Below are 72,089 nucleotides of genomic sequence, written 5' to 3' on the forward strand. Positions count from 1 at the left end.
TGATTCCTCTGGCACATCTTGTTGCCAGATGAATGCACAAGACTCTGAACTGCTTCAATCTTTTCCATTGAATTACAAAAAAATTGCACAGGCCATGGAAGTGGATCCTGATCTGAAGATTTTGTTGCATTACATTCACACGTCTTGGCCTCGTTCACTGAACAGTATTCAGAACTCTGTCATGTAACGATACTTTGCTCATCGGCATAACCTTTCAGTACAACAAGGTGTGATCTTAGTACAATCTGACAGTGGACATTCATGTGTGCTCATTCCCACACTGTTACAGAAGCATGCATACAACTGCGTTCTGTTTGTGGAGTTACCAAAAACAATAGAACCTTGCTAAAAAAAAAAAAAAAAACCTACACCAAATGCCAGTTCAGCAAGGAAAATATAAACTTATTCTATCATAGATTAAATATGGACGAGTGGTCTATAGATCATAGTATTTCATGCTCTGAAAATTTTGCTACTTTTTTGGAAAAATTCATTCTTGTTTTTAATGAAACTTTCTCCCTTACTGTACATCATAAAAAAGTAGGAAATAAAGTAAAGTGGGTTACTGAAGGAATAAAAATCTCGAGTGCAAGAAAAAGACAGCTACACAGGGAACTAAAACATAATAAGAGTCCTGACTTTGTTACCTATGTAAACGATTACAGAAATATTTTTTAAAAAAGTTGTAAAGGCAGCCAAAGAACTGGCAAATAATAGATTTATATTGGATAGTGAAAACAAATCAAAGGCTTTATGGTCAGTGATCAAAGCTGAAACAGGTGCCACAGGTAGAGGCCACAATATTTCTGAAATCAAGATAGAGGATAAAACTACTGGAAATCCTGCTCAAATTTCTAAATTGTTTAATAAATTCTTTATAAATGTAAACAGATCTAATGTCAATGTCGCAGAGTATCCAGACACAGTAAATTTCTTCAACAGTGTGCAACTTGATGGTGAATTTTTCAGTACCTTTACTAAAGCTACGGTAAAAGATATGGAAAATGTGATACTGTCACTAAAAAATAAAACATCTGCAGGATGGGATGGGATACCAACAAAATTGTTAAAAACAGTCTCTAAAATGAAACTTCCTGGCAGATTAAAACTGTGTGCCGGACCGAGACTCGAACTCGGGACCTTTGCCTTTCGCGGGCAAGTGCTCTACCAACTGAACTACCCAAGCACGACTCACGATCCGTCCTCACAGCTTTACTTCTGCCAGTATCTTGTCTCCTACCTTCCAAACTTTACAGAAGCTCTCCTGCGAACCCTGCAGAACTAGCACTCCTGAAAGAACGGATATTGCGGAGACATGGCTTAGCCACAGCCTGGGGGATGTTTCCAGAATGAGATTTTCACTCTGCAGTGGAGTGTGCACTGATATGAAACTTCCTGGCAGATTAAAACTGTGTGCCGAACCGAGACTCGAACTCGGGACCTTTGCCTTTAGCGGGCAAGTGCTCTACCAACTGAGCTATCCAAGCACAACTCACGCCCGGTCTCACAGCTTCACTTCTGCCAGTATCTCGTCTCCTACCTTCCAGACTTTACAGAAGCTCTCCTGCGAACCCTGCAGAGCTAGCACTCCTGAAAGAAAGGATATTGCAGAGACATGGCTTAGCCACAGCCTATGGAATGTTTCTGCTGCAGAGTGGAAATTGTCATTCTGGAAACATTCCCTATGCTGTGGCTAAGCCATGTTACTATTCAGTAGAAGAATTCATAAATGACCACCTGAAAATTTGAGCAGGAGTGAGCAAGTACTTAGGACTGTTAACCTTAAAAGTTTGTTACTTTCAAAGAAAAATTATTAACTGCTTAATTAAATAAAGCTGTTTCACAGAGGAAAACTGCACTGTAGTTCCTTCTCTAGATTGTTGCACAAATGACAAAATAGTAGATATTGAAAGAGATGACAGAGGGATAGAGAAACAATTAAAATCGCTCAAAAGAGGAAAGGCCGCTGGACCTGATGGGATACCAGTTCAATTTTACACAGAGTATGCGAAGGAACTTGCCCCCCGTCTTGCAGTGGTGTACCGTAGGTCTCTAGAAGAGTGTAGCGTTCCAAAGGATTGGAAAAGGGCACAGGTCATCCCTGTTTTCGAGAAGGGGCATCGAACAGATGTGCAGAACTATAGACCTATATCTCTAACGTCTATCAATTGTAGAATTTTGGAACACGTATTATGTTCAAGTATAATGACTTTTCTGGAGACTAGAAATCTACTCTGTAGGAATAAGCATGGGCTTCGAAAAAGACGATCGTGTGAAATCCAGCTCACGCTATTCATCCACGACACTCAGAGGGCCATAGACACGGGTTCCCAGGTAGATGCTGTGTTTCTCGACTTCCGCAAGGCATTCGATACAGTTCCCCACAGTTGTTTAATGAACAAAGTAAGAGCATATGGACTATCAGACTAATTATGTGATTGGATTGAAGAATTCCTAGATAACAGAACGCAGCATGTCATTCTCAATGGAGAGAAGTCTTCCGAAGTAAGAGTGATTTCAGGTGTGCCACAGGGGAGTGTCGTAGGACTGTTGCTATTCACAATATACATAAATGACATCAGAAATTCACTGAGGCTTTTTGCGGATGATGCTGTAGTATATCGAGAGGTTGTAACAATCGAAAATTGTACTGAAATGCAGGAGGATCTGTAGCGAATTGACGCATGGTGCAGGGAATGGCAATTGAATCTTAATGTAGACAAGTGTAATGTGCTGCGAATACATAGAAAGAAAGATCCATTATCATTTAGCTACAATATAGCAGGTTAGCAACTGGAAGCAGTTAATTGCATAAATTATCTGGGAGTACGCATTAGGAGTGATTTAAAATGGAATGATCGTATAAAGTTGATCGTCGGTAAAGCAGATGCCAGACTGAGATTCATTGGAACAATCCTAAGGAAATGCAATCCGAAAACAAAGGAAGTAGGTTACAGTATGCTTGTTTGCCCACTGCTTGAATACTGCTCAGATAGGGTTGAAAAAATAGATAGAGTAGATACAACGGAGAGCAGCACGATTCGATACAGGATCATTTAGTAATCGCGAAAGTGTTACGGAGATCATAGATAAACTCCAGTGGAAGACTCTGCAGGAGAGACGCTCAGTAGCTCGGTACGGGCTTTTGGTGAAGTTTCGAGAATATACCTTCACCAAGCAGTCAAGCAGTATATTGCTCCCACCTACGTATATCTCGTGAAGAGACATGAGGATAAAATCAGAGAGATTAGAGCCCACACAGAGGCATTCCGACAATCTTTCTTTCCACAAACAATACGGGACTGGAATGGAAGGGAGAACCGATAGAGGTACTCAAGGTACCCTCCGCCATGCACCATCAGGTGACTTGCAGAGTATGGGTGTAGATGTAGATGTAGATCTATTGAAAAAAACTACACATTGCTCTTGACAAAAGCCGAGAAGCAATTCTTCTTGTTGTTGTAGCTCTCTGGGACACTCCAGGATTCTCTCTGTGTGAGGCATCTCTGGGCTCTGAACAGTTGCTACTAGTGACCTGAGGCATTTGAGGGTAAGGCAGGGGAAGGCGGGTGGGGCCAGTGGCAGGTGCAATAGGGAATAATGTCTCTGTCATTGAAACTCTGAAGTTGTCCTACTTTGGACACTTTGTCTCCTGGATACCATACTACAGCTACAGTAACCCACCCATTACCATGTGTATTAGCGTCATTATTAGCCAAAGTAAAATTCAAAACACATCCAAAAAACACTGAAGGACCATGCAAAAACACTTGTCCAATTACACCATCTTGAGTGCTAATCTCGATATTATCTAAAACTTTATACACTGTAAGGCGCGAACGCCTCATCCTCCTATAATAAAGCAGCATCACTATAAGTCGTCCAATGCTGCTGCACGTGTGGCTGGTCGATGACTGATGCTGTCTTTCCAGATAAATTACTTACATAGTACCGTGTGACCTAACCGCAACTTCTGCTCGCTGAGGCGCCAAGTTCCTCTTACAGAGATGCCGCTCTCCGACCCAGTGGACCTGGACCCACCATTGCAGTCACCATTGCCCCAGGATACGCCCTCAGAACTGGACATGTATCCTGGGCAGTATTTTTGGGAGGACGTTTCTCTACTCTCCACATGAAGCAAATAAACCGAAGGTTCCCCAACAAAGTAAATCATACCAACAGTGACGATGTACTACCAATAATGACAGACTGGACTGAATGAAAGTGGAGTACAGCCAGGAGTGTGCTGTCCTCCAAAGTGTAAAGGCACATCCTCATCTAGCATTACTTTTTCTCAACAGTGGTAGTCGATAAATTTTGGACAGGTCAATGACATCTCAGCTGTTTTTCTGAAATATGTCATATAATTTATTCACAATATGTTATTTTTCAAGCAAAAGTTTGTGAAAAGGAATTACTTTGTTTTCATTGTTACAATCAATATGTACTAGCTCTGAATGAACAGTTTTTTTTTTTTTTTTCAAATTACAAAATATTTGGCACACTTAAAATTGTAGTTTTGGCTTTGTCAACATGAAAATTAAAAATACAGTGTCACATAGTAAAATGTGATGCAATAAATCATCATAAAAACAAAAAAAGTTCTGCAAAGATATTCTTCACAATTATTTAGATCAATTGAACCACGAGAACCTAACATGTAAGAATTTCGGCTTCAAGTATCAGACCCCTGACATGACAAAGAGGAGCCAACTGTGTGAGAAGAGATAAATAAAAAGTTTATTGTAAATCTTACTCCTCTTGAATCTTCCAAAAAGACTTCACCATCATGGACAGAAGAACAACGAGGAAGGAGGGACAGGTTACAAGTGTGGGTGTCATCCAGGGTTAATTGACTAATAAGAAAGTTTTGTATGTTGCAGAAAAGAAAAGAAAGTGATTTATCTTTCTTACAATTTATGTATCAATAATTTTCTGACCACATGAAACAAATAAACTGAAGGTTCCCCAACAAAGTAAATCATACCAACAGTGACGATGTACTACCAATAATGACAGACTGGACTGAATGAAAGAGGACTTTATAATTACAACCGTGGACATCAGAAAGGAAAGATAAGTACAAACCGTTTGTGAAGTTAAATTGTTTGTGGACTCATGTGGATGTTAACAAAATGAATAGGGATGAAGGTAGGAGTGAGGTAGAAATGAAAGCTTTAGGATTTAGTCAGAACATGTCTGAGCCAAGTGAATTTGTAGTTAGTAACCCAACAGTAAAAACTGATATCTTGCAGTTAATTATGGCAAGGATAGAAGAAATGAAGACAGATAACAATAGCAAATTAGACAAAGTACAAGATCAGATGGACCAACTTAGTAATCAAATTTCAGAGCTACAAAATGGGTTGTCAGAGGGGTTAAAAAATGTGAATAAAAAAGATGATGTTTTAGAAAATAAATTTATTGCTTTGGAAAATGAGTTTGAGCTGAATCAGCGAAACAATCAAAGAGTGTTGATGACATAAGATTTGAACAGAAGGAAAAAAAAAAAAGTCGCGAATATAAACGAAAAAATTTTAAATGTCCAAAACAATATGCAAACTAATATAACTGTTTTAGATCAAAAAATTTCAGCAGTTCACATGGTCCAGCTCTCCAGTCAAAAGTTTTCCATCAGATAATTTTACATCCAGTGGATTTTCTGCACCACTGTAGAGATAATTTTGTGTCAGGCATGAATGACAATCAAAACATGAAATTTGTTAAAAGATGTCTTGAAGGTGAAGCTCCGTCATGGGTAAAATTAAATTAAAGTCAATGGGAAACATATCAGAGTTTTGAGAAATGTTTTTTAACTAAATTTTGGTTGGAAGCTGAGCAGGGCAGAATCAAAAGTAAATTTTTAATTATCCTAATTGTAGGAATAGGGACAGCACTTTGAAAGAGTTTTGTAAGAACCAACATAAAAAAATTAGCACACCTTTGGAAATCATTTGATGAAATGACCTCAATTGATGCACTTAAAAGATTGTGGTAGGATTTAGTACACGCACCTAATGATCGTCTTTAACAGTTTTTATAATATATTGCAGGCTGGATAGAGCAGTAGAAAGAAGTATGTACAATAATAATTGGAATGATAGAAATCACAATGGAAATAATTACAGAAAAAGAGATAAAGGTAACTTCTATCAGGATCAAAGTGTCAATAGAGAAAGAAATTTTGAACATCAGCAGGATAGGACTAATGAGAACAACCATAGGCATTTTAATAGAAGAAATAATCATAGAAGTAACTACTCAGGAAACAGAAGTTTGCCTTAATGAAGGTCCCCAGTTTTGAGGCAATGAAACATAACAAGCACAGAACCCACAAGTTGCACTTTTTTTTTGAACAATAATAACAGTGTTAATGATATGGCACATATATCTGAAATTGGACAGAAGGAATATCAGATTTCTCATTTATGTTTTGATCAAAAGTTTTAGGATACCGTACTATGTCTAATTATGGTGATGTAGGTGCTAATCACAAACCATAATGTGAGAGAAGTGAGAATATTGATATAATATGTTCTAATGATTTCTTCCCTCAGTCAGAAAACAGTGTTAATAATGTATGTAAATTAGGTGATCACTGTACTAGATCAGAATTAGGTGATATTTCTGATGTATATGTGAATGAGAGCTGTGATGCAGAGCCTTTTCATCTGTCTGACTCTTGTCTGTCCATCTGGATACTCCTCAGAGCTGGAATGTTTAAAATAAGTGTTTTAAAATGTTTTTAATCAGGAGTTAAAAATACTATTTAATACACTTTCTAAATGTATGTACTACATTTTTTCTGCAAAATTAGCTGTCAAATGACAGCTACATTTACAATGGAAAACAACAATTTTAATTGATTTAACTTTCTTGAAAGCTGCCAAATGGAGGAGAATATTCAGAGAATATCTGTTATAATACATGACATTAAGTTTGATAAAAATAATTCTGAGCATTGAATTAGGTATTTTTAGTGGTAAAAGCAAAAACATGAACATATCAAATAAATTTAATTATTTAAAAATTATAGGGTAAACTTCAAGTGAGGGGAATGGAGGGTGTTTAACCACATCTCATCTAGGGAGGAAGGTGGGTTCAAATTTTCTTAAAAAACCCTCACACAATTTGTTATATCCTAGCCAGTAATGCCAGCCGAGCCCGCTGCCAAAAGGTTGGCAGCATCAAAGTCCGGACGCCGTCCGCATAAGCAGCGCCAGCGATACAGGAAATCGCCGCAAGTCTGGGCACGCCACTGCTGGCTTCTGGCTTCTTAAGCACTGGAGTCGCGAGCGCTAGCAGTTCTGTATTCGCCGCACAGTTGTATACTCGCCACCGATTTGTGTACTTGCTAGTCAGTTGTGTGTTCATCGCAGCAGAGTTGTTGTTTGTCGTCAGCCGACACTGACCTAGCCGCTCCGGCTCGAACTAGACAGATTTCTGTAGACACGGAGTTCACTACTGTGTTTCTGTATCTTCGTTAATAAAGATAAGTACCGACTTTTATTTAATCAGAGTGTTTGGGTTTTCATCTTTCTGTTCACTGTTCCAGCGGACCGGTCGGCCCGCTATTAAAAGTGTGGCGGTGACTTCGTAAGCCGTTTCTACAGCGAAGTGTTTGTCGCTACGAACACCGCCACAAAACAATTAATGGACGTACCCTTTCCTATATCATCCACAGACAGGCCTGTTTATCGAGATGCCACCTTCTACATCCACATTCCTGTTCCTTGTTTCCTTATTTTACATACTTCTTAAGATAATACTGCATCATCTCCACTGATAGTCATGTGTGACAACATTTATTTCAATCAAAGGACATAAATAAAGAATGAAGTTGGAGATACCACACCTTGTCAAGTTTATAGCTAATATTTCTGGTATGGTTGCTGTACCTTTTGGCATTTGTCTCCTGTGTATTGATATTTACAGTTCATTACAAACAAAGTGACAAATAGATTAAGAAGTGGTGTTAGTCATCAAAACAAGTAAAACAAGTCCAATTAACATGTGCCAAGAGAGGCATACTTTCTGAAATCTGCATGAGGAGCTGAAAGACTATTGGTTGCTGATGTGAGCACAGTCACCACTTGGTGCTTCATAAAGTGTGTCAACAATACGCATCACTCTGGTGTGGTCAGTAATCAGTTATGGGGCTAGAGTTGTGTTGTAGCATAGCTTGTTTTGTTAGTCTATGTAACTGTACAGTATATTACTCACAACCATTGGTGTTTATTGTGGCATCTTAGCTACTTATACAGATTACTTTCATACTGTTTTTAAGTACAAATGGTCAAGTGCATTTTCTTTCCTCTCCAACAATGGAAACCTACTACTCCACAAACGATATGGCAAATACAATTTTATGTTGCAGTTTAGCAAATGTAAATAACTTTCAAGTAGGTGAACTTCATGCTGAAAAATATCTGCACCTCAGAGTAGCACCTAATAAACTGTTTGCCAAACATTTCCACAGTCCTAGTTACACAGGTTCTTTGGCAACCCAAAGTGTAAACAGTCGATACCCTTGTCCACTCCATACACCTGATATGGATGGAACATGCCATCCATAACAGACAGAAATTCTATAAAATGTGTGACGATTAGTGGGCTGTGTGGTTCCTACCCTTTTATAGACAGTACTTCATACACAATTTCTGTATCCATACCAGCACAACCAGACATCAAGGCAACAAGATCACAACTGGCAACTTGCAGTTCTATCAATGGCGCAAGTAAGTGTGTAGTGCAGATCCTTTGTTTGTATCTAATATTTCACTTACAGATAAGGTGTGCAGCTTACATCAATTTGTGTCATAAACTTCCAATATGAGCATGTGTGGGCTGATGAAAACCTCATCCACGTGCACTAAGACAGGATAAGCACTGTTTCTCAAACAACAAAAAGGCAGGTGTTTTTGGGCAAAGATTAATAGGGCCACAGAGATTAAATGGTGCTCATTATGAGTATTTTCTCATTAATACTGATCAAGGACGAGTCATGTCAGTGAAGACCACAGATAAGTTTGATGCACAACGGCACACCAGCACATTCTCGCAGCAGTGTGGTAGATTTCCTTAAAGACTCTCCCAATAAGAACTTATTTGAGTTAGTAACACTATCATTCAACTTAATTCCCACAGTAAAGTTCCCCACTAGGATAGCCACTTGCTCACAAACAGCCATTGATAATATCTTTATAGAAAAGTCAAATGAACAAAATTATATTACAAAACCAATAGTCAATGGCCTCTCAGACCATGACATGCAGTTCCTTCTGTTAAATGTTAATACTGAACAGGATATAAAATCTGTTAAATCTGAGCTCAAGAGGGTAATCAGTAAGCCAAAAATTAATTATTTTAGGACACTCCTCAGAGACATTCACTGGACTGATGTTTACAGTGCTCATGGCATAAATGAAAAATGTAACATTTTTGCTAATAAAGTGCTTACCTTATTCGAACACTGCTTTCCCCCAAAACTTACAAAGGTTAGAACAAAGTCTACAAAGAAGCCATGGATTACTCGAGGAATAGGGGTATCTTGTAAAACAAACAGAAAACTGTATCTGTCAATCCAAAACATTTCCAATGTTGATGCTATAGCACATTATAAGAAATACTGCAAAATATTAAAGACTGTAATACGGATGTCAAAGCAAATATATTACAAGGAAAAGATAGTCATATCAATAACAAAATAAAGACAATATGGGATATAGTGAAGGAGAAGACCGGTAGAACCAGACATGAAGAGGAACAAATAGCATTAAGAGTAAATGATACATTGGTGACAGATGTGTATAGTGTTGCAGAACTTTTTAACAAACATTTTATAACTGTTACTGAAAAGATGGGATTGTCAGGTTCGGTAGATGCTGCTATGGATTACCTTAGACCAGACATTTCAAGTAACTTCCATAATATGAATTTGACACTCACTACCCCAACAGAAATAATGTACATCATAAAATCTTTAAAATCAAAAACATCTAGTGGGTATGATGAAATATCAACAAAGTTAATTAAAGAATGTGATTCTGAGCTAAGTAACATATTAAGCTATCTGTGTAACCAGTCGTTTATCAGTGGAATATTTCCTGAATGGCTGAAATATGCTGAAGTTAAGCCACTGTTTAAGAAGGGAGATAAAGAAATAGCATCAAATTTCCGTCCAATTTCACTGTTGCCAGCATTCTCAAAAATTTTCGAAAAAGTAATGTACAGTCGTCTTTATAACCATCTTATCTCAAATAACATACTGTCAAAGTCACAGTTTGGATTTCTAAAAGGTTCTGATATTGAGAAGGCTATCTACACTTACAGTGAAAATGTGCTTAATTTATTAGACAAAAAATTGCAGGCAACTGGTATATTTTGTGATCTGTCAAAGGCATTTGACTGTGTAAATCACAATATCCTTTTAAGTAAACTAGAATATTATAGTGTAACAGGAAATGCTGCAAAATGGTTCAAATCTTATATCTTTGGCAGGAAACAAAGGGTGTTATTAGGAAAGAGACATGTATCAAGCTATCAGGCATCATCCAACTGGGAACTAATTACAGGTGGGGTCCCACAAGGTTCCATTTTGGGGCCCTTACTTTTTCTTGTGTATATCAATGACCTTTCATCAGTAACATTACCAGATGCCAAGTTTGTTTTGTTTGCTGATGATACAAACATTGCAATAAATAGCAAATCAAGTGTAGTCTTAGAAAGATCAGCCAATAAAATATTTGTGGACATTAATCACTGTTTCCTAGCCAATTCTTTGTCACTAAACTTTGAAAAAACACACTACATGCAGTTCAGAACATGTAAGGGGTGTCCTAAGAGTATATGTGTAACATACGATGACAAGAAGATAGAAGAAGTGGACAGTGTTAAATTCTTGGGATTACAGCTTGATAATAAAATCAACTGGGAGGAGCACACCACAGAACTGCTGAAGCGTCTTAACAAATCTCTGTTTGCAATGCGAATTTTGTCAGACATAGGGGATATAAAAATGAAAAAGCTGGCAACTATGCTTACTTTCATTCCATAATGTCATATGGGATTATTTTTTGGGGTAATTCATCAAGCCAAGCTAAAGTTTTCCGGGCACAAAAACGTGCAGTAAGAATTATATGTGGTGTGAACTCAAGAACATCCTGCAGAAGCCTGTTTAGGGAACTAGGGATACTAACTACTGCTTCCCAATATATTTATTCCTTAATGAAATTTGTCATTAAAAATATATCACTTTCTCAAACCAACAGCTCAATTCATGGAACCAATACTAGAAATAAGAATAATCTTCACAAGGATTTAAAGTCACTTAGTCTTGTACAAAAAGGTGTGCATTATTCAGGAACACACATTTTCAATAACTTGCCAGCAGCCATAAAAAGCTTAACAACCAATGAAATTCAGTTTAAGAGAAACCTAAAGGATTTATTGGTGGCCAACTCCTTCTACTCCATTGATGAATTTCTTAGAAAAACCAACTGATTTGTATATAAGTACAACATAACTTCTGCACAATTTCAGTGCAGTAATGTGTTCACTGAAAATTTGTGTGTGTGTGTGTGTGTGTGTGTGTGTGTGTGTGTGTGTGTGTGTAAGTATAATCTAACTTCTGCACCATTTCAGTGCAGTAATGTGTTCATTGTAAATAAGTATTACAGTAGTTGTATTACATGTTTATTACCTTATAAATAAATGAAAAACTTTTTTATTTTAAATTCAGTGCATTAGTATTTGTAAAATGACTCTTAGTGTTCATTAAAAAATGACGATCATTCCACTTGGGACCTGTGGAATGGTACATTAGCTTATTTGTTTTAGTTGTAAATATTTGTCATGTATTGTTGTTTTTCTGACATGTTCCACATCCTGGAGGACCTCCTCACTACGGATCAATTGGAATGAAAGTAAATCTAACAAAAAAAAAAAAAAAAAAAAAAAAAAATCATCTAGCACTGACATTTCAGGACCACCACTGGTTTGGTTGGGAAGGCCCCACTCTCTTGGTACCCCACACCTCAGTCATAAATACTTTCACTAATGGCAGCAACTGAAGAAATAATGGATTTAGTTTCAAAGGAGTGTGATTCCTAATCCTGGAGAACAAAGGGACACACTGTTGTGGTTAGTAATAACACTGAGCCCCTCCTGTAAACAAGAATTGAGATCTAAGAAAGTATGTGATTCCACAAGCTCTTTTATAGGATCTGTTTTCTTGTTTTGATGATCACTACCACTTCTTAAACTATTATACACCTTAAAAAAACCTGTTTACACTTCTTAAATTATTATACATCTTAAAAAAACCTGTTTATTTTGTGTACTGTCTTGTTCCAGATGTAACCAGAACATCTGAGCAACATCAACAGCTTTGACACTTCTACATGTCAAAGATTTCTGGGGATGTGAAATAATAATAATAAAAAAAGAAATGTGTTGACTGGGAGAACCAGTCTGCTGATTTGTTGTTGCAATCATACAAAATAAGGTTGCAGGGATGCTGCAAAAAATAAAGTAAATACATTCTCTAAATAAGAAAGCAACATAAGGCAAAAAATATTACAAGCTGACAGCCCATAAATGTAAAACATGCCAAATAGTTGAATCTGAGTCATAAGTAATGTGATATCACTTCAAAGATTGATGCACTTATTACGGTTTTAGACATAAAAATAACAATACAGAAAACCTGCCAAACTTGTACTAAATTTCCAGAAAAGCAAGACCCACTGAAGGTGGCTCTCAGCTGTGAAAACAATTAGGTAACAAAAGATCTGAACTTGGTCAATGATTGCAGAAACCAGTAATTTCCCTTTGAAATTTTGTGTGATTGTGCTGGACAATAACCCATTTTAAAAAGGCTTATTTGTTTCCCTATCTTTGGTTTTATTTTTGAGATACTGCTAAAATCTTAAAAAACAAAAACATAATTGCTCATATTAACATTACTTACTGACTCTTGTTTGATGGTAGTCACACCACAAACGAAGCTTTGATGTTGTTCTGCTTCCATCTTCTGGGAGAAAAAAATTAACACAAAACAAACAACAAATAACTAACAGCAGGTAAACCATGCACTACAAAAAAAGTGGGTGACTAGTTCCAAATCTTTTATTTTGTTTGACTGGAGCTTCAAAACATGCACAGCTATTGCATGGGAGTTGACAATTAAACCAATTGTTGAAACCTTGTTTCACATACACACACAGATTCAATCTGTACTTGACGAAGTTTAAGTTTATTCAAATCATTTTTCTGGTTACATATTTTTTATAATATGTAGATTTTTTATAAGTTTCCCTTATGTAGAGCTAGATAATCAGAGGTCAAAGTGGTGTTACGATTGGCAACTTGTTTTCAGTGTTCGGAACTGTAAAATTGTGCATTTCACTAAACAAACCACAAAAGGGATATTCTATGACCACAACATCAGTGAGTCAGAGCTGGAAGCAGTGGTCTTATGCAAACACCAGGGTGTAACAATTTCTAAGGGTATGAAATTGAATGATCACATGGATTCTGTCATAGGTAAAGCATTTGGCAGACATCTGTTCACTGGTAGAATATTGGTGAAAGATGCAATATGTGTATAAATGAGATTTCTCACAAAACTCTCACATGACCCATCCTGGAATATTGCTCAAGTACAAAATAAGGGTAAAAGGGGATCCTGAATGTATACAGATAAGAGCAGCATAAATTGTCACAGGTTTTTGACTCAAAGTAGCATGCCACAAAAACGTTAAAAAATCTGATTTGTCAGACTCTTGAAGATAGATGCCATATTTACTGAGAAACTGAGCTGTGATGTTTCCGGAAACAGTATTATGTGAAGAATCTATAGAGACAATGTTCAGCTCTCTGTGTATCACTCACACAGAAACCGTGAAGAGAAGATTAAACTAAGTACAGAAGGCTCAGAGATATTTAAATAGTAATTTTTCTCATGCCCCAGGTGTAACTGGAATTTTAAAAAACCCTAACAAGTGTAACGGCATAAGGTTTCCTCTTCCATGCACTTCACAGCGGTTTGCATGTATGCAAAATGTAAATCTTTCAAAAATTTATATCAAAATCAAACAAATATTTGTTCATCACTAATTCTGTAAATTATCTGAACATTTGGAACACGGATCCACAAAATGTTTTTAGTGCTGCAGAAAAGCAAATTCGTTGTGTATAGCCTTATATGACACAGGTTCAAGTATTTTCATTCCTTCATCAGTTGTTAGCATACTCATGAAACCTCCAGGCATCTAGTTGTTCTCGAACAGCAACTGAATAGCTCATTAAGAAAATATTTCACATTAAAGATTACTTGAACAACTAAGGATAATGCTAAAAACTTTAAAAGGTTATTTTTAATATTGAAGACTAATAATCTCGCAAGCCCTCCCCCCCCCCCCCCCCACCCCCCTTGAACCATGGACCTGACAATTGGTGAGGAGGCTTGTGTGCCTCAGCAAGACAGATAGCCGTACCGTAGGTGCAACCACAATGGAGGGGTACCTGTTGAGAGGCCAGACAAATGTGTGGTTCCTGAAGAGGGGAGGCAGCTTTTCAGTAGTTGCAGGAGCAACAGTCTGGATGGTTGACTAATCTGGCCTTGTAACATTTATCAAAACGGCCTTGCTATGCTGGTACTGCGAATGGCTGGAAGCAAGGGGAAACTACAGCCGTAATTATTCCCAAGGGCATGCAGCTTTACTGTGTGATTAAATCATGATTGTGTCCTCTTGGGTAAAATATTCCAGAAGTAAAATAGTCCCCCACTCGGCTCTCTGGACGGGGGACTATCCAGGAGGATGTCGTTATCAGGAGAAACAAAACTGGCATTCTACGGATCAGAGCATGGCATGTCAGATCCCTTAATAGGGCAGGAAGGTTAGAACATTTTAAAAGGGAAATGGATAGGTTAAAGTTAGATATAGTGGGAATTAGTGAAGTTCAGTGGCAGGTGGAACAAGACTTCTGGTCACGTGAATACAGGGTTATAAATACAAAGTTGTAGGGGTAATGCAGGAGTAGGTTTAATAATGAGTAAAAAGATAGGAGCATGGTTAAGATACCACGAACAGCATAGTGAATGCATTATTGTAGCCAAAATAGACACAAAGCCCATGCCTGCCACATTAGTACAAGTTTATATGCCAACTAGCTCCACAAGATGACGAAGAGATTGATGAAATGTGTGATGAGATAAGAGAAGTAGGTGAATATGGAATGAGGGTAAGAAATGAAAGAGGAAGCCGCCTGGTAGAATTTTGCACAGAGCATAACTTAATCATATCTAACACTTGGCTCAAGAATCATGAAAGAAGGCTGTATACATGGAAGAATCCTGGAGATACTACAAAGTATCAGATAGATTATATAATGGTAAGACAGAGATTTAGGAACCAGGCTTCAAATTGTAAGATATTTCCAGGGGCAGATGTGGACTCTGACCACAATCTATTGGTTATGAACTGTAGATTAAAACTGAAGAAACTGCAAAATGGTGGGAATTTAAGGAGATGGGACCTGGATGAACTGACAGAACCAGACGTTGTAGAGAGTTTCAGGGAGAGCATTAGGGAACAACTGACAAGAATGGGAGAAAGAAATACAGTGGAAGAAGAATGGGTAGCTTTGTGAGATGAAATAGTGAAGGCAGCAGAGGATCAAGTAGGTAAAAAAGACGAGGGCTAATAGAAATCCTTGAGTAACAGAAGAGATACTGAATTTCATTGATGAAAGGAGAAAATACAAAAATGCAGTTAAGGAAGCAGCTAAAAGGAATACAAACATCTCAAAAATGAGATCGACAGGAAGTGCAAAATGACTAAGCAGGGATGGCTAGAGGACAAATGTAACGATTTAGAGGCATATATCACTAGTGGTAAAATAGATACTGCCTACAGGAAAATTAGAGAGACCTTTGGAGAGAAGAGAACCACTTCCATGAATATCAAGAGCTCAGATGAAAACCCAGTTCTAACCAAAGAAGGGAAAGCAGAAAGGTGGAAGGAGTATGTACAGGGTCTATACAAGGGCGATGTTCTTGAGGATAATATTATGGAAGTGGAAGAGGATGTAGATGAAGATGGAGTGGGGAGATATGATACTGTGTGAAGAGTTTGACAGAGCACTGAAAGATCTAAGTCGAAACAAGGTCCCGGGAGTAGACAACATTCCATTAGAACTACTGATAGCCTTGGGAGAGCCAGTCCTTAAACAGCTCTACCATCTGGTGAGCAAGATGTATGAGACAGGCGAAATACCCTCAGACATCAAGAATAATACAATAATTCCAATCCCAAAGAAAGCAGGTGTTGACAGATATGAAAATTACCGAACTATCAGTTTAATAACCCACGGCTGCAAAATATTAACACGAATTCCTTACAGACGAATGGAAAAACTGGTAGAAGTGGACCTCGGGGAAGATCAGTTTGGATTCTGTAGAAATGTTGGAACACGTGAGGCAATACTGACCCTACGACTTATCTTAGAAAATAGATTAAAGAAAGGCAAACCTATGTTTCTAGCATTTGTAGGCATAGAAAAAGATTTTGACAATGTTGACTGTAATACTCTCTTTCAAATTCTGAAAGTGGCAGGGGTAAAATACAGAGAGAGAAGGGCTATTTACAAGTTGTACAGAAACCAGATGGCAGTTATGAGAGTGGAGGGGCATGAAAGGGAAGCAGTGGTTGGGAAGGGAGTGAGACAAGTAAAATAAGAACCCTGTTCCTTTAAATGGCTGTCGGTTCATTAAATAAAATAATTTTTTTTAATATAAGTGAGTTTATTGGCGACAGTATTTCCGTTTACCATGACTTTCGTCTATGTCATTTCCCAGCGTAAACCGGCTCTGCCCAATTGGTCATGAAGGAACGTGATGTTTAATGCGGATTCTGAATATTAACGTCTTTTTCTTGAGGTTACCAGAGGTAAAGTAAATCTGTTTGTGCCTTTTAAAAGGAAATGCCTGGGCCCACACATTCCACCTGTGATAGTGCGTTCCACCAGACAATTGTGGTCACATTTCCCAGCCCCAGGAGTGTGCTGTAACGGATCATGTGCTTAGCTTACAACATTAAGTCACGGTGGAAAATATGCGAGTATATTAAATGGTTAAGTAGAAGCAAGCTTCTGACAAGGAGGTTATGCTATTCTCATGTCAGCAGGATGTAAAGACTCTTCTAGGCATCATAGCCTCGATGTGAAGCATTTTGAAATTTTCACTAATTTAGCAAATTTTTTAGTTAGAGAAAATCCACTTTGAAGTGTGAAGTTACCGGATAATTCGATTATTACCATCATTATTATTATCATTTTCTTCATACCGCTGCTGGAACACATGTGCTTGAACATCATTTAATGCCTTTTGGTCATTACAGAAGTAGTTGCCCAAGAACAGTTTCTTTCCCTGTCTAAGGAATTCTTTTCATGTTAATATCTAACATCAGCAATAACACGTAGATTACATTAAAACTGAAGTAATTGAGTTTCTTTCCCTGTCTACGGACTTCTTTTCAAGTTAATATCAAACATCAGCAATAACACGTAGATTACATTAAAACTGAAGTAACTGATGAAGACATCACTTGATAACAAAACCGCGCTGTCTTTCTTCATTTACTTGCGCCTAGAAATGGCTGTCGAATACTGCCAAACCAAAAGTCAGTGGGTCTTACTGCCTTCCGATATATATCGCTGTCATTTCTTCCATATGATTTGGTCGACGTGGCCTGTTTCAAGTTGTGTATGACAGAGAGTGTTTTAAAGAATAAATTGTTTTCCTTTGCAATAAACAGAAAGATTTTCATTCTAAGCTATCCAAGTTCAAAATTTTCGCAACATCAGTTCAAATTTAATATTCGCTTCTGTAATGTGGGAATGTATTTCACAGTTGCAAAACCCGCATCCGACCCATTGACCTTACACTTAATCGCTGACCATAAATTCTGGAGGATGCCAAGTTCACCGGACTTGGATACGATGTGACGTATACACGCTACATCGAAAACGATAGAAACCGTATATCGACTATTCGACTTTTGTGAACTTTCGAGAGGTTGTGAGAGGGTAGCGCTGTGCTCTGCGCCATTCGTTTAAATGTGTTTTGCGTTCCTTGCGTTTAAATCGTGTATTGCACTGTGTTTGTGTCCTGTACATTGTTTTTCATTTGATCGTCTCTAATTATTGTGGCTATCCGCTCATGTTGTGATGCAATTCGTATTTTGCATAATCTTGTCTTAGCAGATAATACTGCTGACATAAACCACATTGACATGGCCAGGTACATGCTAAAACTATTGTGGTTGTATACATGACATAATATACAGTACATCTGGTTTATCATACCACCATGGAATGTTTTGACACTGCATTCAATCATTTCATACGTCAATCAGTACTAGACACTAACCTTTGGTTAAGATTACATTGAGAAATCCACTTCCCCTCGTATTTCATCTCCGGTCGACGATTTTTCTTCAACAATGCCTCATACTTTTCTTTTTAAGTTCGAAATTCAATCATTCTACACACCAGTCATTACTGGACACTAAGGTACCTGTCTCTGCAGTCCGAGTGTAAAATTACTTGGAATTAAGGTTGATAAAAGACTATCTTGGGATGGACATGTAAATTACTTAGCTAACAAACTTGCACGAGGTCTCTTTCAGCTATATAAATTAAGAAAAAGAAGTCAGCAAGAGTATGCTGCTACAATCTAATATGTACTGACAAGACCAATTGTATGAAACCATACTAAAATGTTGATAATAAATAAATATTATTTTCGGCGTAAGCATTCAATACAACAATCACACAATGTAATTTGGTCGGGAAATAAGAAGACTTCACTTTTTTACGAAACGTGTTGTCCGTGGTGTTTTCAAGGCCACGGTCAGGAATATTTCTATTAATATCCAGCTCTTTTATTTTGGCGAAATACATATACGCTGCCACACAGCTGTTTTCAGAATCGCACGTGTCAAAACTAACCACTAGCTGACGACAGTTTAGAATCTTGAACGTTCATAAAAGTCGATAGGTGTGTTAATCGACTAAAGCGTATATACGTCATAATGACGGCACATCATATCCAGGTTGGGTGAACTTAGCATCCTCCATAAATTCTAGCTCAGAGTGAGGTTAGGTTAGGTTAGTATTGTTTAACGTCCCGGTGACAACGAGGTCATTAGAGACGGAGGGCTAGCTCGGGTTAGGGAAGGGTGGGGAAGGAAATCAGCCGTGCCCTTTGAAAGGAACCATCCCGGCATTTGCCTGAAACGATTTAGGGAAATCACGGAAAACCTAAATCAGGGTGGCTGGAGACGGGATTGAACCGTCGTCCTCCCGAATGCGAGTCCAGTGTGCTAACCACTGCACCACCTCGCTCGGTCTACCTCAGAGTGACATCGGTTTAAGTAACCTAATGTAGCGAAGACTATTTGCCAGTGCTCTTTCTCACCGGAAAATACGCAATTAACTCACTGGGCTCCATAAGTAAACTGTAACAGTAATTTCTGTGTGTATGCAACGCATACTGATTGTAGAATTTAGTAGTGCTCTCTCTTCCAATTCTGTCTACAATACGCCTGATCAAATGGGCCCTTTATCATTACAGGCAACATCATACTGACAACAGTAATGTGCTTTTACTGACAACCTCACTGTTCGTTTTACCTGATTTTGTAATCATTTAAATAAACAACATGAGCTTTCAGTGTACGTTTTTTCTCTTAAGAAGCATAATGGCAATGAAGGTTGAGGCATCAAAGAGAGACCACTTATGTTGTTTAATTTTTCTCCTTTTCTGTTTATACCAACTTGAAGGCACTACATTCAACTCAGTCCTCTTTATTTTGGCGCAGGGACGCGCAAGTGCCAACGCAGGCACAAACAAGAGATCCTTAATTTTAATACCAAGCAGAAGCTACAGAGGAAGTTACATGGCGGAAAACTGATAAATAGCAAGACTACGAGTATGAAGGTCTCGGCTTCGATCCCTGGTCAGTGCCACGAATTTTATCTCCCGTTTTACACTTATTTCCCTTTGGGCAGTGTTTGTTGATGTGAAAAATGCCGAGTTGCACTGTGGTCCGAGAGCCACGTTGAACTGTAGGTTCCCCTATTAACTGTCTAGAGAAGTCAACTCAATGGTCAGAGGAAAGCAACGACATAGCACCTCCAACAGGACCGTGCCTATTAAAGCACTGTGATGTTCAAACCAATCTTGTGACTGATGACTGCTTTACTTTACTATGGGTTCCCAAGTTAATGATCTTCAGGTTATTAACATTTTTGTGGCAGTGTGTAGCTTTGATATCAGCAAACGTAAGTAACCGGCCGAGCACTGTCACCGTTCGAGTTGTCCAGGTGGGAGACGACGATGCTGTCAACCCCAGCTACAATCTTGTTCGTGGCTATGTTTCAGTCGACTACCACTTTGTGCCTTTTCTGTGTATTTCAAGATATACTTTTATACACTCGGTACACATCCACATTGATATATGATAGAGCTGTATTTAGCAACATGAATCAGATATGTTTTCTGAGTAATATATCAGAAAATATGTCAGTGCAGCCAGGTTTCGTTTGTGTGTTGCGCATAGTGCAAGAAATATTTGTGTTTTGCTTGCTTCTGTGATAGGTTTCACCCCACTGAATGTGCGCAAGCTCACGAATAGACTATCAACAATTGTAATTACGCAATAATACACTTAAAATGTGTATTTTTGCATTATATAACCCGATGAAAATAACTGTAAACAGATTATATCCCTATTTGCTTATTACTCGCGCTTCTTGATGCTTTTCTCAAAAAATAAAAATAAAAATAAAAATAAAAATAAAAAGAGAGAAAGAGAGAGAAAACAGAAATGTATTTCAAATATCAGCTCGGTGATGCCATGTTCGTCTCGTGATGTAAAGCAAGGATAGTTGATAGGTAATATCTCGTTGTACTAGCGATATGTATGGCTACAGGGTTCTTTCTTTTCCCTCTGCAGACAACCAAAACAGAATTCAGTAACAAAGTGGTAAGAACACCTACAGTGTGTAAACTTTTAGATGGCAGACCTCTCCGTAGTCCTGAATCGGTAGAAGTCGGTAAACGTCGGGAGGCTTCGGTAGGCACGCAGTTTCGACTGCTGCCAACATTACGTAGCTGACTGTGTTGTACAAGGTAGCCATTGTAGTCTGCTTCGTTATTGTTATGCGCTGTACTGTTCTGCGTGTTTTTAGTGTGCAGTTGCGCTAAACATTATGAAAATGAGTGAAGAGGCAGTTGCTGGCCCATGTCGGGAGTCACCAACAACCCCCGTGGTTTTATATACTTTTTTTAACACATTTGCGAAACGTGTTGCGAATAGCGTTAGTAGTGAAGAAATAATAGAACAAAACGTCATGCCTGACGCGGCACTTTTTCACGCATCTCGATGTTTACCACGTCATATCTCCTGAATTATACGTCGTAGAGAGACATTTACCGATATATGTGGATACTGCATACGAAATATGTTGCGATTAGGGTTAATAGTAAGGAAATAATACATTAAAACGTCATGCCTACTGCGGCAGATTTACGGTATGTACTGAGAAAATGTAGTAAGCGACAACCTATTTTCCTTTCATTATTATGTGGGGGTGTCAGCGAGAAAAATTTTCGTAAAGGTTTGAAATTGTATGTAACGTTTGTTGCTAGTCGCTGAAGTGCCCTTATTCTCAAATAGTGGATGCATAAATCTGGGTATTTTCCCGCGGTGGCATCTCATTGTTTATGACGTCGTATCTCCTCAAGAATGTGTCTTATCTCTTTTTTTCTGCTAGGAACCTTCGTGGGCGTACGGAGAGCAAATTACCAAAATTTCATCGCAATCGGATGAATGGTTTGTGAGCGCATAGTAGACAAACACCTACACATATTCATTTTTTATACATAGATTTTAATGTACATGACGATTTCAGTTTCGTTTACGAACAACATTTAAAGCGTGTTTTACTTCCAAGCCTTTCAGCTGCTTTCGTGTAAGCATGACGCGCAATTTGTAGTGCCAGCACTGCAACTGGTAGGCGTGCCTTGTCCCCCTCCCCCCAAACGGTTCGTCCCCCTCGCCTGCCAATGCTTGCTTCCTCCTTTCCCCGCACTCCCCTCGCAACTCAACCGTCTTACAGTTAACACACTGTATGTAGTGCGCCAATTAAACACTCAGCCTTTCCTGGTTATTTTGTTAATCTTTAACACTTGTCTGCAATGCAGTAAACATCCTTGATTACTGATTTGTTACTACTACCTTTGTTATTGTTATTCGTCACCTCACAACACCTTTCCTATCACTCATTGCTGCCGATGCACGTAACGAATGGATCAGGATGAAAGGAATGTGGGATGTTTCGTCACGGAGAATATACACATTTATCTCGGCGTCTTGTGTTCAGGGTAATATGAAAATCTCAGTAAGAGAAGACAACATCTACATCTACATTTATACTCCGCAAGCCACCCAACGGTGTGTGGCGGAGGGCACTTTACGTGCCACTGTCATTACCTCCCTTTCCTGTTCCAGTCGCGTATGGTTCGCGGGAAGAAAGACTGTCTGAAAGCCTCCGTGCGCGCTCTAATCTCTCTGATTTTACATTTGTGATCTCCTCGGGAGGTATAAGTAGGGGGAAGCAATATATTCGATACCTCATCCAGAAACGCACCCTCTCGAAACCTGGCGAGCAAGCTACACCGCGATGCAGAGCGCCTCTCTTGCAAAGTCTGCCACTTGAGTTTATTAAACATCTCCGTAACGCTATCACGGTTACCAAATAACACGTGAAGAAACGCGCCGCTCTTCTTTGGATCTTCTCTATCTCCTCCGTCAACCCGATCTGGTACGCATCCCACACTGATGAGCAATACTCAAGTATAGGTCGAACGAGTGTTTTGTAAGCCACCTCCTTTGTTGATTGACTACAGTTTCTAAGCACTCTCCCAATGAATCTCAACCTGGTACCCGCCTTACCAACAATTAATTTTATATGATCATTCCACTTCAAATCGTTCCGCACGCATACTCCCAGCTATTTTACAGGAGTAACTGCTATCGGTGTTTGTTCTGCTGTCATATAATCATACAATAAAGGATCCTTCTTTCTATGTATTCGCAATACATTACATTTGACTATGTTAAGGGACAGTTGCCACTCCCTGCATCAAGTGCCTATCCACTGCAGATCTTCCTGCATTTCGCTACAATTTTCTAATCCTGCAACTTCTCTGTATACTACAGCATCATCCGCGAAAAGCCGCATGGAACTTCCGACACTATCTACTAGGTCATTTATATATATTGTGAAAAGCAATGGTCCCATAACACTCCCCTGTGGCACGCCAGAGGTTACTTTAACGTCTGTAGACGTCTCTTCATTGATAACAACATGCTGTGTTCTGTTTGCTAAAAACTCTTCAATCCAGCCACACAGCTGGTCTGATATTCCGTAGGCTCTTACTTTGTTTATCAGGCGACAGTGCGGAACTGTATCGAACGCCTTCCGGAAGTCAAGAAAAATAGCATCTACCTGGGAGCCTGTATCTAATATTTTCTGGGTCTCATGAACAAATAAAGCGAGTTGGGTCTCACACGATCGCTGTTTCCGGAATCCAAGTTGATTCCTGCATAGTAGATTCTGGGTTTCCAAAAACGACATGATAATCGAGCAAAAAACATGTTCTAAAATTCTACAACAGATCGACGTCAGAGATATAGGTCTATAGTTTTACGCATCTGCTCGACGACCCTTCTTGAAGACTGGGACTACCTGTACTCCTTTTCAATCATTTGGAACCCTCCGTTCCTCTAGAGACTTGCGGTACACGGCTGTTAGAAGGGGGGCCAGTTCTTTCGCGTACTCTGTGTAGAATCGAATTGGTATCCCGTCAGGTCCAGTGGACTTTCCTCTGTTGAGTGATTCCAGTTGCTTTTCTATTCCTTGGACACTTATTTCGATGTCAGCCATTTTTTTGTTTGTGCGAGGATTTAGAGAAGGAACTGCAGTGCGGTCTTCCTCTGTGAAACAGCTTTGGAAAAAGGTGTTTAGTATTTCAGCTTTACGCTTGTCATCCTTTGTTTCAATGCCATCATCATCCCAGAGTGTCTGGATATGCCAGTGATGCAGGCAATAATACCCAACTATTTCTGTCGACTTAACACCATGACGACAGACAAACTGGCGTCTCAATGTACAGGGTGTTTCAAAAATGACCGGTATATTTGAAACGGCAATAAAAACTAAACGAGCAGCGATAGAAATGCATCGTTTGTTGCAATATGCTTGGGACAACAGTACATTTTCAGGCGCACAAACTTTCGAAATTACAGTAGTTACAATTTTCAACAACAGATGGCGCTGCAAGTGATGTGAAAGATATAGAAGACAACGCAGTCTGTGGGTGCGCCATTCTGTACCTCGTCTTTCTGCTGTAAGCGTGTGCTGTTCACAACGTGCAAGTGTGCTGTGGACAACATGGTTTATTCCGTAGAACAGAGGATTTTTCTGGTGTTGGAATTCCATCGCCTAGAACACAGTGTTGTTACAACAAGACGAAGTTTTCAACGAAGGTTTAATGTAACCAAAGGACCGAAAAGCGATACAATAAAGGATCGTTTGAAAAATTTCAACGGACTGGGAGCGTGACGGATGAACGTGCTGGAAAGGTAGGGCGACCGTGTATGGCAACCACAGAGGGCAACGCGCATCTAGTGCAGCAGGTGATCCAACAGCGGCCTCGGGTTTCCGTTTGCCGTGTTGCAGCTGCGGTCCAAATGACGCCAACGTCCACGTATCGTCTCATGCGCCAGAGTTTACACCTCTATCCATACAAAATTCAAACACGGCAACCCCTCAGCGCCGCTACCATTGCTGCACGAGAGACATTCGCTAACGATATAGTGCACAGGATTGATGACGGCGATATGCATGAGGGCAGCATTTGGTTTACTGACGAAGCTTATTTTTACCTGAACGGCTTCGTCAATAAACAGAACTCGCGCATATGGGGAACCGAAAAGCTCCATGTTGCAGTCCCATCGTCCCTGCATCCTCAAAAAGTACTGGTCTGGGCCGCCATTTCTTCCAAAGGAATCATTGGCCCATTTTTCAGATCCGAAACGATTACTGCATCACGCTATCTGGACATTCTTCGTGAATTTGTGGCGGTACAAACTGCCTTAGACGACACTGCGAACACCTCGTGGTTTATGCAAGATGGTGCCCGGCCACATCGCACGGCCGACGTCTTTAATTTCCTGAATGAATATTTCGATGATCGTGTGATTGCTTTGGGCTATCCGAAACATACAGGAGGCGGCGTGGATTGGCCTCCCTATTCGCCAGACATGAACCCCTGTGACTTCTTTCTGTGGGGACACTTGAAAGACCAGGTGTACCGCCAGAATCCAGAAACAATTGAACAGCTGAAGCAGTACATCTCATTTGCATATGAAGCCATTCCGCCAGACACGTTGTCAAAGGTTTCGGGTAATTTCATTCAGAGACTACGCCATATTATTGCTACGCATGGTTGATATGTGGAAAATATCGTACTATAGAGTTTCCCAGACCGCAGCGCCATCTGTTGTTGACAATTGTAACTACTGTAATTTCGAAAGTTTGTCTGCCTGAAAATGTACTGTTGTCCCAAGCATATTGCAACAAACGGTGTATTTCTATGGCTGCTCGTTTAGTTTTTATTGCCGTTTCAAATATACCGGTCATTTTTGAAGCACCCTGTATCTTGATAATACTTCGTTAGCCTTGTTGCGACCTCGTTCTAATACCTCGTGGAAGCAGGCATAACATTTTGGCTTTTGAACACCGAGCAATAACACACAAAGATAGTAGATGGAAAGATACAAAGAAACAATCAGACTCATGGGTGTGGATGCAGTTCATCATTAGAAAACTAAAAAAGCGCAATGAATATGCTGGTTAGTATACATTATTTGTATAGATCTGAAAATGTAAAAGCGCAGATCTGCACAGTGCCCGCATCTGCACTTTAGTTACTGTCTTAATGGCCATAATTTTTAGTTCCTTCTCTTCTGAATCTTCAAATGTATTGATTATTACGTGGCACAGAATAATTAGTTAACTGTGTTTCTTATAGCTTCCATTCCCACCAACATTTTTCTACATTCTCGTGCAATTCATGAAATGCTACTAGTATGATCACAAGACTGCAGATAGATGCAACCGATTTCAAGGTGCAAAGTGTTTGTTATCTCACTTTTCGTGATAGGTGGAAAAAGTTGATTTCCAAAGACTTTTTATTGTACCGAAATAATCTTTTGTCACAAAGTAACAAGGTAAGTGTTTTATTCGTATTTATTTTGTGGGGAACTAATCTTGATGGAAGATTATACACCTAAATGTTTGACACAACTGGTAGGAGAAAACGCTGCATATTAACCAAACCCCGCGCCTCCTCTCCATATCCTCCAATGACACGAACACGGAATTCTCCTCGCATACCGCTACAGAGCTGTTCCTAGCGCAACTGAGAATTAGCAACATAGTCACAAAAATTTGGCAACATTGTGACAGTGCAATCACTTCCACGTATGGTACTGAATTGACTCGCTAAATTCACTTGATCTTCCCTTTCCATCTGATTGACTCATGCTATATAACCCCTAGACACTGAGACAGAAAATTCAATTTTTTGGCTAAAGAAATACTATTCTTCACGTAAGTGACAACTTCTATTCTCGTTCGCGATTCGTTATGAGGCTGAGCGACAAATACCATGAGACGTGCTGAGAGACGTGCTGGCAGCAGTGTGTCCGTAGCCCCGCGCCCCCGCCCGTATCTCGTGTCGCAACGGCTAAATGAGTCGTCAGTTCTAACCGTGGCGGGGATCAGCGTGTGCAAGCTTTTTTTCTGATTTATTTTATGGAGCTGCGAATTTCCAGAAAAAAAATCTGTAACGAAATTGGAAGAAAACTTTTACACATCAAGTCCTCTTGGTAGCTCGATACAGCAAGTTGTATTAACATTCATAGATCTCGATTTCTGACCCCCAAACTGCTTCACAATACAAGCGACTCCGAAGAAATTCGAATCGAGCGTCAATGATACGAGTTTCAATATCGTTTTTCACTTAAAACTCACATGCCAGGGTGATAAGTATAAAGGAAATGAACCTCTTGATTACTATAGGGCATCTATGATAAATTTCCACATTAGCAATTAGGAACTCTCTGCAGACATTTGGTAACAGTGGCTCTAGCAAATTACTTTTTCTCTGGGTAGCTTCAAATATGGGCAATTTTGTCGGCTTCAGTCCAATTGAATATTTTAAATATCACTTTTGAACAGCGTTCACTTCTCCATTAATTAATGTATGGACCTCAAAACAAGTAAATGTTGTGCTCGACTATCGGCCAGGCATGAAAACGTCCATGAATGAGTTTCTTAGTTTTGAGTACAGTTACGAAAGAAATATAGAAACAACCATGAGAGCTGCTGATTTATGATGCTTAGTTTACAATCATTTCTGAGTATTATTAATAACTACGCTCCAGTCCCTAAACCTAGTCTACATAAATGTGAATCAGACGCATTACGTATTCCGGGCCGTGCCAGCCGTGTCTTTGAGATGCCAGAGCTATGTATGGTCACTTCCCAGCCCTCTGTAGGAACACATCGGTTCGTCTTCTTCCTGCTGGTTCTGTAACTGAGATTTGGCAATAAAGGAAGGTATGTTTGGCAACTCTGTGATCGACGAGTTACTTCCTGGTGTGCATGGAATTAAGCCTCAAAGTTCACTTGATTTTTCCTGTCAGTTCCATTGAATAATATGAGTTGTTATCGCTTGAGGTGTAACAAAAGATTGTAAATTTACCGTTTTCAGCCCAGGAAAGTCGTTGCACGTGGAAATCGCAACTAATCTTGTCCTTTAAACAGCGATTCACGAGTTATAGTCGCTATTGGCTCGTAATAGGAAAGCTAGCTCTGTGGTAATGGGCAGACATGTAAAAAGCGCCTGTTCTGGTTCGCGGTTCCAGTCTCGCTAGATCTGACGTTTTTATCCCTTCTGTGAAAGAGCTACAAGCAGTCAGATCAAACATCGATAAGGAAAACGCAAGAAAATACTTTCGGTTCATAGTGCAATGGTGAAAATCTTACAATGATGCACAACAGGTAATACCTCTTTCCGTTGCTGAGAAGCAGATTTTGGGTTTCTAGGAATACATAACTTTATTTATGAAATGCTACATTTGCATACCTCTTGAGTATGACACAGCATACCAATTAAACACAGACCCAATCTAAATCTAAGTGAGTAGTATTTTACTAATTCGGCTCGATAGAGACACGCTTGTGTACGGATACTCAGCTTTATTAAATCAGACTTTCGTTGTAACGTTATCGTGGGTAGTTTTATTTCATTTCTTATAATACAGTGCACAATTTTCGTAGGGTTTCTTTTAGTGTTGCTTGAAAAATAGTAAACATGAGAGAGAAATTAATCATCAACGATATATGCGAATTCTCTGATGTTATCTATAACAGTCTGACAATGCACATGCAGTTTATTGATTACATGCATGTTAAAAACTTGTTCTGAGTTAATGCTGTCAAACAAGGTTTGAAGAAGAATAATATGCCACTACCACATGACAGTTAATGTAGAAAATACTTTTCTGACGTACGAGGTGCATTCAAGTTCTAAGGCCTCCGATTTTTTTTCTAATTAACTACTCACCCGAAATCAGTGAAACTCGCGTTACTTCTCGACGTAATCGCCCTACAGACGAACACATTTTTCGCAACGCTGACGCCATGATTCCATGGCAGCGGCAAAGACTTCTTTACGAGTCTGTTTTGACCACTGGAAAATCGCTGAGGCAATAGCAGCACGGCTGGTGAATGTGTGGCCACGGAGAGTGTCTTTCATTGTTGGAAAAAGTCAAAAGTCACTAGGAGCCAGGTCAGGTGAGTAGGGAGCATGAGGAATCACTTCAAAGTTGTTATCACGAAGAAACTGTTGCGTAACGTTAGCTCGATGTGCGGGTGCGTTGTCTTGGTGAAACAGCACACGCGCAGCCCTTCCCGGACGTTTTTGTTGCAGTGCAGGAAGGAATTTGTTCTTCAAAACATTTTGTAGGATGCACCTGTTACCGTAGTGCCCTTTGGAACGCAATGGGTAATGATTACGCCCTCGCTGTCCCAGAACATGGACACCATCATTTTTTCAGCACTGGCGGTTACCCGAAATTTTTTCTGGTAGCGGTGAATCTGTCTGCTACCATTGAAATGACTGGCGCTTTGTTTCTGGATTGAAAAATGGCATCCACGTCTCATCCATTGTCACAACCGACGAAAAGAAAGTCCCATTCATGCTGTCATTGCGCGTCAACATTACTCGGCAACATGCCACACGGGCAGCTGTGTGGTCGTCCGTCAGCATTCGTGGCACCCACCTGGATGACGCTTTTCGCATTTTCAGGTCGTCATGTAGGATTGTGTGCACAGAACCCACAGAAATGCCAACTCTGGAGGCGATCTGTTCAACAGTCATTCGGCGATCCCCCAAAACAATTCTCTCCACTTTCTCGATCATGTCGTCAGACTGGCTTGTGCGAGCCCGAGGTTGTTTCGGTTTGTTGTCACACGATGTTCTGCCTTCATTAAACTGTCGCACCCACGAACGCACTTTCGACACATCCATAACTCGATCACCACATGTCTCCTTCAACTGTCGATGAATTTCACTTGGTTTCCCACTACACAAATTCAGAAAACGAATGATTGCACGCTGTTCAAGTAAGGAAAACGTCGCAATTTTAAGTATTTAAAACAGTTCTCATTCTCGCCGCTGGCGGTAAAATTCCATATGCCGTATGGTGCTGCCATCTCTGGGACGTATTGACAATGAACGCAGACTCAATTTAAAACAACGCACATGTTTCTATATCTTTCCAGTCCAGAGAAAAAAAATCAGAGGCCTTAGAACTTGAATGCACCTCGTATTTTGGCACGATGTGCTCTCCCCATACATAATACCAAAGTTTCGAGGTGCATCTGCTGCCTCGCCGTCTATTAAACCTGAAAAGAACAAAATGTCGCAGTAGCTGGCCCTTTTTCCACATGCGACTATTTTGGGTTGAGAAGTGAAGGGAATTATGTTCAAAGTTCCATTAGATTGATAACTTCAGCAGACAGCACAATTGCGTTTTAAAAAAGGTATTTGAACTCGCGACGTTTCGTCTACAGTGCATTACACTTACCGTTACACTACCAGCTGAACTGTAGCTACAGCACCTCAAGAACTTCCGCATTCCACAGTGTTGTGAGACAATGCATATGGCCGGATGTTGACTTCTGAGAGACAGTTACAGCTTTTCTTTTGCACTGCACGACGTTTTCAACAAACAGATAGCGCAATAGATTAACCCAAGTGGAAAGGAACACTTCCTATTTAAATTTCTGCATCCTACACTGTTGGCAGTTCTGTGTAGGTGGCAGTTACGTGATTTTATTTCGGTGATTACAAAATAGAGACGAATGTATGCACTGGGTAGCTGAGGCAGCTAGTTCATGGCGATTCGGTCAACCAAGTAAATGAATGTACTGAACATGCTGCAAACCACTACAGGGAGCCTGTGTGTCAGGATTCTCATCCAGTGTGGCGCAACGGCGTTACAATAGAAAAATGAGTCACAGAGGAGAGGATTTGGTGGTCTGTTGGATTGCTGATAGATTCATATACGTGTTGTTGGCGTTCGATTCCAACTTCTGCCAATGATTTTTGATAGGGAGATACAGATTCTATTCTCTTCTGGCTACGCCAAGTGAAGAAGGTATAATGGCATTGTGGTCTGAAATTCACATTAAAAATGATATTCCTTCTCTACCAAGTAGACATTAGGCTGAACCACAATAAAGCCAGGAGTGGCGACATGTAGAAACTCTATCACTAGTAACCTTCCTTATAGTAGTTATTTATTTCTAGTGACGAAACAAACGCTATGTAGGGTCACAGGACACTTATTCCATCTTTTATTTGAGCTTCAGCATGTCGATAAAATTTGTTCTGAACTGGGAATGCAACTCAGACCGCCCTTAACGCGGAATTTGATCCCTTCGTGACAATACAGCTCGACTACAATTTGTTGTTTGTTCAAAACTGCAGATTCCTCAACATCTCCACATATTGGGCGTGAATGGGTTCCAATCCCGGCCCGGCACTAAAGTTTTCATTATGTGTTATCAAGCTCTAGCGTGAGAACACCTATCTGCTGGTGGATAATAATTTCGATTTTTAACGTATTTTCATTCGTTGTCAACACTAACGATACCTGACGTTTTTGACTCCCAGTGAGACACAGAACTACACTCCTGGAAATTGAAATAAGAACACCGTGAATTCATTGTCCCAGGAAGGGGAAACTTTATTGACACATTCCTGGGGTCAGATACATCACATGATCACACTGACAGAACCACAGGCACATAGACACAGGCAACAGAGCATGCACAATGTCGGCACTAGTACAGTGTATATCCACCTTTCGCAGCAATGCAGGCTGCTATTCTCCCATGGAGACGATCGTAGAGATGCTGGATGTAGTCCTGTGGAACGGCTTGCCATGCCATTTCCACCTGGCGCCTCAGTTGGACCAGCGTTCGTGCTGGACATGCAGACCGCGTGTGACGACGCCTCATCCAGTCCCAAACATGCTCAATGGGGGACAGATCCGGAGATCTTGCTGGCCAGGGTAGTTGACTTACACCTTCTAGAGCACGTTGGGTGGCACGGGATACATGCGGACGTGCATTGTCCTGTTGGAACAGCAAGTTCCCTTGCCGGTCTAGGACTGGTAGAACGATGGGTTCGATGACGGTTTGGATGTACCGTGCACTATTCAGTGTCCCCTCGACGATCACCAGTGGTGTACGGCCAGTGTAGGAGATCGCTCCCCACACCATGATGCCGGGTGTTGGCCCTGTGTGCCTCGGTCGTATGCAGTCCTGATTGTGGCGCTCACCTGCACGGCGCCAAACACGCATACGACCATCATTGGCACCAAGGCAGAAGCGACTCTCATCGCTGAAGACGACACGTCTCCATTCGTCCCTCCATTCACGCCTGTCGCGACACCACTGGAGGCGGGCTGCACGATGTTGGGGCGTGAGCGGAAGACGGCCTAACGGTGTGCGGGACCGTAGCCCAGTTTCATGGAGACGGTTGCGAATGGTCCTCGCCGATTCCCCAGGAGCAACAGTGTCCCTAATTTGCTGGGAAGTGGCGGTGCGGTCCCCTACGGCACTGCGTAGGATCCTACGGTCTTGGCGTGCATCCGTGCGTCGCTGCGGTCCGGTCCCAGGTCGACGGGCACGTGCACCTTTCGCCGACCACTGGCGACAACATCGATGTACTGTGGAGACCTCACGCCCCACGTGTTGAGCAATTCGGCGGTACGTCCACCCGGCCTCCCGCATGCCCACTATACGCCCTCGCTCAAAGTCCGTCAACTGCACATACGGTTCACGTCAACGCTGTCGCGGCATGCTACCAGTGTTAAAGACTGCGATGGAGCTCCGTATGCCACGGCAAACTGGCTGACACTGACGGCGGCGGTGCACAAATGCTGCGCAGCTAGCGCCATTCGACGGCCAATACCGCGGTTCCTGGTGTGTCCGCTGTGCCGTGCGTGTGATCATTGCTTGTACAGCCCTCTCGCAGTGTCCGGAGCAAGTATGGTGGGTCTGACACACCGGTGTCAATGTGTTCTTTTTTCCATTTCCAGGAGTGTATTTGCGAGATCACTGTAAGTTCAAGGATGTTATTCCGAGCTGCTAGTGGAGAAAAATTCGGTAGCTGACGTCTCTTTATGTGTAGTCAACAACGATATGTGTGGGGTTCGATTACCGGTCAGCACTGAACTCTTCGTCTTATTATTTCTAGTTCAAACATGCTGACATGTCGCTGCTGGTGTAACAAACCCATATGTAACGTTAGTTTTCTCTAGAATATAACAGCGATAGGTGCCGGGTTGGAGTTCTGGGAAGGAAAAAACTAAAGTTTCGTCTCTTCATTTCAGTTAAAACATCTTGCTACTGCCGAGAAAATGCGATATGTCACAGTTCATTGTGCTTTAGTAACAATCCGATTAGGTTCTGGGTTCGAATCCCTGTCCAACACAAAGCTTTACCTCACGGCATTTCAAGTAAGTTACTTGTCAAGAAGCAATATTTAACATCTCTCGTAGTTCGTTAACAGGGACAATAGATGCTGGGTAGGAATTCGCGTCCGTTAAAAATGTTTACGTTATGTAATTTAAAGTTGATATTTCCTAACTGATACTACCTAAAATCGAGGTATATCACTCTCTGTATGCCTAGTCAGGAATGACTGTTAGTTTCCGTCAGTCACGAAATCTTTGCTTAGTCTACATGACCTGGGTTTGAATCCATATGCATAACGAGACAGTTCGTCTTGTCATTTGAACTTCATACGTATTCTCAACTAGCAGCTCAAGAAAAACGTTAAATTTTAATGTCATTTTGTGTTAAATAATAAGTACGGTATGTTTCTTTTAAGAAGAAATCATGAATACGACGAACTTACTAGGTGCATTACCTATCTGACGTAATAATGAGAGTGGTAACATTTCAGGTATGTCATTTATTGCAATAAATGTGAGCTTACAAGCCTTAAGGACAGTCTTACCTGTGATAAGGTGTTCCCTGATATTTGCAGTATCGTGGTATTACTTTACATCTTGAGTTATTGCGATACAGAGCAGTGTTTTCTAGTGGTGATTTGTTGCAACCATTTTCAATAGTCAAACGACTGTACCGAGGAGCGATTAGAGGACCTGCTAGACAGCTGCGTTATGAGGGTTGTATGCGAATCAGGCGAAATGCAATTCAGGTCGTTCGGATACTTTTGAGCACGACTGTACATTGTGTCTACCGATTTCCGTCCCATTCAGATAATTCATTTGTGGTGCGTCGTTTGTCTTGCCGTAGAACGTATTCTCTACAGACTTCTCTTTCCAATCCACAAGTCTGCGCAATTGCAACATGCCAATGGAAATGGCTCTGCTAAATGCAACCAATGTAATTTTTTTAAGAACACAACTATTCCCCCGCATAGCAAAAGGTTTTACAATGTAAACCAATCCCTTCAGTATCAATTGCTCGGTTCTTACACAATTCCAACTCTTCACCTTTCCACCTCAGCCGATACGCTAGTGTCCACACTCACATTTCGCGGAAATTGTCGTCCTGATTTCCCCTTCTCTACTGTTTTGTTAAGATTAACCACACAGAAGCTCTCTTAAAACTTTATAGACAGGAGTGTGCTCACATGTTAACCGGCGCCGAAAATTTGGCCAGACTGCACGAACAAAGGATCTCATCGCGCTGCTATATACGACTTTTGTGAATCTAGGCCTGGCCCCCATAGTGTGCAGTGTATGTTACAGGGTGTTTCAAAAATGACCGGTATATTTGAAACGGCAATAAAAACTAAACGAGCAGCGATAGAAATACACCGTTTGTTGCAATATGCTTGGGCAACAGTACATTTTCAGGCGGAGAAACTTTCGAAATTACTGTAGTTACAATTGTCAACAACAGATAGCGCTGCGGTCTGGAAAACTCTATAGTACGATATTTTCCACATATCCACCATGCGTAGCAATAATATGGCGTAGTCTCTGAATGAAATTACCCGAAACCTTTGACAACGTGTCTGGCGGAATGGCTTCACATGCAGATGAGATGTACTGCTTCAGCTGTTCAATTGTTTCTGGATTCTGGCGGTACACCTGGTCTTTCAAGTGTCCCCACAGAAAGAAGTCACAGGGGTTCATGTCTGGCGAATAGGGAGGCCAATCCACGCCGCCTCCTGTATGTTTCGGATAGCCCAAAGCAATCACACGATCATCGAAATATTCATTCAGGAAATTAAAGACGTCGGCCGTGCGATGTGGCCGGGCACCATCTTGCATAAACCACGAGGTGTTCGCAGTGTCGTCTAAGGCAGTTTGTACCGCCACAAATTCACGAAGAATGTCCAGATAGCGTGATGCAGTAATCGTTACGGATCTGAAAAATGGGCCAATGATTCCTTTGGAAGAAATGGCGGCCCAGACCAGTACTTTTTGAGGATGCAGGGACGATGGGACTGCAACATGGGGCTTTTCGGTTCCCCATAAGCGCCAGTTCTGTTTATTGACGAAGCCGTCCAGGTAAAAATAAGCTTCGTCAGTAAACCAAATGCTGCCCACATGCATATCGCCGTCATCAATCCTGTGCACTATATCGTTAGCAAATGTCTCTCGTGCAGCAATGGTAGCGGCGCTGAGGGGTTGCCGCGTTTGAATTTTGTACGGATAGAGGTGTAAACTCTGGCGCACGAGACGATACGTGGACGTTGGCGTCATTTGGACCGCAGCTGCAACACGGCGAACGGAAACCCGCGGCCGCTGTCGGATCACCTGCTGCACTAGCTGCGCGTTGCCCTCTGTGGTTGCCGTACGCGGTCGCCCTACCTTTCCAGCACGTTCATCCGTCACGTTCCCAGTCCGTTGAAATTTTTCAAACAGATCCTTTATTGTGTCGCTTTTCGGTCCTTTGGTTACATTAAACCTCCGTTGAAAACTTCGTCTTGTTGCAACAACACTGTGTTCTAGGCAGTGGAATTCCAACACCATAAAAATCCTCTGTTCTAAGGAATAAACCATGTTGTCTGCAGCACACTTGCACGTTGTCAACAGCACACGCTTACAGCAGAAAGACGACGTACAGAATGGCGCACCCACAGACTGCGTTGTCTTCTATATCTTTCACATCACTTGCAGCGCCATCTGTTGTTGAAAATTGTAACTATTGTAATTTCAAAAGTTTGTCTGCCTGAAAATGCACTGTTGTCCCAAGCATATTGCAACAAAATGTGTATTTCTATCGCTGCTCGTTTAGTTTTTATTGCCGTTTCAAATATACCGGTTATTTTTGAAACACCCTGTATGTGTATCACTGCCAGAAAGCAATGCGCAGGCACCTGGACCGAACAAGGCTCGAGCTGTGGTGTTTACCTGTGATGAGCACATACTCTGCCCATCACACTTGTTTTCTCCTCTGAAAACTAAATTTTGAAGTGTTTATATGACCAGCCTGAAACGGAATTGTGAAATCGGTCTACGAAATCAGGATTTGAGAGCCTCATGTAAACATAGTGAGTGAGCTGCTTATAAATGTTGACTCAGACGTTGTTGGTGTATCAGGGCACTAGAATTGGCTCTGAGCTCTATGGGACTTGACATCTGAAGTCATCAGTCCCCTAGACTTGGAACTACTTAAACCCGACTAACCTAAGGACAGCACACACATCCATGCCCGAGGCAGGATTCGAACCTGCGACCGTAGCAGCAGCGCGGTTCCGGCTAGAACCGCTCTGCCACAATGGCCGGCTATGTGACATTTCAGAGGCTACCTTTACCACGATACAGGTTACCCGTCTGTTTTTCAAGGAGCTCTTTTCGGAGGGGGGGAGTGGCTATGTACATGAAAAACGATATTCCATTTGAATCTACTAACGTAGCAAAGCACTGCACTGTATAGGTCTTCGACTGTTGTGCAGGAGTAGCTGAATTTATTAAAACTTAACGTTAAACTTTAATTATTTATCGGTCCCCTAGTTCGGATTTCAGGAAATTTCCGTTCAAGCTAGAGAGGGTTCTCGGCTCACTTTATAGAAAGTACCAAAAATTAGTTTATGTGGTGACTTTAACATTAATTTTACAAGTGACTGTACAATAAAAACAGTGTTGAAAGATCTGCTAAATTCATGTCAACTGACGTTGATTATGTTCTTTCTGACCAGAGTGTAGGGTACAGTAGCACAACCACAGATAATATTTGTGCATACGCAAATGTTAAATACACTCCTGGAAATGGAAAAAAGAACACATTGACACCGGTGTGTCAGACCCACCATACTTGCTCCGGACACTGCGAGAGGGCTGTACAAGCAATGATCACACCCACGGCACAGCGGACACACCAGGAACCGCGGTGTTGGCCGTCGAATGGCGCTAGCTGCGCAGCATTTGTGCACCGCCGCCGTCAGTGTCAGCCAGTTTGCCGTGGCATACGGAGCTCCATCGCAGTCTGTAACACTGGTAGCATGCCGCGACAGCGTGGACGTGAACCGTATGTGCAGTTGACGGACTTTGAGCGAGGGCGTATAGTGGGCATGCAGGAGGCCGGGTGGACGTACCGCCGAATTGCTCAACACGTGGGGCGTGAGGTCTCCACAGTACATCGATGTTGTCGCCAGTGGTCGGCGGAAGGTGCACGTGCCCGTCGACCTGGGGCCGGACCGCAGCGACGCACGGATGCACGCCAAGACCGTAGGATCCTACGCAGTGCCGTAGGGCACCGCACCGCCACTTCCCAGCAAATTAGGGACACTGTTGCTCCTGGGGTATCGGCGAGGACCATTCGCAACCGTCTCCATGAAGCTGGGCTACGGTCCCGCACACCGTTAGGCCGTCTTCCGCTCACGCCCCAACATCGTGCAGCCCGCCTCCAGTGGTGTCGCGACAGGCGTGAATGGAGGGACGAATGGAGACGTGTCGTCTTCAGCGATGAGAGTCGCTTCTGCCTTGGTGCCAATGATGGTCGTATGCGTGTTTGGCGCCGTGCAGGTGAGCGCCACAATCAGGACTGCATACGACCGAGGCACACAGGGCCAACACCCGGCATCATGGTGTGGGGAGCGATCTCCTACACTGGCCGTACACCACTGGTGATCGTCGAGGGGACACTGAATAGTGCACGGTACATCCAAACCGTCATCGAACCTATCGTTCTACCATTCCTAGACCGGCAAGGGAACTTGCTGTTCCAACAGGACAATGCACGTCCGCATGTATCCCGTGCCACCCAACGTGCTCTAGAAGGTGTAAGTCAACTACCCTGGCCAGCAAGATCTCCGGATCTGTCCCCCATTGAGCATGTTTGGAACTGGATGAAGCGTCGTCTCACGCGGTCTGCACGTCCAGCACGAACGCTGGTCCAACTGAGGCGCCAGGTGGAAATGGCATGGCAAGCCGTTCCACAGGACTACATCCAGCATCTCTACGATCGTCTCCATGGGAGAATAGCAGCCTGCATTGCTGCGAAAGGTGGATATACACTGTACTAGTGCCGACATTGTGCATGCTCTGTTGCCTGTGTCTATGTGCCTGTGGTTCTGTCAGTGTGATCATGTGATGTATCTGACCCCAGGAATGTGTCAATAAAGTTTCCCCTTCCTGGGACAATGAATTCACGGTGTTCTTATTTCAATTTCCAGGAGTGTATAATCGCAAATCATTTAGAAAAGTTAATCCAGCGGCAACAGAGACTTTTTCTAACTTCATTAAAGAACAAAAGTGGCAGGACGTTTATAGAGCTGATAACATCGGCAACAAGTAAATATAATACTTTCCTCAACATATTTCTCATGGTGTTTGAAAGTTGCTTTCCATTAGAGCACTCTATACTGGATACTAGCACTAACAGGTATTCGAGGTAGCTGATTAGTGAGATAAGGATATCTTGTAGAACACAGTGGGAATTATATAATGTTAGAAATAGTCACAATAGAATTGCAGTAGCCCATTACAAACAGTACTGTAAAGTACTTAAAAATGTTATTGGGAAGGCAAAAAGCATGTGATATGCTAATAGAATAGTTAATTCCCGGGATAAAATTAAAACCATACGGTCTGTATTGAAGGAAGTGTCTGGTCGGCAGCACAATGCCAAGGACATAAAATCAGTATTTAATACAGATTCCGTTACTGATAAGTCAGATTTAGCTACAATATTTCACAATCACTTTCCCAATATAGAAGGCGAGCTAAATAATACCTTAGTTTCCAAGGAGACTCACATAACTCTCTTAGAAAATGACTTTCCAAGACTATTCTCTGAAATATGCTTCCATGATACTGACAAGGGGGACGCTGAGTCAATAATTAAATCGTTGGAGACTTTGGGCTCTCAGGGATATGATGGGTTACGTGGAGAATACTAAAGCACTGTGCTGCGTATATTAACTCAATACTTAGCCACATTTAGAACTTTCCCTTTAGGAATGGTCAGTTTCTTGAACGATTAAAGTACTCAGTAGTGAGACCGGTATATAAAAAAGGAGAAAGGGATAACGTAGACAGTTTCAGACGTAATACTATACCATTGGTGTTAGCTAAAGTTATGGAAAAAGCTGTATACATAACGATAATTAATCATTTCAGTTCACATAATTTGCTGTCAAAAGATCAGCTTGGGTTTAGAAGTGGTTTAATAACTGAAAATAATGTATTCTTTTTTTCTCTGTGAGTCACTTGGATTAAACAAAAACTAGTGGACACTATCTGTTTTCTTTGATTTAACTAAGGTGCTCGATTGTGTTGGTCACAAAATATTACTGGAGAAGTTGAAATAAGACCAGTAACACGCAATTGGTTCCACTCATACTTTCAGAATATACAGCGGAAGGTCATGAGAACGGCTAAGACGTGGAGCCTGACTGAGAGACGGTTGGGGAGGGGATGGGACCGTTCCCGCTTCTTATATGTATAAATGTTATACTTTTTAATATAACAGGTGACTCTGAAACATTTCTGTTAACTCGGTAGTGAAAGATATCGAGTGCAGCATAGGCAAAGTACCAAACAGTACAGTTCGTGGCTTGTAGAAAGAAAATTGTTGCTAAATCACAATAAGACCCAGATTTCACCGTTTCCTACACAAATTGCTATTTTGATTATACAGGATGAGCATATGATTTATGAATTTGAACAGTCCAAATTCCTAGATATTCGGATAGCTGGTAAACTGTCATGGAATTCTTTTCAAGATCTTGTTCAAAAACTTAATGCTGCTATATTTACCACCATTAGAACAATATCTGAGCTAAGTGATAAGGTGCGTTTACACTGCCATTTGTATCGGCACATGTATGAGATACATGTATATGCGACTTTGCGACATGTATCGTGACTTGTATGAGTTGACAAGTATCAACCTCATACACGTATGAGCGTGCGTTTACACTGGTTGATATGTATCACTGTGCGATAGCTTTCGACGACGATTTGGAAGATTTCACATTTTTATGTGCTGGTACACTTGCTCTTTTGGAAGATGATAGGAAGAAAAGGCGGAGGAAGCGTAGATGGTGGCAGAGAGAGTTTCTCGCGAATTAACGCTAAAGGATGGCGCATATTTTAGAAATTATGTTAGGACGAGTATGGAGGATTTCCGCGGTTTGTTATCTCTTGTGGCTCCTCTTGTGTCCAAAACCAACACAAACTTTCGGGAAGCGATTCCACCACAGGATCAGTTGGCAGTAACACTCCGTTTTTTGGCCACTGGGGATTCCTCTTGAAACGAAGATTTCATTGCAAAACATTTGCATTGTCGCGCGATTGCTAATGCCAACGTCTCACACACGATTGTCGGCATCCGTTGTCAACATTATCACGCGAGGCCGCCGGAATAATAGCAAAAAATTGATATACGTGCCAGATGCATGAAAAAATTATAGAATGTATTACATACTCTGATATATATAAAACTTTTACCTTCACTTCTTGGAATAAAACTTGCACAATGGCCTCGCAAACACGAAGAATAATGTTGCATATGGCACTTTTTGATGTTCTATGCAGATACATTAACGTCGAAACGATAGTCGGCACCTCCAAAACTCAAACAGCCGCCAAAGAGCCTGGTACTGCGCATGCGCTAATCGTCAAAATAAGCGGCAGGCGACAAGACGACAGGAAATGATAGTACTGCGCATGCGCGAGTTCAAATGTCGCTCATGCATGTCGCGTATATGGCCAAAAAGCGATATACAAAATGTATACGCGACATGTATGAGCTCGAGGGTCCGCATACAAGTTCCGTGAATTTTTGTATGAGGTGATGTATCGCGACATGTCAAATTGACATGTCGCTCATACATGTCGCGATACATGTATCCCAGTGTAAACGCACCTTTAGACCAACACGGGAATTAGTTTACTTTGTTTAGTTTCATTCGCTTATGCATATCGTATTACTCTCTTGGATACTCTTTCCATTCTCAAAGTGTGTTTTTGGTTCAGAAATGGGGAGTTCGAGCAAAATGTGATACGCCTTCGCGAACCCCTTCTCGGCCCCCGTTCAAGAATCTTGGAATTCTGACAGAGACCTCTCAGTATACGTTTTCTCTTAATTTCGTTCGCTGTTAACAACATACGCTTATTCTCTAGAAGCAGCAGCTTTCCCTCAGTTAATACTAGGCAGAAATCCAGCCTGCATTTTACTCGCACCTCCTTTCCTCTTTGTGAAGAAAGGCGTGCAGTATTATAGTGCATCCATTTTCAATAAGCTACCACGAAAAATTCTGTCAAAGCTCACTCCTTCTAGTGTGACGGGAATTCATGTGTTATATTGTTGATTACGCCAGTTTTTACTCATCAGTTTGTCAGTTGCATACGCTTCGTGTAAACGTTAACTGTTATTTACGTTTCTGATGTTAATTTCATGTACTGACACGTTCCATAACCACGGAGATTTGCTCCTCAGTTTGGTCCTGATGAACCACAAGTATAAAATAACATAAAAATAAATAAGTCACTTTCCAGAACGAAATTTTCACTTTGCGGCGGAGCGTGCGTGGGTATGAAACTTCCTGGCAGATTAAAACTGCGTGGCAGACCGAGAATCGAACTCAGGACCTTTACCTTCTGCGGGCATTTTTTTTTTCACCAACTATATTACAGAGGTTGACCATTAAGGGGAGTTAGAACGTAAACAAATTTTTCGCATTGTCGGATTTTTATCTCATAAAATTTGCAATTTTCCGAACAAACTCGCATGGGAAGCCTTTTATTTTATTTTTTGAAATATAATCTACACTGGTTGAAAATGTTAAAATTTTTACATGCATTACTTCAAGATTTAATAAAATCGCTAAATTTTTGTATAGAAGGCTGCGATGTGTTGGTCATGTCCAGAACAGCATGGGCACCAGGTTGACGAAGTTGGAACAAAGTTTGAGAGACAAGAACCTTTCTGATCGTAAAACCATAAGAAACAGGCTAACAGACAAAATGATTGACTAACTACAGCAATATTATGGGATGACCATCAGAAATAATACTGAGGATTTGTTGAAAATGAAGCAGGCAGTATGGGCGACCGTCTTCCACAGACTGTCAACTGATGAAAAACCCTCCGGGACCTAATTCATGGTGCAATTACCGAAATGCCCAGTACTTAAAAAGTTCATAGAGCCGTAAACATTCCAACCCAACAGCAGTCACGGATATCATAAAACCTATTTACAGAGACCTAGCAAATCCTGAATTGCTGAAGAAGTGTCTGCATGGTCAGGCTCAAAATCCCAATGAGTTGTTCAATAATCTTACATGGACTCGCTTACCAAAAAATGTTTTTGTTGGAATAAAGGCACTAACGTGGGGGTCAAAAAAATTCAAATGGCTCTGAGCACTATGGGACTTAACATCTATGGTCATCAGTCCCCTAGAACTTAGAACTACTTAAACCTAACTAACCTAAGGACATCACACGACACCCAATCATCACGAGGCAGAGAAAATCCCTGACCCCGTCGGGAATCGAACCCGGGAACCCGGGCGTGGGAAGCGAGAACGCTACCACACGACCACGAGCTGCGGACCGTGGGGGTCAGTGATGCTGTTATTGCTTTTAACGATGGCAACATGGGTAGGGTGAAAGTGCTACAGCATATGGGAATTAATCCTGGAGCAAAATGCATCAGAGAACTTGGACGGATGGACAAGGCTCGCATTGATAAAGCAGAGTATGGAGCACAGTTGGCCACTGAGGAGTCCAGAAAGAAGAAAAAACTTGGAAAAAGATCAAGAGGATGATATACAGTATGGTGTAGGGTGCTTCTGAGCGACGAAAAATAAAAAAAAAATTAAGCATATATTAAGTGAGTTACAGTCTTTTGAAACTTTATAAGTCGTTCCTGAAAATTTTCATTTTCTGTTGCATTTTCCCTAAATCTCAGATACCACTTCGAGTAGAGTATTCAAATTTTCATGGACTAATAAGATACATATCCTGAGTGCACTGAACTAAAAGAACAACATAATGCTATGTATAATTAAAATTATTTAGGATAACGTACAAAAAAGTACACAAAATTCTAACCGTGTAATTAAAAAATTGTATTTCCGAAAGCAATTGCTGAAGTGCAATTATTGTAGATCAGTAGACACAGAACATACAGTTTAATGCCCTGTAAAAGCTTCATGTCAATGGCTACAGTAGTTCCTTAAATACAGGGAAACCAAGTCAATAAATTTAACATTATCGGGATAGGGCGTTCCAACTCCCCTGAAACTGAAAGTACTTCAAGAGTGGCCAACAGCAGACCGACTACACTTTTAAAGACGTACATGACATTCAGTATTCATTTCATTATTTCATTGTAAGATCGCAATCGCTGCAGCAGACGTACAGCTTCAGGTTTCTTCTTACCAAGGACAGCCGTCGATCAGGTGGGTGTTGAATATACGTCGTGTGACTAGGGCCTCCCGTCGGGTAGACCGTTCACCGGGTGCAAGTCTTCCGAGTTGACGCCACTTCGGTGACTTGCGCGTCTATGGGGATAAAATTATTATAATTGGGACAACACGACACCCAGTCCCTGAACGGAGAAAATCACCGACCCAGCCGGGAATCGAACCCGGGCCCTCAGGATTGACATTGTGTCACGCTGACCACTGTTTTTTCCTTTGTTGATCCCATTTTGTTCTGTTTTGTTCGTTGTATACGTTCGGGGCGGACTTCTCATGAACCCGTTCAGGTTGTTCGTTGATCCGTTCACTCAGTTTTTTTTTTTTAATTACAGAGGTTGTCAGGACCAGATCTTTAGCTTACGGCAAATAATGGAGAAGTGTTATGAGTGGAACAGGGAATTGTATCTATGCTTTATAGATCTAGAAAAGGCATATGACCGGGTTCCTAGGAGGAAGTTATTGTCTGTTCTACAAGATTATGGAATAGGAGGCAAACTTTTGCAAGCAATTAAAGGTCTTTACATGGATAGTCAGGCAGCAGTTAGAGTTGACGGTAAATTGAGTTCATGGTTCAGAGTAGTTTCAGGGGTAAGACAAGGCTGCAACCTGTCTCCACTGTTGTTCATATTATTTATGGATCATATGCTGAAAACAATAGACTGGCTGGGTGAGATTAAGATATGTGAACACAAAATAAGCAGTCTTGCATATGCGGATGACTTAGTTGTGATGGCAGATTCGATTGAAAGTTTGCAAAGTAATATTTCAGAGCTAGATCAGAAATGTAAGGAGTATGATATGAAGATTAGCATCTACAAAACGAAAGTAATGTCAGTGGGAAAGAAATATAAACGGATTGAGTGCCAAATAGGAGGAACAAAGTTAGAACAGGTGGACGGTTTCAAGTACTTAGGATGCATATTCTCACAGGATGGCAACATAGTGAAAGAACTGGAAGCGAGGTGTAGCTCAGCTACGATCTACTCTCTTCTGCAAGAAGGAAGTCAGTACCAAGACTATGTTATCTGTGCACCGTTCAATCTTTCGACCAACTTTGTTGTATGGGAGCGAAAGCTGGGTGGATTCAGGTTACCTTATCAACAAGATTGAGGTTACGGATATGAAAGTAGCTAGGATGATTGCAGGTATTAGTAGATGGGAACAATGGCAGGAGGGTGTCCACAATGAGGAAATCAAAGAAAAACTGGGAATGAACTCTATAGATGTAGCAGTCAGGGCGAACAGGCTTAGATGGTGGGGTCATGTCACACGCATGGGAGAAGCAAGGTTACACAAGAGACTCATGGGTTCAGCAGTAGAGGGTAGGAGGAGTCGGGGCAGACCGAGGAGAAGGTACCTGGATTCGGTTAAGAATGATTTTGAAGTAATAGGTTTAACATCAGAAGAGGCACCAATGTTAGCACTGAATAGGGGATCATGGAGGAACTGTATAAGGGGGGCTATGCTCCAGACTGAACGCTGAAAGGCATAATCAGTCTTAAATGATGATGATGATGATGATGATGAGAGGGTAGCTAACCCTCTGACCGAACACGCTGAGCTACCGTGCCGGTGTACCACTCAGCTACCGGTGGCGGACAGGTGAATGTTGTATCCGCGTGAAGTGTAGCCGCAGCCGTCTACGCCCGCCTCCGCTGCACGAGAAATCCCAGCTCAGTGAGTGCTCCAAGTTGGTCTTCTCGAAGGGTAGTTTCTTGGTTTTCCATTTCGTGGCAAGTATGTACCCACACTCTGGTTTCCCGAGTTTGGGTTTCTCTGTTTATCTTCTCTGAACTCTCAGCGTCACACTCTGAAAGATCCTTTCTCCCAGCTTGGGCGCATCAGAATATGAGGAGGGTATCACGTTCATGTTTCTTCTCTTAATATCCAAATGAATGTTGTGGATGAATGATATTCACAACAAATAAACGTAAAGAAACGGAAGGAAAGTTGCTTCTCCTGTGGTGGTAGCTTCTCACCATTTGGAAATGAAATTTACTTTGCAGCAATATGTAAGCGTCAGTTTAAAATAAAGAAAAAAAAAGAAAAAAAAAAGATTTCTCCAACAAATTACATAACATTTCTCGTTTGACTATCTACAGTTTTCTCGACTGGCGTGTGTACATGTGACTTTGTTGTGCTTGCGCTCGTCAGCTATGTGTAAGATGCTTTTCCGAACATGAAGTATTACAGGGTGTCCGTAAAGACTTTCCCTGATTGCCAAAATTGATAACTCAGGCTAGAAGTAAGATACAAATATGAAACGTGTGTCGAATTGTTTACAACTATCGAAGTATATTTTTTTTCTTTTTAGGTTCGCAGTACGTAAGTAATGGATGAGGTGCAGTGCCCAAGAAGCCATGTTAACCAATCAGGAGAAGGCACAGTGTGTCCTGTGGTAGCATGAGACACGATCACCAACCACAGTGCAGACACACTTCCAGACAACATTTGGAGGGAATCCACCTGATGTCAAGAGCATTAAAGCCTGGTATGAGAGGTTCCTCCCCCCCCCCCCCCCCATGAAACATGGACCTTGCCGTCGGTGGGGAGGCTTGCGTGCCTCAGCGATATAGATGGCCGTACCGTAGGTGCAACCACAACGGAGGGGTATCTGTTGAGAGGCCAGACAAACATGTGGTTCCTGAAGAGGGGCAGCAGCCTTTTCAGTAGTTGCAGGGCAACAGTCTGGATGATTGACTGATCTGGTCTTGTAACATTAACCAAAACGGCCTTGCTGTGCTGCTACTGCGAACGGCTGAAAGCAAGGGGAAACTACAGCCGTAATTTTTCCCGAGGACATGCAGCTTTACTGTATGATTAAATGATGATGGCGTCCTCTTGGGTAAAATATTCCGGAGGTAAAATAGTCCCCCATTCGGATCTCCGGGTGGGGACTACTCAAGAGGACGTCGTTATCAGGAGAAAGAAAACTGGCGTTCTACGGATCGGAGCGTGGAATGTCAGATCCCTTAATCGGGCAGGTAGGTTAGAAAATTTAAAAAGGGAAATGGATAGGTTAACGTTAGATATAGTGGGTATTAGTGAAGTTCGGTGGCAGGAGGAACAAGACTTTTGGTCAGGTGAATACAGGGTTACAAATACAAAATCAAATAGGGGTAATGCAGGAGTAGGTTTAATAATGAATAAAAAAATAGGAGTGTGGGTTAGCTACTACAAACAGCATAGTGAACGCATTATTGTGGCCAAGATAGACACAAAGCCCATGCCTACTACAGTAGTACAAGTTTATATGCCAACTAGCTCTGCAGATGATGAAGAAATTAATGAAATGTATGATGAAATAAAAGAAATTATTCAGATAGTGAAGGGAGACGAAAATTTAATAGTCATGGGTGACTGGAATTCGTCAGTAGGAAAAGGGAGAGAAGGAAACATAGTAGGTGAATATGGATTGGGGGGGAAGAAATGAAAGAGGAAGCCGCCTTGCAGAATTTTGCACAGAGCATAACTTAATCATAACTAACACTTGGTTCAAGAATCATAAAAGAAGGTTGTATACCTGGAACAATCCTGGATATACTAAAAGGCATCAGATAGATTATATAATGGTAAGACAGAGATTTAGGAACCAGGTTTTAAATTGTAAGACATTTGCAGGGGCAGATGTGGATTCTGACCACAATCTAATGGTTATGAACTGAAACTGCAAAAAGGTGGGAATTTAAGGAGATGGGACCTGGATAAACTGAAAGAACCAGAGGTTGTAGAGAGTTTCAGGGAGAGCATAAGGGAACTATTGACAGGAATGGGGGAAAGAGATACAGTAGAAGAAGAATGGGTAGCTTTGAGGGATGAAGTAGTGAAGGCAGCAGAGGATCAAGTAGGTAAAAAGACGAGGGCTAGTAGAAATCCTTGGGTAACAGAAGAAATATTGAATTTAATTGATGTAAGGAGAAAATATAAAAATGCAGTGAATGAAGCAGGCAAAAAGGAATACAAACGTCTCAAAAATGAGATCGACAGGAAGTGCAAAATGGCTAAGCAGGGATGGCTAGAGGACAAATATAAGGATGTAGAGGCTTGTCTCACTAGGGGTAAGATAGATACTGCCTACAGGAAAATTAGAGAGACCTTTGGAGAGTAGAGAACCACTTGTATGAATATCAAGAGCTCAGATGGCAACCCAGTTCTAAGCAAAGAAGGGAAGGCAGAAAGGTGGAAGGAGTATATAGAGGGTCTATACAAGGGCGATGTACTTGAGGACAGTATTATGGAAATGGAAGAGGATGTAGACGAAGACGAAATGGGAGATAAGATACTGCGTGAAGAGTTTGACAGAGCACTGAAAGACCTGAGTCGAAAAAAGGCCCCCGGAGTAGACAACATTCCATTGGAACTACTGATGGCCTTGGGAGAGCCAGTCATGACAAAACTCTACCATCTGGTGAGCAAGATGTATGAGACAGGCGAAATACCCTCAGACTTCAAGAAGAATATAATAATTCGAATCCCAAGGAAAGCAGGTGTTGACAGATGTGAAAATTACCGAACTATCAGTTTAATAAGTCACAGCTGCAAAATACTAACGCGAATTCTTTACAGACGAATGGAAAAACTGGTAGAAGCGGACCTCGGGGAAGATCAGTTTGGATTCCGTAGAAATGTTGGAACACGTGAGGCAATACTAACCTTACGACTTATCTTAGAAGAAAGATTAAGAAAAGGCAAACCTACGTTTCTAGCATTTGTAGACTTAGAGAAAGCTTTTGACAATGTTAACTGGAATACTCTCTTTCAAATTCTGAAGGTGGCAGGGGTAAAATACAGGGAGCGAAAGGCTGTTTACAATTTGTACAGAAACCAGATGGTAGTTATAAGAGTGGAGGGGCATGAAAGGGAAGCAGTGGTTGGGAAGGGAGTGAGACAGGGTTGTAGCCTCTCCCCGATGTTATTCAATCTGTATATTGAGCAAGCAGTAAAGGAAACAAAAGAAAATTCTGAGTAGGTATTAAAATTCATGGAGAAGAAGTAAAAACTTTGAGGTATTGTAATACTGTCAGAGACAGCAAAGGACTTGAAAGAGCAGTTGGACGGAATGGACAATGTCTTGAAAGGAGGATATAAGATGACCATCAACAAAAGCAAAACGAGGATAATGGAATGTAGTCAAATTGAATCGGGTGATGCTGAGGGAATTAGATTATGAAATGAGACACTTAAAGTAGGAAAGGAGTTTTGCTATTTAGGGAGTAAAATAACTGATGATGGTCGAAGTATAGAGGATATAAAATGTAGACTGGCAATGGCAAGGAAATCGTTTCTGAAGAAGAGAAATTTGTTAACATCGAGTATAGATTTAAGTGTGAGGAAATCGTTTCTGAAAGTATTTGTATGGAGTGTAGCCATGTATGGAAGTGAAACATGGACGATAACTAGTTTGAACAAGAAGAGAATAGAAGCTTTCAAAATGTGGTGCTACAGAAGAATGCTGAAGATAAGGCGGGTAGATCACGTAACTAATGAGGAGGTATTGAATAGGATTGGGGAGAAGAGAAGTTTGTGGCACAACTTGACTAGAAGAAGGGATCGGTTGGTAGGACATGTTTTGAGGCATCAAGGGATCACAAATTTAGCATTGGAGGGCAGCGTGGAGGGTAAAATTCGTAGAGGGAGACCAAGAGATGAATACATTAAGCAGATTCAGAAGGATATAGGTTGCAGTAGGTACTGGGAGATGAAGAAGCTTGCACAGGATAGAGTAGCATGGAGAGCTGCATCAAACCAGTCTCAGGACTGAAAACCACAACAACAACAACAATGAGAAGTTCAAGAACACAGGATCGGTTACTGACCTTCCGAGGTCTGGTCGACCAAGAACCTCAGCAGACAGGGTGGAAGCTGTAAGGCAGTCTTTTCTGCGAAGTCCGAAGAAATCGGTGCCCTGGGCCTCACGTGAATTACAGATGCCAAAAAGCTCTCTCCATGACATTTTACACAAACGTTTATTGTTTCGTGCATACAAAGTGCAAATCGTTCAGGCCTTGTTGCCCAATGACAGTACACGTCGATATGACTTTGCGGTCGAAATGCTATCACATATTGAGGACGATGATGGTTATCTCAGACGAATTGCCTTTTCCGACGAAGCCACGTTTTTTGTCAGTGGAGTAGTGAATCGCCAGAATGTGCGCATTTGGGGTTCACAAACCCTGGCGACGTCATGGAGTGCACCAGAGGCAGTGCAAAGGTGAATGTTTGGTGCGCGCTATTGCACCTTCGAATTATCGGGCCATTCTTCTTCGCTGAGGCGACCATCACATCTGCAGTGTATCTGGACATGTTGCAACTGTATGCTGTTCCTCAGCTGCTTCAGTATCACCCCGATGTCTTGTTTCAGCAAGACGGTGCATCGCCTCATCGGGGTTTGGACGTCCGTGCCTATCTCGTTATGACCTTTCCTGGGCGATTGATTGGTCGTGATGGGCCGACGGTTTGGCCTCCACGCTCTCCTGACATAAACCCATTAGACTTCTTTTTATAGGGTTAACCCCATTAGACTTCTTTTTATGGGGTTATGTCAAGGACGAGGTCTACCGAACACGTGTACCAGATCTTGAAACCCTGCGGCAACGGATAACCACAGTCGTTGAATCGATCCCTCCAGTGATGTTGGCTAATTATGTTGTGATATGCAAATGATCAGCTTTTCAGAGCATTCACACGAAAATTAAATATCGCCTAGATGTGCTACGTGCTACCAAGGGTGCTCATGTGGAAGTTTACTGATGTGTGAAAAAAACTTTGATAGTTTGTAAACAATTAGACACCAGTTTCATATGTCTATCTTACTTCTAGCCTGAGTTATCAATTTTTGTAATCAGGGAAAGACTTTTCGGACACCCTGTACGATGTGGAATGACTCTCAGTTTTGAGGTAAAACGCAAATAAAAAAGTTTTGGAACAACTGTTTATACTTAGGATGTTTTTTCAAATTACGATGTTGCTCCTGAACATACAAAATGAATGCTTTGAGGAGTGCATGCTGTTGGGTGACAATGTACTACGCACGTTTTCCGAAGGCCAGGTATAACTATTGTTCTTCGCGGCAGGGAACAAGTGCTAGGCCGGGTGTAACACATCGTCCACAGTGATCGCATTCTCTGTCGTTCTGTTAATAATCGATAACTTTTCCCTCGTCCAGTTCCATATCACGATGTTCTCTCCACAAACGAAGGTGTGAGCCATTGTATCTATGAAGTGACATTGGTTACAGTATGGTGTAGGGCGTAGTTTAATTTTATGCATCTTTTCGCCTGTGGAGATCTTTTTAGTTACAATGTCATACCATACAGCACCTATGAGCGACACAAGAACGGGGTTGGTGATGTTCGCCTACATACGTTTCCGTGTTTTACCCGGGTTTTTCTTTTCGATCGGATTTCGTTGTTGTCTCTTTGTCAGTTCAAAGTAAAGTGTAGATGTACTAAAACGATGAGGTGACAGGTGCCGGCAGTTGGTTTCCGTGAAGTAGACGCTGACGTATCCCAGCCTTTGGTTGGTGTGCCCAACGTTGATTGGCGGCGTCACATCCTGAGGTATTAAGGAGGTGAATAGTCTCTCGTATATCCCAGTCTGGTAGCTGCCGATTATTTTGGATGTTCTATGTATGAAGACCGCAAGACGCTGAGTGCGTACACTACTGGCCATTAAAATTGCTACAGCACGAAGACGACGTGCTACAAACGCAAAATTTAACCGACAGGAAGAAGATGCTGTGATATGCAAATGATTAGCTTTTCAGAGCATTCACACAAGGCTGACGCCTACAACGTGATGAGACGAGGAACGTTTCCAACAGATTTCTCATACACAAACAGCAGTTGACCGTCGATGCCTGGTGTAACGTTGTTGTCATGCCTCGTGTAAGGAGGAGAAACGCGTACCATCACGTTTCCGACTTTGATACAGGACGGATTGTAGACTATCGCGATTGCGGTTTATCGTATCGCGACATTGTTGCACGCGTTGGTCGAGATCCAATGACTGTTAGCAGAATATAGAATCGGTGGGTTCGGGAGGGTAATACGGAACTCCGTGCTGGATCCCAACGTCCTCGTATCACTAGCAGTCGAGATGACAGGCATCTTATCCGTATGGCTGTAACGGATCGTGCAGCCACGTCTCGATACCTGAGTCAACAGATGGGGACGTATGCAAGACAACAACTATCTGCACGAACAGTTCGACGACGTTTGCAGCAACATGGACTATCGGTTCGGAGACCGTAGCTGCGGTTACCCCTGACGCTGCATCATAGACAGGAGGGCCTGCGATTGTGTACTCAACGACGAACCTGGGTGCACGAATGGCAAAACATCATTTTTTCGGATGAATCCAGGTTCCTTTTACAGCATCATGATGGTCGCATCTGTGTTTGGCGATATCGCGGTGAACGCACATTGGAAGCGTGTATTCGTCATCGCCATACTGGCGTGTCACCCGGCGTGATGGTATGGGGTGCCATTGGTTACATGTCTCGGTCACCTCTTGTTCGCATTGACGGCACTTTGAACAGTGGACGTTACATTTCAGATGTGTTACGACCCGTGGCTCTACCCTTCATTCGATCCCTACGAAACCCTACATTTCAGCAGGATAATGCACGACCGTATGTTGCAGGTCCTGTATGGGCCTTTCTGGATACAGAAAATGTTTGACTGCTGCCCTGGCCAGCACATTCTCCAGATCTCTCACCAATTGAAAACGTCTGGTCAATGGTGGCCGAGCAACTGGCTCGTTACAATACGTCAGTCACTACTCTTGATGAGCTGTGGTATCGTGTTGAAACTGCATGGGCAGCTGCACCTGTACACGCCATCCAAGCTCTGTTTGACTGAATGCCCAGGCGTATCGAGGCCGTTATTACGGCCAGAGTTGGTCGTTCTGGATAATGATTTCTCAGGATCTATGCACCCAAACTGCGTGAAAATGGAATCACATGTCAGTTCTAGTATAATATATTTGTCCAATGAATACCCGTTTATCATCTGGATTTCTTCTTGGTGTAGCAATTTTAATGGCCAGTAGTGTACCTGACCTGCCTGCATGGCGAGCCAGTGTTATCTGAACTGGAGTTTTGACGGTAACACTTTCTACTAAGAACATACATATTTATAAACTGCACTCTTTGGAAGCAGTTGAGGGATCTAGTCTTGTTTTCTTGGAGTTGAGCTACCCAAGCACGACTCACGACCCCTTCTCACCGCTTTGCTTGCGGAGATACCTCACTTCCTACTTTCCAAAGTTCATAGAAGCTCTGCTGCGAAACATGCATGACTAGCATCGTGGAAAAAAGAATACTGCGGAGTTATGGCTTAACCACAGCCTGTAGGATGTTTCCAAGATGAAATTTTCATACAGCATCGGAGTGTACGCTGATATGAAACTTCTTGGCAGGTTAAAACTGTATGCCGGACTGATAATCGAATCGGAACCGTTGCCTTTTGCAGGCATGTGCTCTACCAACTTTTGTTTCCTTTGGATTCAGAGTGCTAACCATTATACCATACTTTATACACACACACACACACACACACACACACAAACACACGCACGCACACACACACACACACACACACCTGGCTTCAATGCACTTGTTTTCAAGTACAATTAATTGACATGCGTGAAGCACTATTCTTTCTTTGTTTACTAATTCCACTTCTCCTAACTTGGAGCGCGCCACTCGCCAGGAGGTGCACATTTCCATTTTCGTTGGCGCTGATAATGACGAAGGTCTCTGCTAGAATTTTTTTTCTTTTTTATCATATGTCGTCTTCAACAGAGAAATAAACTCAGATGATACTACACCGATCAAACAGAAATGGTGGTATCAGGTATCTCTGTTGCCTGAGAGCTGAAATGCATTCTTACATTCCTCGAAAAATAAAACACGTTCTAAGTACACTTACAGTGAGTTATGCACCCATAAATGAACAGACTTCCTGAAAATTTAAACATATTTCTTATGTGTATATAAAAGAATGCTGAGGATGCCCACCCGGTTAGCCGTGCGTCGTTAGACCCCACGGCTTTCCGGACTGGGAAGGAGTGTCCGGTCCCCGGCACAAATCCGCCTGGCAGACTTGTGTCGAGGTCCGGTGAGCCAGCCAGTCTGTGGATGGTTTTTAGGCGGATTCCCATCTGCCTCGGCGAATGCAGGCTGGTTCCCCTTGTAAGTAGGCTGTTTATATTTTCTTTATGTAAGTAGGCTGTTTATGTTTTCTTATTGGCAACGTTACGTAGCGCTCTATATGAAAATCACTGGCTGTGCTGTGTGCAGTCTGTGGCTAGTTTGCATTGTTGTCTGCCATTGTAGTGTTGGGCAGCGGCAGCTGGATGTGAACAGCGCATAGTGTTGCGCAGTTGGAGGTGAGCCGCCAGCAGTGGTGGATGTGGGGAGAGAGATGGCGGAGTTTTGATAATTTGTAATACTGGATATTATATATATGGCAAAAAGAACTCAAAAAAGAAAAGTACTGGAAACCAACATCACTGGGAACCAAAAAAGATGACCTACAAATCCCCTACTTAGCCTACGCAGACGATCTTGCAATAATGGCAGATTCTAGTGAAATGGCAGTCAAACAGATAGAAACCTTAAAAGAGTGTGCAGGAAAAGTTGGCCTACAAATATCTTTTGAGAAAACGGTGTTTACAACAACAAATCTAGAAATTTCTAAGTTACAAACCAAATATGGAGAAATTAAGAGGGTACCATACTTTAAATATTTAGGAGAGATAATTTCTGAAAAATACTCACAACAAGAAAGAATATTAAAAGCTCGTAGGGGTCTAGGGCTGGTCCAAAACATTTACAATAAAAAATTTCTATCTATAAATACAAAAATTAAACATTATAAGTCGGTAAGTAAACCAATAATGCTATATGCCAGCGAAACCTTGACACTTAAAAGAAAAACAGATATGGAAAACCTGAAGAAAGAGGAAAGGAAAATCATTAGGAAAATTCTGGGACCAAGATGGACCAAAGAGGGGTATAGATTACAGAAAAATTCTAAAATTGAAGAATATTCTAACATAGAGATAGACATGAGGAAGAGGCGTCTAAAATTCTATGGCCACATAATGAGACTTCCCGATCACAGACTTACAAAAAGAATAGTAAGATACGTAGCATCCCTTGTTAATGGAGGAGAATGGATCAAAAATGTAAAGAAAGATCTGGAATTAGCCGACATTACTACTGAAGACACGAACAAAGGAAACAATTTCAAACTTAAAGTTGACAAATGGGAGGTCAAACCAGAGACAAAAGCGCCGAGAACTGGAACAAAATGGAGCGAAGAAAGAAAAGCTGAATTCTCGCAAAGAATGAAGACCTGGTGGGCATACAAGAAGAATAAGAAGCCCCAGAAGTGAACCATCTTTACTTAGCGTCTTCCATGTTGGGAGCTTTACGACTAATAATAATAATAATAATATATTATGACTATTCAGGTAAATACATTGTTTGTTCTCTATTAAAATCTTTCATTTGCTAACTACGCCTATCAGTAGTTAGTGCCTTTAGTAGTTTGAATCTTTTATTTAGCTGGCAGTAGTGGCGCTCGCTGTATTGCAGTAGTTCCAGTAACGAAGATTTTTGTGAGGTAAGTGATTTGTGAAAGGTATCGGTTAATGTTAGTCAGGGCCATTCTTTTGTAGGGATTTTTGAAAGTCAGATTGCGTTGCGCTAAAAATATTGTGTGTCAGTTTAAGCACATTCTTGTATAATTTTTCTAAGGGGACGTTTCACCCTTATTCCACCTCAGCTACACTAAGTCTGCGATCGCTGTGCAAACAAGTTCTCCACATATGCATACACCACCATTACTCTAACATGCAAACATAGGGGTTACACACTCGTCTGATGTGAGACGTTCAATGGACCGAGGGGGGGGGGGGGGGGTCCACCGGGGGCCGAGTCGCACAGCACAGCAACCCTGAAAGAGTGGTTCGGTGTGGGGCGGCGGAGGGGTGAAGTGGACTGCAGTGGTCGTCGTGGTGTTGTGGACCACTGCGGCTGCGGCGGGGACGGAGCCCCTCCGTCGTTTCTAGGGCCCCGGTTAACATACAGTACAATATTAAGGATTCATATCTTTCTTTTAAGATAAGAATGTTCGTATTAAATCAAATTTCTTCTGTAGTGCTAGAGGGAGATACAATTGGGAATAGTTTTTGTATTAACCTGAACAATGGGGACCCCTCAATCAGAAGAAAGTACATCGACATCTACATCTACATTTATACTCCGCAAGCCACCCAACGGTGTGTGGCGGAGGGCACTTTACGTGCCACTGTCATTACCTCCCTTTCCTGTCCCAGACGCGTATGGTTCGCGGGAAGATCGGGTGCCGGAAAGCCTCCGTGCGCGCTCGAATCTCTCTAATTTTACATTCGTGATCTCCTCGAGAGGTATAAGTAGGGGGAAGCAATATATTCGATACCTCATCCAGAAACGCACCCTCTCGAAACCTGACGAGCAAACTACACCGCGATGCAGAGCGCCTCTCTTGCAGAGTCTGCCACTTGAGTTTGTTAAACATCTCTGTAACGCTATCGCGGTTACCAAATAACCCTGTGACGAAACGCGCCGCTCTTCTTTGGATCTTCTCTATCTCCTCCGTCAACCCGATCTGGTACGGATCCCACACTGATGAGCAATACTCAAGTATAGGTCGAACGAGTGTTTTGTAAGCCACCTCCTTTGTTGATGGACTACATTTTCTAAGCACTCTCGCAATGAATCTCAACCTGGTACCCGCCTTACCAACAATTAATTTTATATGATCATTCCACTTCAAATCGTTCCGCACGCATACTTCCAGATATTTTACAGAAGTAACTGCTACCAGTGTTTGTTCCGCTATCATATAATCATACAATAAAGGATCCTTCTTTCTATGTATTCGCAATACATTACATTTGTCTATGTTAAGGGTCAGTTGCCACTCCCTGCACCAAGTGCCTATCCGCTGCAGATCTTCCTGCATTTCGCTACAATTTTCTAATTCTGCAACTTCTCTGTATACTACAGCATCATCCGCGAAAAGCCGCATGGAACTTCCGACACTATCTACTAGGTCATTTATATATATTGTGAAAAGCTCCCCTGTGGCACGCCAGAGGTTACTTTAACGTCTGTAGACGTCTCTCCATTGATAACAACATGCTGTGTTCTGTTTGCTAAAAACTCTTCAATCCAGCCACACAGCTGGTCTGATATTGCGTAGGTTCTTATTTTGTTTTTCAGGCGACAGTGCGGAACTGTATCGAATGCCTTCCGGAAGTCAAGAAAAATAGCATCTACCTGGGAGCCTGTATCTAATATTTTCTGGGTCTCATGAACAAATAAAACGAGTTGGGTCTCACACGATCGCTGTTTCCGGAATCCATGTTGATTCCTACATAGTAGATTCTGCGTTTCCAAAAACGACATGATACTCGAGCAAAAAACATGTTCTAAAATTCTACAACAGATGGACGTCAGAGATATAGGTCTATAGTTTTGCGCATCTGCTCGACGACCCTTCTTGAAGACTGGGACTACCTGTGCTCTTTTACAATCATTTGGAACCTTCCGTTCCTCTAGGGACTTGCGGTACACGGCTGTTAGAAGGGGGGCAAGTTCTTTCGCGTACTCTGTGTAGAATCGAATTGGTATCCCGTCAGGTCCAGTGGACTTTCCTCTGTTGAGTGATTCCAGTTGCTTTTCTATTCCTTTTCTATTGTAGCTATACAGTACCTTCTACACTATGAACTTGATAATGTGCTGGGAACTGTATCAGGTATTCGAGCTATTCCTCTTCCGTGTCGTTAAATTGCCGGAATGCCGGTATGCTTGTCAGCGGCACTTGTTGTGCTAGTCAATCGGTCGGTTGCTGTTGTGTGGCCGACGTGGCTTGTGCAGCCACAAGTTATTGTGCTGCCGTCATCAAAGCAGCAATTTGTTGGTTCTGAAACTGAAAAGCTTGTGTTAGATCCATCATACTGGCCATCTGCGGCTGAGGCACTGGGGCTGGGGTAGAGGGGGTGGGGTGGGGTAGCCACGGCTTACACAAATATGTTGTGCCAAAAAAGCAATCAAAGCCTCTGAAAAGAGAAATTTGATTAGTTCTGCGGCTCCCCTCCTGGAATACATATAAGAATACAATAAGAGATTAGCAACATTTGAATACGAGCACCCCTACAAGTAAAAACACAAGAAAACTAAGTAAATCAAGGATCGGTGCTGGGGCCACTGCTGTTTCTTATTTATATAAATGATATGCCTTCTAGTATTACAGGTGATTCAAAAATATTTCCATTTGCTTGGTAGTGAAGGATCTTGTGTGTAATATTGAAACATTATCAAATAATGTAGTTCATGAAATAAGTTCGTGGCTTGTGGAAAATAATTTGATGCTAAATCACAGTAAGACTCAGTTTTTACAGTTTCTAACTCACAATTCAACCAGAACTGATATTTTAATCAGACAGAATGGGCATGTTATAAGCGAGACGGAACAGTTCAAGTTCCTAGGCGTACGGATAGATAGTAAGCTGTTGTGGAAAGCCCATGTTCAGGATCTTGTTCAGAAACTAAATGCCGCTTTATTTACCGTTAGAACAGTATCTGAAATAAGTGACATTTCAACACGAAAAGTAGTCTACTTCGCATATTTTCATACGCTTATGTCATATGGTATTATTTTTTGGGGTAATTCTTCTGATTCAAAAAGGGTACTTTTGGCTCAAAAACGGGCTGTTCGAGCTATGTGTGGTGTAAGTTCTAGAACCTCTTGTCGACCCCTATTCAATAGTCTGGGAATTCTGACATTGCCCTCACAGTATATATTTTCTTTAATGTCGTTTGCTGTTAGCAATATTAGCTTATTCCCAAGAGTTAGCAGCTGCTGCATCCATTTTCAATAAGCTACCACAAGAACTCAAAAATCTTAGCAGTAGCCCAAACGCTTTTAAGTCTAAACTGAAGAGTTTCCTCATGGCTCACTCCTACTATTCTGTCGAGGAGCTCCTGGAAGAGCTAAAAAAATTAAGCTAATTCCAGTGTTACATTCTTGATTTTCTTTATTTAAACTAATGACGTGTCGCCTGAATATGTTTCTTATATTTCATTTTATCTGTTGAAACGTCCCCTTAGAAAAATCTATACAAGACTGTGCTTAACCTGACACACAATATTATTTAGCGCAACGCAATCTGACTTTCAAAAATCCCTACAAAAGAATGGCCCTGACTAACATTAAACTATAGCTTTCACAAATAACTTACCTCACAAAAATCTTCATTACTCGAACTACTGCAATACAGCGAGCGCCACTATTGCCAGCTAAATAAAAGATTAAACTACAGAAGGCACTAACTACTGATAGGGATAGTTAGCAAATGAAAGATATTAATAGAGAACAAACAATGTATTTACCTTAATAGTCATAATATATATAGCAGTTCATGACAAATTACAAAACTCCGCCATCTCTCTCCCCACATCCACCACTGCTGGCGGCTCACCTTCAACTACGCAACGCTACGCGCTGTTCACATCCAGCTGCCGCTGCCCAACACTACAATGGCAGACAACAATGCAAACTAGCCACAGACTGCACACAGCACAGCCAGTGATTTTCATACGGAGCGCTACGAGGCATTTCCAATATAAAAATCTAAACAGCCTACTTACATAGCCCCCATGCTCCCCACAAAAAATTTTAAAAAATATTTTTGGGCAGTGGCCAATACAGATTTGAAAATTTTTTTCATAATTACAGTAAGAAAGATATCAAATGCACACACTTATTAATACAATGTTGGTCAAAAGCTAAAATTTTCTCACAGTCCATAAAGACAGTCCTGATCATTCATCATAAGAGTAAACATGCAGTTTGTTTTCTCAAAGTCTGAGCAGTAAAAGACAATGCACACGGAAGTAGTGGATTTCCATGCAGTCGTGAAGAAGTAGTGTTGTCCTTCCAACTGAAAGACAGTGCTGACTCTTGATATGCTGACAGGTAATGGGCCACAACAGAGCAAACCCACAGCAGAGTGATTCGACGTTTTGAAGAAGATTGGTAGGTAGGTCATCACAGAGTAGACCCACTGTAGTCCTGGTAGAGATTACGGTATTGGTGCAGACCCACTGTAGTCCTTGTAGAGATGGCCAGCAGCCATCTGTTGCAATTGTGCAGGTGCACATTCACCATCGAAGAGTCTTGCGGAGAATTTTGCAAGTCCATAAACCACCACTTATGCACTCACAAAGCTTTTGGAATTGTCCTTAGAACCAGCAATGCTGTTATCCAGTCCCTTGCTGAATTATTAACACACGTGCAAACACTAACAGTCCCTACTTCTCACATATTGTGCATTACTATGACCAACAGAAATGTGTGCAGTGAAATGAATGCTTACAAGTTACTTAATTTGATGAACTGGTGTCAATTACAATTTTATAACATAAAAATACAATTACAAAGGTACAAAATACATCATTAAAGAACATAACAATACAGATAACATTTGTAGTAATACAGGCTTTACAAAAGAATAGAAATAGACATATACATCAGTGTTACAGGAATTATGACATGAGTACATACATAAAAGATCAGAATAACTTGCGAAACATCAACTTCACACATGAGCATTAAAACAAAACAGAATAAATAATGTCTAAGCATATTTATAAGGTAAATAACATATTATTAATGCCAATTATAATTGAGGATAACAGTATTCCTCATCATAGTGAATGTAGCTTAATATTAAAAGAAGAAAAAATTCTATGAAACTACACAGAGACAGGAAGAAAACAAATACGCAAGGGTACACAAACACATAGTGGGATAACACAAAAGGAAAGGACAGGGTTTGTTTTACTGCAGTATTTTGCATGGAGATCTCCCATCGTTCATCATTATTCCCAAAAGTCCTATCTAAGCCTGCTTTCTGTATTCTGCTCACATCCTCTGTCAAAAATAGTTTTTCTCCACTGTACAGTATCCTTTTTTTTTTAGAGAACAAACAATGTATTTACCTTAATATCATCAAAAGTCATAATATATGTAATTTCAAAACTCCGCCATTTCCTTCCACACATCCACCACTGCTGGCGGCTCACCTCCAACTGCGCAACGCTACGCGCTGTTCACATCCAGCTGCCGCTGCCCAACACTACAATGGCAGACAACAATGCAAACTAGCCACAGACTGCACACAGCACAGCCAGTGATTTTCATACGGAGCGCTACGTGGCATTTCCAATATAAAAATCTAAACAGCCTACTTACACTGTTTCTACAATCGTGTTATAATTTCGTGTATTGACTCGTTCCATGACCATGGAGACTTCTCCTTAATGTGGTCCCACGGAACAATAAATAAATAAATAAATAAATAAAATAAATAAATCTGCACTGAATTATACTCGTCGCCAGTTTTTGTTTCGACTCATTGTCACAGTAGGCTTGTACCCTGGGAAGCAAGGAGACAATGGTGGCCGGTATCTTCTTCTACAACACAAACTGCACGCTTGTATTAACAAGGTTCTTTATTCATAAGAACAAGAAGTCACTTAAGACAGTCCAGGTGTTGTGGTACCAGTTCTTCTGTAATAGTCCACGTTAGCCTCACTGCTGGTGAAGTACACGTCCCGCTATGCACACTACCCTGGTCACTAGGTACTGACTGACTCTGAGCTAACTGGATGACTGCCCAGGATTGACCAGGCCCTCTGGTCTACAGCGGCTATCTAAATACTGGCGGCCGAGAGGCCGTTGGCGGCGCGTCGCCTGCGAGTCTGTTTTTGGCCTCTCTCTTCCTAGGTGCATTGCTTGTACCTACTATCGATCTTCTCGCAACCTGTTTGCCACTTGGTGCGCTAGCGACAGCTTAACCCAGCACATATACAGAAGAATACCACAACTTTAAAAATGTGTATTTAATGAAAGAAACATAATATAACCTTCTGTTATACATCATTACAAAGAGTATTTAAAAAGGTTTTTTTTCACTCAAAAACAAGTTCAGAGATGTTCAATATGGCCCCCTCCAGACACTCGAGCAATATCAACCCGATACTCCAACTCGTTCCACACTCTCTGTAGCATATCAGGCGTAACAGTTTGGATAGCTGCTGTTATTTCTCGTTTCAAATCATCAATGGTGGCTGGGAGAGGTGGCCGAAACACCATATCCTTAACATACCCCCATAAGAAAAAATCGCAGGGGGTAAGATGAGGGCTTCTTGGAGGCCAGTGATGAAGTGCTCTGTCACGGGCTGCCTGGCGGCCGATCCATCGCCTCGGGTAGTTGACGTTCAGGTAGTTACGGACAGATAAGTGCCAATGTGGTGGCGCTCCATCCTGCTGAAATATGAATTGTTGTGCTTCTTGTTCGAGCTGAGGGAACAGCCAATTCTCTAACATCTCCAGATACTGTAGTCCAGTTACAGTAGCACCTTCGAAGAAAAAGGGACCAAAAACTTTATTGGCTGAAATGGCACAGAGAACGTTCACCTTAGGCGAGTCACGTGCATACTGAGTTGTTTCCCGCGGATTCTCAGTGCCCCATATACAGACATTGTGATTCACTTCTGCCGTACTCAATAAGACAAAAAGCTTTCTGTTGAGCGGTCGCCATCTTAGCATCAACTGACGCTGACGGCTAGTCAACAGCGCCTCAAGCGAACCAATGTACAACTAAATGAAACTTTATAGCTCCCTTAATTCGCCGACAGATAGTGCTTAGCTCTGCCTTTTGTCGTTGCAGAGTTTTAAATTCCTAAAGTTGTGGTATTCTTTTTGAATCACCCTGTATTATTGTCAGTCGTACAGATCATAATGGCAAGTTTATGTCATGTCCATTTCCATATCTCGTTAGCAGCGCTGCAAATAAAACGGTGGAGGAGTGTATCAGTGTTCTGACAGTCCAGTATTTGACAAGCTGATCCTGAATAGACGCTCATTTGTGCTTGTGGTGTTGTATAAAGGGCAATACCATGTAGCTGCCGGCCACTGTGGTCGAGCGGTTCTAGGCACTTCAGCCTGGAACCACACTGCTGCTATGCTTGCAGGTTCGAATCGTGCCTCGGGCATGGATGTGTGTGATGGTTTAAGTAGTTCTAAGTCTATGGGACTGATGACTTCAGATGTTAAGTCCCATAGTACTTAGAACCATTTGAATCACGTAGCTCATACATGTGACAGTAAGGTTGTAACATGAATATTTTGCCAAACTTTACTCCAAGTGATTGTGGGGAAGTTCTTTGCTAATTTGCTTACACACTTATCTTCTGCCAGCACTTTATAGACTTCCTTGCTTGTTCAGTTCCTTACCCTTTATCTGACGTACCTATTGTCTATAATATGTGTTTTAATATGCAACAACCTAAAACTAATATGGCCGACCATAGCTGGAAACCTGCTATCTGGAGGAGACGCAACATTCACAACGTCTGCTGTGGGATTTCCGTCACCTGTTGCTAGGACACTTGCTGTCCTAAATATCAACAGAGCTCTGCATTTATCTCTAACGTTGGTTAGCCTTAAGCCACCATTTGTTTCAGGTAGATTCATGGTTTGGTAATTAACCATAAGGACACACCATGTCCATATGAACCACGCTGGAACAGATTCATTGCGTTTCTGTATTGTTGGAGGCAAGGGGAAAATACTTGCGAGGGAGTACACCCTAGGTAGCATAGCATGATTTATCAGAGTGATTTTTTTCTGTTATTACTAGAAGACGAGTGGAATTCTTTCTTAATATCGCTCAGCTGCTACTGAGCTTCATTTTAAAATTCAAGGCTGTTGTCTTGGTAGGAAATTGGAAATTTGTGGTAAGGTCTTATGGGACCAAATTGCTGAGGTCATCGGTCCCTAAGGTTACGCACTACTTAATCTAACTTACAGTAAGGACAACACACACCCACGCCTGAGGGAGGACTCGAACCTCCGAAGGGGAGAGCCTCACAGACCGTGACAAGACGCCGTAGACCGTGCCCCTACCGGATGCGGCTAGTCGTAGGACATTTGCTAAACCACATCCCTAAAAGTTTGGTGCTATCTGCTTTTCTACTGGTCCAGTTTCAATTAATCATATTGTGGTGTCACCGCCAGACACCACACTTGCTAGGTGGTAGCTTTAAATCGGCCGCGGTCCATTAGTACATGTCGGACCCGCATGTCGCCACTGTCAGTAATTGCAGACCGAGCGCCACCACACGGCAGGTCTAGAGAGACGTACTAGCACTCGCCCCAGTTGTACGACGACTTTGCTACCGACTACACTGACGAAGCCTTTCTCTTATTTGCCGAGAGACAGTTAGAATAGCCTTCAGTAATTTTCCTTTTGTTGTCCGGATGTCTTCCACGACGTCATCTGCTACCATCCAAGCGTTGTCTGCTCTCTTTTGCCTTGAAGGTCTTCCACAGACTATTGTTTCCGACAATGGCCCACAATTCATGTCCGCAGAATTTCAGTCATTCTGCAATGCCAATGGTATTCAACATCTGACGTCCGCGCCGTTTTCGCCTCAGTCAAACGGTGCCGCTGAACGATTGGTCCGGACTTTCAAGTCACAGATGTTGAAGTTGAAAGAGTCGCATTCTCGGGAGGACGCGTTATTGCTCTTTTTGTCTTCGTATCGCTCTCAGCCCCGCGATGGTCGCTCGCCCGCTGAGTTACTTCATGGTCGCCCTCATCGAACCTTGATGTCTTTGCTGCATCCACCGCCTCAGGTTCCTGTGCAGCGGCAGACTCCTGCTTTTGCTCCAGGCGACGTTGTATTCTATCGCAACTATCGCGGTTCACGGCGTTGGCTCGCAGGGCGCATTCTTCGCTGCCTCGGCCGCGCGATGTATTTGGTTATGGGGGCCTCTGGTGAGGTGCGTCGGCATCTCAGTCAGCTGCGCCTCTGTCGTCGCCTGGGTTCTGCCGCTCCCCGTCTGCTTTCAGCGACGGTGCCGTCCGGTCAGCGCCCTGGGGACCCATCTACTGGCTCGCCTCATCCCCAGGTGTTACCGACGATGCCTTCCATTCTGCCCCATGGCGTCGCGCCGCCGCCACAGCCGCCGCCGGCGCCGCCCGAAATGGACGCTTCGCTGCAGTCGCCAAGCGCCTCCCTGGGTCACGCGCCGCCGATCGCTTCCCGTGACCGGCTGTCCTCCGCCATGGAACTCTTGCCCGCTCCGGACCACATGGCGTCATCGCGCGTCGGATACCCCGACGCAATGGAGGTCGACCCTTCGGCCCCTCCTGTCTCATTACGGGCGCATACGCCGCATGTTGACGTGCACCCGGGACTAGGTTTCCAGGCGTTTCCTAGCTCCCCTCGGACCGAATGGCCGGGTGCGGGTGGCACAGCCTCGCCTGTTGTTAGGCTCCCCACCTCATCGTCTACGTCAACATGGGGCCCTCCCCACGGCGGGCGGAAGCCTTATAACACGACCGTTCGCCGATTTGCGGGGGAGGAATGTGGTGTCACCGCCAGACACCACACTTGCTAGGTGGTAGCTTTAAATCGGCCACGGTCCATTAGTACATGTCGGACCCGCGTGTCGCCACTGTCAGCAATTGCGGACCGAGCGCCGCCACACGGCAGCTCTCGAGAGGCGGACTAGCACTCGCCCCAGTTGTACGACGACTTTGCTAGCGACTACACTGACGAAGCCTTTCTCTCATTTGCCGAGAGACAGTTAGAATAGCCTTCAGCTAAGTCCATGACTACAACCTAGCAAGGCGCCATTAACCATATCTGGAGAGTGTCTCATTTGTATAGTCAAGAGCGATGTACCACAATGATGGAATTAAAGTTAAGTATTAAAGAAGCTACGTACTCTTCTTTAGTGCATTCATAACGTATACTGTTCCAGACTTCACGCCCGTCTGCGTTAGATAGCGTGCATTTCAGCCTCCTCTATCTACAAGGTGTTGGCACATTTGCCAACACATCACATATCACTCGACCTAACTGCAAAATGCTGGATTTACTTACATTGACTTTAGCTCCAGAATAGTAACTCCATGTTTGAATCACGTCTTGTATCTTCATAACATCGGTTGTATCAGACATGTACACGGCCAGGTCATCACTGCAACATCTACAAACATATTTCTTGCCTCCAGTTTCATTTCCATTAAGCTTCCCAGATAGTGGTCGTAGAGCTTGCTCGATTGATATTGAGAACAGTAGCATCGAGAGGGGGCAGCCTTGTCGTATCGACGCTAGAATGGGAATTCTTTATGTTAATTGTCCATTTACAAGAATTCTTGAAGTTAAATGAATGTATAATCTCCTGATGATATTTACAAAAAATGGCTTCAAACTCATTTTCGACATGACACGTAGCAGGTAGTTGTGATGGACCCTGTCAAACGCTTTGTCTATGTCTAACAACATGATGGTCACTCTGCAGTTGGATGCCGAAGCGACAGCCGTTAGATCACGGTATTCCTACAGCGCTTGCTGTATTGTCCTCCTTGGGACGGTACGCGTCTGATACTGATCTATGAGGAGACCAACAATGGTGTTCAGTCGATGAAGCAATACGGTAACAGCTAGTTCCGTAGTCAGCGTTTAGAAGCGATTTAGGACGAGTGTTTTGCAAATCATTAGCGCAGTTCTCTTTAGGGATCAACATTATGAGCTCCTCTAAAAACTCACGAGGAAGTGTGGCAGACGTAGAAAATGGCTCTGAGCATTATGGGACTTAAATTCTGAGGTCATCAGTCCCCTAGAACTTATAACTAATGAAACCCAACTAACCTAAGGACATCACACACATCCATGCCCGAGGCAGGATTCGAACCTGCGACCGTAGCGGTCGCGTGGTTCCAGACAGTAGCGCCTAGAATCGCTCGGCCACCCCGGCCGGCGACAGACGTACATTTTTCGTTGAGCACTGCGGTCAACATCCTGCCGATCGAATTCCAGTACTTTAAGTAAAACCCTACCCGTAATCCATCAGGTTCAGCGTGTTTGTTTCCCGGGGTTCCTTTCAACGCTTCGTACATTTCTCTTCAGTAATCTGAGAGTCCAGATCTGCATTTTCTGCTCCCGTCATAGTCGGTTCAGTGCAATTTAAAAAACCCTCAAAATTGTCGTTGTCGTCAGTGTCTTCTGCAGAATATTGTCTCGTTGGACAAAATTTTTGATGTACTGTAGGTGGATAAGTAGTCATCAATCACCATTTCATGCTCGACGTCGCTTTTGTCTCTCGATCTTAATTTAACTCCCAATATTTGTTGACGTTTCACAGCGTTATTTTGGCTTTGACCCGTTTTATTTTCATTATGTGACGTGGCATATTTGCAGCATCTCCATGTAATTCTCTTAGACACCGGAAGTAGATTCCATTGTGTGTGTTTCCCACCATTTTTAGTAAATTTCGTATATTAGGTTTTGTGTGTGTTACCCACCATTCCAGCTTAGTTCTTCAGCGCCGTATGTTCCTTAAGCACATTTACCAACCTCAATTTAACTCGTGCTCAAGCTGTGCCCATCAGGTGTGAGATATTGAATTTCCACACACTCCTACCCCTAAATGTCCTTTGCCTTGGCATGTTAATACAGGGCTATTATAAATGATTGAAGCGATTTCATAAATTCACTGTAGCTCCATTCATTGACATATGGTCACGACACACTACAGATACGTAGAAAAACTCATAAAGTTTTGTTCGGCTGAAGCCGCACTTCAGGTTTCTGCCGTCAGAGCGCTCGAGAGCGCAGTGAGACAAAATGGTGACAGGAGCCGAGAAAGCATATGTCGTGCTTGAAATGCACTCACATCAGTCAGTGATAACAGTGCAACGACACTTCAGGACGAAGTTCAACAAAGATCCACCAACTGCTAACTCCATTCGGCGATGGTATGCGCAGTTTAAAGCTTCTGGATGCCTCTGTAAGGGGAAATCAACGGATCGGCCTGCAGTGAGCGAAGAAACGGTTGAACGCGTGCGGGCAAGTTTCACGCGTAGCCCGCGGAAAATTGGCTCATGTCACAACTGGAGACCGACAGCGCCGACTTCATCTTTCAACAGGATGGTGCTCCACCGCACTTCCATCATGATGTTCGGCATTTCTTAAACAGGAGATTGGAAAACCGATGGATCGGTCGTGTTGGAGATCATGATCAGCAATTCGTGTCATGGCCTCCACGCTCTCCCGACTTAACCCCATGCGATTTCTTTCTGTGGGGTTATGTGAAAGATTCAGTGTTTAAACCTCCTCTACCAAGAAACGTGCCAGAACTGCGAGCTCGCATCAACGATGCTTTCGAACTCATTGATGCGGACATGCTGCGCCGGGTGTGGGAGGAACTTGATTATCGGCTGATGTCTGCCGAATCACTAAAGGGGCACATATCGAACATTTGTGAATGCCTAAAAAAACTTTTTGAGTTTTTGTATGTGTGTGTAAAGCATTTTGAAAATATCTGAAATAATAAAGTTATTGTAGAGCTGTGAAACCGCTTCAATCATTTGTAATAACCCTGTATTGGACACAACTGCCAAATGAGCAGAAAAAATGACAGGACAAGTTTCTGCGCTGAATACACTTTCAGGGTACTAGAGTCGTAGATTTGGTCTATTCTGTTCATAGAGTGGCTAGTAATATAGGTGAACCCTGGGTTCCCTCTTGGCTAGCCTTGCAAGATGTCAACGAGGTGCAATCCGTTCACTAAGTCTCCCAGATCTGATCCTATGTTGGGATCGGATGATTGGTCGGCGGCGGAAAGAACACGGTTGAAATCACCAGCAAGGTTGGAGTTTTGTTTCGCGGGATTGATTAATTCAACTATGCTTTCCTGAAAGAAGATAGTTTTAGCCAGCGTGGCTTTCGAACCAAGCTGTGTCTGTTTCGGCAGAAATTACTCGTCCACTTCCTAACACGTCTAGGTATAGTTCCATCCCTGAATAACGTGGGGGTACCGCTTTTAGGTCCTCTATTGAGGATAGCATTGTATATCGCGATATGTTCCACCCTGTTTACGCACACTTCGTGCAACATGACTGTCTTACCGAAAGTATATATAAAATCTCGTATGCACTCTATTTTAGTCAGATTAGAGATTCTGTTAATGCTAACGGTAGCTGTTCCATATTTCAAATAACTTCCGGGAATTCAGCCAGGTAAAACTTTCAGCGACCGCCGATATTTCGGCGGGAGAACACCCCGCCATATTCAAGGCAAACTCCAACGGACAGGCGACGTACATCTTCGACCATAGATACTAGTAGACTGGCCTTGCTGAGCAGACGCTTAGGGGCTAGTGTGGCTCCAACATAAACCACGTGACTGTTGGCAAAACGTGGCGGGATTTCAAATCAGCGATGTGCCATCCTGTGTTTGTATCGGGTTTTCCCCACATTTCTCAATTGACCGCCAATCGCTTCCAACAAAAATTACTTTTTTATTTGTGAAAAATTATGCCAGAACTACATTTGACCTGGATTTGTTCACAGTACCACTTATAAAATGTAACAAATACATCGAACGCCACTCTGGTGGGCAGCGGGACGAAATTACTATAAACTATCAATTAAAGTAAAATGTCGTTAAAATTCTTTTAAACAGTAAGAGTGGGCTCGTGTCAATACTTTAAACATTGGATTCGCCACGTTTTGAGTTCTAGTCACTTATAAAAGAAAATGGGATGTGGAAATTGTGTCAACTGTAGGTGTCAAAATTGTTGACTTTAGGAGCAGGTTCATTTTAGAGTATCAATTTTAGGTGCACTTCAAAGGTTCAGTTCCCACTATTTTTACAAAAGTTTAAACTATCAGTTTAAATAAAAGTGATATTTTAGATGAAAGGTGAGACTTTGAAGTTTCAGAAAATAATTTAGGGGCCTAGTTTTAAAAATGACAGACATACAAATTATAGATATACATTGTAAATAATAACTAACCTATCAAAACACTTCTCCACGAAGTGCTTCGAGCAAAGGCGCGTATGTGCAAGTGCTTAAAGTTTTTCCGTTTCAGGGCCTGTATCCAAAGCTGCCTTCGGTTTTCATCCTTAGGGAACCTATGAGTAGGAACGAGAAACGATTACACTTACTTCTGTAACCGAATTATCACAGATACTTTCCAAAATGTAATATGAGTCTGACTTTACAGGCATCACTTTCAACACTTTAATTTACGTGATACTCTATTTCAAGTGCAAAAAACATATAAAAGTCACTTCAGGAGATTTCAATAAACGCATCTACACTATCATAGAAACACTTACACGTGAAATGTAATGCCATATCCCCCGACAAAACGCTGAGTACAGCCATAAGCGCAACACGAAACAACCATGTTTTGCCAACATTCACGTGACTTCAGCCCAGAGATGTTGGAGCCACGAAAATGACGTCAGGGCCAGTCTATTATATTTATGGTCGAAGACGTACATGCAAATTTAAAACCTCGGTTCTCGGACTGATGCAGGAAAGATAACACACACACTGAACACTAGTGCCACCAAAGATGATCAAAGTCGGAGCTGTCGATAGTGAGACTACGAACTCGCAGGTGAGGTAGCATTGACTCTGTCCCTCTGTTTTCTGACAAGGGGGTTTAAACAAAAACCTCCATCCCTGTTACCGAGGTTGCTCGCTAATTTAATCTCAACTGCCTCCAATAGCTGGACGTATAAGTCAATATCTCTGTGTTATTATATAACATAATTTACATGTACGTCGCCTGTCCGTTGCAGTTTGTCTTGAAAATGGCGGGGTGTTCTCCCACCGAAATATCGGCGGTCGCTGAAAGTGTTACCTGGCTGAATTCTCGGAAGTTATTTGAAAGTTGTATACGCCAGAAGAAACTCAGGTCTCACAAGCTGTTCTATATGATTGTCAATCAGTGCCAATACTCATTTCGGTCAGTCCTCGATTCACAGCTGCGCTTTAATAGAAGTCGTCTTCCATGTCTGCACCCATGCCACCGAGCGTTCCTGTATTGCGTCTGCCACCGTGTGTTGCTGGCAGATTACACTCTTCCATTTCTTCATGCCTACGTGTATTGTCGTGTAATGTTGCAGGCACGTCCTTGCTGTACGGAATGAGATTTTCAATACGTCCCTGTGTTCTACGCCAGCCATTTGGCATTCTTTGCTTTGGGGTTTCTCCCGAAATTTTTTCCAATTCTTCGAGCCTCATCTTCTAGAGTCGCCGCCATTGCCTGGTTATGAACACCTTCTTCCTTATCGTCTTCCGATACCTGTGGATGGTTGGCTTTCCGTGTTCCCTTTTTCTCATTTCGTGCCTCCGTAGGTTGGTTGTTCGTATTTGCTGAATTTTTTTTTAATTTTTGTGGTGTTTTTGTATTCCTCTAATTTTCCTATTTCACGGTCTGACAGTTCTGCTACCCATGATTTCTTCGCCATTTATTGGTGATCTTATTGGCTTTCCGATGGTGTGTCATGTAGTTTCTGTAGTGCTTGCTTCGCTTTTCCTCTCAGGTGTTGTTGTTGTTGTGGTCTTCAGTCCTGAGACTGGTTTGATGCAGCTCTCCATGCTACTCTATCCTGTGCAAGCTTCTTCATCTCCCAGTACCTACTGCAACCTACATCCTTCTGAATCTGCTTAGTGTATTCATCTCTTGGTCTCCCCCTACGATTTTTACCCTCCACGCTGCCCTCCAATACTAAATTGGTGATCCCTTGATGCCTCAGAACATGTCCTACCAACCGATCCCTTCTTCTGGCCAAGTTGTGCCACAGACTTCTTTTCTCCCCAATCCTATTCAATACTTCCTCATTAGTTATGTGATCTACCCATCTAATCTTCAGCATTCTTCTGTAGCACCACATTTCGAAAGCTTCTATTCTCTTCTTGTCCAAACTATTTACCGTCCATGTTTCACTTCCATACATGGCTACACTCCATACAAATACTTTCAGAAATGACTTCCTGACACTTAAATCTATACTCGATGTTAACAAATTTCTCTTCTTCAGAAACGCTTTCCTTGCCATTGCCAGTCTACATTTTATATCCTCTCTACTTCGACCATCATAAGTTATTTTGCTCCCCAAATAGCAAAACTCCTTTACTACTTTAAGTGTCTCATTTCCCTCAGCATCACCCGACTTAATTCGACTACATTCCATTATCCTTGTTTTGCTTTTGTTGATGTTCATCTTATATCCTCCTTTCAAGACACTGTCCATTCCATTCAACTGTTCTTCCAAGTCCTTTGCTGTCTCTGACAGAATTACAATGTCATCGGCGAACCTCAAAGTTTTTATTTCTTCTCCATGGATTTTAATACCTACTCCGAAATTTTCTTTTGTTTCCTTTACTGCTTGCTCAATATACAGATTGAATAACACCGGGGAGAGGCTACAACCCTGTCTTACTCCCTTCCCAACCACTGCTTCCCTTTCATGTCCCTCGACTCTTATAACTGCCATCTGGTTTCTGTACAAATTGT

General features: G+C 42.1%; 1 non-coding gene across 1 annotated transcript; it reads right to left on the minus strand.

Moving 5' to 3' along the window:
- Window positions 1-19,337: 19,337 nt before the first annotated feature.
- Trnaa-cgc (transfer RNA alanine (anticodon CGC)) lies at window positions 19,338-19,410 on the minus strand. The gene has a single exon. It is a non-coding gene; the product is annotated as a tRNA-Ala (tRNA).
- Window positions 19,411-72,089: the final 52,679 nt, after the last annotated feature.

Source organism: Schistocerca cancellata, chromosome 11 (assembly GCF_023864275.1).
Source record: "Schistocerca cancellata isolate TAMUIC-IGC-003103 chromosome 11, iqSchCanc2.1, whole genome shotgun sequence".
Taxonomy (NCBI): Eukaryota; Metazoa; Arthropoda; class Insecta; order Orthoptera; family Acrididae; genus Schistocerca; species Schistocerca cancellata.